The 72,089-nt window shown below is 36.5% G+C and overlaps 2 long non-coding RNA genes across 2 annotated transcripts; both read right to left on the bottom strand.

The window, feature by feature from the left end:
* Window positions 1–17,717: 17,717 nt before the first annotated feature.
* Window positions 17,718–38,890, bottom strand: LOC116444782. Its single transcript, XR_004240487.1, has 3 exons — window positions 38,879–38,890; window positions 37,094–37,097; window positions 17,718–19,064 (listed from the first exon to the last, which is right to left on the bottom strand). It is a non-coding gene; the product is annotated as an uncharacterized LOC116444782 (long non-coding RNA).
* Window positions 38,891–44,496: 5,606 nt separating this feature from the next.
* On the bottom strand, window positions 44,497–67,577 carry LOC116444613. The gene is made up of 2 exons (XR_004240406.1): window positions 67,215–67,577; window positions 44,497–51,222 (listed from the first exon to the last, which is right to left on the bottom strand). It is a non-coding gene; the product is annotated as an uncharacterized LOC116444613 (long non-coding RNA).
* Between the last annotated feature and the right edge of the window lie 4,512 nt (window positions 67,578–72,089).

Genomic DNA, 72,089 nt, shown 5'->3' with positions numbered 1-72,089 from the left:
TAGACATGTATGTGCAATTACATAAATCAATATAACCTACCTGAAGTGAGTCAATATGAAGGAGAAATTTGCTTATTGCAGGTTTTGCAGGTGTTGACAAATGTTTGTAGAAGTGCTCTTGCTGACAAAGCATGATGGACTTCACCGATGCTTCTAGAAACATCCCTCCCCAAAAACCTTTAAGGAACTTAGGCAGTGATGTCAGGAGTTTCACCACATAGGTTAATCATAATTTAAACTGACTAGTCAAATAGTTTTAAAATTTGGCTAGGTGATCGGAATATAGGTTTCTGGCAAGGAGGGAGGTCACAGTAAAGTTTTTCAAGGGGTCAGTATTGGAACCTATGCTGTTCAAAACAGTCATAACGACCTGGGAAGCAGTGAGATGGGAATATTTGCTGATGATACAAAATAATTCACAGCAGTGACAGTGAGAGAACACAATAATTAAGGAGAACACTATGAAGACGAGTGACTGGTTAACAAAATGGCATATAAAAATCCATTGCACGTAAATAGAAAGAGATGCTGAACTCTGAGGCGACTATTACCACTCAAGTTTGAGATCCTGTGGTAATACTAGATAGTCTCATGGCAATATCAGCTCTATACTCAATAGGAGCCAAAAATACATACCAAATTAATCATTGAAAAAGAAATAGAAAAATAAATGAAAGATCCTTATTGTCCTCCTGTCCATACCATGAATATTGCGGTTTATAACAGTCTCCACTTCTCAGGTTATTTTGCAATTTGAAAGCCAGAAAAGCAAAGGCAGTGGCAAAAAATATTTTCTCTTTTAAGAACAACTCAGTTGGATAAGACTCTTCATTTATGAAAAAAAAGGTGATTTAGAGGGGATATGTTAGAAATACCAAATTTTGAGCACCAAAGAGAAGGTGAATTCAGGTAATCTATTCACTCTCCCTTCAAGCACAAAAATAAAGGGCTTCTGAAAGACAGATTAAAAATTTGCAAAAGTAGGTACTTTTCCATTAGTGGATGAGAGACATGTAGAACTTCTTGCTACAAGGTATTTTGAGTGCAAGCAGTTTTTAGGGAGGAGTGAAAAAAGGACTTGGAAGAAAAGTACATTGATGGCTGTTGAACAGGCAAAGCACAACAAGGTCGGAAAATCATTCAAGCTAAATATATTTAGACTCTGGGAAGTGGTGTTGGATGTACTTGCCTTTTTTTCTCCTACTTTAGCAACAGCTTAAGGCAGTAGAAGATCAGGATACTAACCAAATCCTTGGTCAAAATCAGTTAGCCACTTTTGTTTGTCATGTTTTGTGCCAAACTCATTACATACCTCAGTTTTTGGTAGTAAATTCTGTCCATCACTTCTCAGAAGATGCAAAAGTGTGTTGTAGTAGAGAAAAGATGAATGTGTTCATCCCATTGACCTGAAATGCTAGCAAGTTGTCTGAGGGCACGTTTGATTTAGACTTACGCTCTCTACAAAATTCAATAGTGCTAATGTCTTCTTTCAAAACAGGTGGTTCTGTTCTCTTATACAACTTCAGTGATTAGAGTATCAAGTCAGAAACGAGACAGAGCAGCTCCACATTTCTTCTTCTTAAAAGGATGTACATTTACCAACTCTGGCAGGTTTGAAGGCGTTAATTCTGATGTGAGATATGTTGGATCAACTTGGGTGCTTGAAATTTGTCTTGCTACCTTTATACACAGTATCATGAAGGCTCAATGCCTGTAAAATACAGAGGAGCAATTAGAATGTGCAGTCCTTATGAGATTTTCATGTTTCTGGAAGGTTGACCATGACTGCAGAAGAGAAGGACATTCGCAGCATACTGGAAGAAGCCAAAAGGAATGTCATGGAAAAGGGAAAGGTCTTGATGGATTGTACTCAGAACCTGAAGATAAAACTCAGGATGCCTGGACACTCCAGCCTGTTTATAAGTTATTTTATTTAAGCAATCACAAAAACTGCCTCTTTGCCCTTTTGAGTGTAAAGTCACTGGATATTTGCACCAGAGTTTAAGAAGTCTTCACCATCTCTCCTTTGGTTATGTTCTTTGTGCTCAGTCAGTTATTCCTCTCCCCCTGCCCCCATTTTTTTGCCTTATAAACTCATAGCAAGCAACTAACAATAATAACTGAATCAGGTGACTTATTCTAGGCTATCTGGATCCTCAAGACAAATGTTTGTGGACACTGTATCAAGATATTATCAGCTAAAGGGCTTGAAATATGCATAAGGGTTTCAACTTACAACCCCTAATCTGCAGATAGATTTCCTTTGAGAGCAAGAGTAAAGAGCCTCACTCATCATCTTGGCACTGGGACCCCAATTTTTACCTCTAAGGAAAAATTATGCTTTCTCTTTATTATTGCATTGGCTATAAGCAAATCATAATTTGCTCAGTTGGAAAATACCTCGAACAGACAAAACAACACACAGCAAAATTTGTGACTAAAAGGATAAGAAAAAAGCCTGATAAATATGCAAAAAGACAGTGGTAGGAAAATGTTATGAACTCAAACCTATCTTGTGTGTGCGTGCATTTGTTCTGGAAAAAAATCCAACACAGTGTCTGGAAAACACACAGTGAAGAAAGACTGAGAAGTATAACCAAAATAAAAAGAGGTATGTGAATGTTTCCAGTAATAAATGAGTCCATTACATAAGGTGAGTGTGACATTCTCAAGGTGGCTAATCTTGGATATCTTTGGTCTTTTCTTACATACCCACCAAACTATTTTAGCTGTATCCACTGATTGAATCATTATGAAAACTCATGACTTCCCCATAAAGTCACAAACTTCTCATGGATACCTTCAAGTAAGTGGTAGGAATCTGTAAGAGTGAAATCTCAAAATGCAAGAGGAAAGACAATTTTGGCTGCTGATATAGTTGTGAATTTTTGGTAGGCCTATAAACTTGATGCTGCATTTTGAGGAAGAAATAAATCAGCTAAACGTAACAATATCACACACTGCATATTATACTCACTTTAATGTGTTCTATTGAAGTCATACATAGGAAAATAAAGGCCTGTCACTTACTCAATTAGGCATTATGGCAAAGCAACCTTAAATAAAAGTGAAGGAAGGGAGGAAGGGTAACATGTCTACTATAGAAAAAGACAACTTAGCAAACAATTTTTAAAGCTGCGAACTATGCTAGCAGTGCAACAGGATGTGTATAAATACTTGCATTATTAGAATGTTTCACATAAATGCCTTTCAAAGTGCTTATAATATTGGCAGATCATATGACTTTTTATATAGATACTTGTATGAAATCAGAGCCTACAACTGTCAAAAGAGCTTATAACCGTATCAGTTTAAGTAAATATCATAGATACTTATGGAAATTAGAAAGTGTTTATGCTTAGATTTATGTTCTACTTCAAAGTGATGATTCAGTTCTGGTACCAGCTGTCTCTAGAGTAAAAGCTGTGTTAAAATATCCTATGAACTGATCTCTAGTCATTTTAGACTTTATAGTCTTATCATTTCTAACCCCCTAATCCTTGGTAATTCTTTTATAAATGATGTTGAGTTTTTATGAAGGTATTTTACATCATCATTACAGTAACACAGGCAAAAGAGTAATATTTTGGCAACTTAATTATAAATGTTATCATGATAATATTGAGAAAGTATTAGTTTGTTGGGTGCCATAAATTTCACAAGAATAATTCAGATCTCAGCCTGGATTAATTACAATTTCAAATGTTTCTTGACATCTGTAACGCATCAATTTTTAATTTGTTTTCTTAGAGGCATGCATAAATATAATATTCCTATACTATAATTTTGCCAAATATATCTTAGTAATTACTGATCTACAAAATGATTATGATTCTGGACCAGACTGAAAAGGTAAAAGAAGCTTACAAAATGTTCCTAATGCAGAATGATACTCATCTAAATTATGGGAACTAGACTAAAAACTGAGTTTGCTTTTAGAGAGATTTCTGAAAAGTGGTTTTGTCTTCTCTCTTTGGTCTTTAAAACTATTCTATCTCAGGAGAAAATGAATCGTAGAAATTAGGAATGTTGATATCTACGACAAAAAGTTATAAATCTCTTTTCAGTGATGGATTTGGCAGACTTCTCCCATATAAATAGAAGCAATTCAGTCCATTACTTTGCACATCATTTCCCTGTACCTTGCTTCTCTTTGCTCTCAGTTCCAAGCTCTTTCACTACTGTTCCTACTCTATGCTCTACTCTATGCACTTTGTCTGGAATTTCAATTCAAGTCTGAGTCAGATTTGATTTCAGTCTAGATACTCTTGTAACCATTGTAAAAGCTTGATACCAACTGGCTGCCGTGAATTTCTTAGTTGCTGCACTACAGGTGACAGTGGTAGAGAAACAGAGTAACACCAGGTCTCTCTTCTTTCATCCACTTAGGTTTGCTTTTTTGTCTGTGTCTTAAGCTTTATTGTGTGCTCTGGTGAAAATGATGACGACTTAGTGTGGTCATAAGAATAAGCACCAAATATTTTTTTATGTCAGAACCTGGCAAAAACTCAGAGAATTTTGACTTAGCAATGGTTGAGAGGGACTGGGACATTTTGTAAAACTTTTATGCTAACCAAGCATCCTGAAACACAGATTATGAAAAATCATATACATGGAGCAAAAATTCTGAGATACACTCCAACAATGTCACAAGCAATGTGTCTGCTGGCTTGATCAAATTCCTCTCAATTCTTCTACTATTGCAAAGTACAATACAGTTTAAACAGTGACTTATTTCTACATGGCAGTATGTTAATGATATATTAATTTAATTTCTTCCTTGCAGTTATGAAGAGCCTTGCCATAGCTCCTGAGTTAAGGAATTTAATTCTGTATTTAAATAAGGTATTGAACATATTTTCTTTCTTTGACCAAGACTACATATTTTTCACAGAATTGCAACATTTATTTTTTGGGCAAAGAACTGATATCATTAATTAACTTTTATTAATTACACACTGGTTCCTCTAGGAAATTTAGCATCTGTGTTCATCCTTTCTATGTGACTGTAGGTAAGAGTAAAGCAATAGAGTCTTTCTCTGTGTCTACAGAGTTAAAATGGATTGAAATTTCGTCTAAATTCTGCCTACGTGGCAATCAAATTAGCTTAATAAATATTATTGTGTTTGCAGTAATCGTACAGACAACAGATATTCAGAACAACGTCTCAGCAAGTAGTTAAGCAGGGCTATCAGAAGCAGAAGCAGGGTGAACCATCACCTGAGTGCTTGGCAGAAAGCACACCAGCCCCCAGGTGAGGGGTGGATTCAGCACACCCGCCCTGTGCGGGCTCCGTGTGGCTCTGACACCCTGCATCCCTCCCTGGTTACAGCAGTGCAGGGAGGGATGTGTGTGGAAAGGGAGTCCAGCAAGGCCAGGGCTTGTGTTGTCCGTGCCTTCAGCTTTAAATGGGAAAACAGAGCCTGAAATTTCAGGTCACACTGGCTTTCCTGCTCTCTGGTTCAGCAGCACAGTTCGTGGGTCAGAGCACCCTACTTGCTTTCCACTGTTCAGACGCGCCTTCAATCTGCTCTTGAAGCAAACTGTAATAATAAAAAATAGCTATTTCTAATAACCTGCATTTTCACCCAGCTAGGGATAGCATATACCAGCATGCATTCTCAACTACTTTTTAATTCTGTAGGGGGAGAATAAGGATCCTAAAGCAGGAAATGTATCAATAATATAAAGAAGTAAAACTTTATAGGAATTTTGCAATTACATCCATTGTAAGGATTCAAGGCTTCCAAATTAAACTTAATTTACCTTTATAAGAATTCTAATAATTTTAAAATCAGAAGAGTGAGATTAAAGTCACCACACAGTCTTAATTTGGTCCAAAAGTAATACCTAGTGAGAAAAAATTTATCTATATAATAAAAAAATATGCCATTAAAAACCAGCTAAATCTAATCTGGAGTTTCAAACTTTAAAATGTATTTTTCATAACCATATGGTTATTACCTCATGTCACTATAAAGCTGAGATAAGGTTATTGCATGTAGCATCTTAATATATATTTTATCTGGGAGTTATAGACATAATTCATATTTATTAAAATAGTTTATTAATATGACCAAGGTGAACCAGTTGACCCTGAAAACCACCATTTTAGGCTTTCTAACTGAAGCTAATAGGACAGTTCATCTAGTGCCCTTAATGCAGGCAGTGTTACACAGATCAGAATTAGCACATCAAGAATGCACTGGGATATTCTATCTCCCTCTTCCTCTTACAGTCTCTCTTTCTCTGGCATTGCTGACCTGCTGCAGAGAGTAAGGCTGAGACAGGACAGTGAAGTCTTCCACAGCAAGACACAACCTACTTCTGAGAAATATAATTTGCTTCTGTAATTTTCAATATTTATATTTTTTTACTTGTAAATAACTATGGAAAACCACTTGATTTTTCATTGAAATTCAGAGTTTTCCATGGAAAGTCTATTGATATGGATAAGCCACATTTAACATTATATTAAAAGAACAAGATTACATATTCTTGAATGTAGTTCTGTAGATTTGTGACCAGATGCTTTGTTTGCTGGTAAAAGAAAACCTATGGAGCAAAAAATTAAGCCAGGAAGTCACAAAATAGACACTCATTTAATGAATATTCAGTGTTCCTCCCATATGAACTGGTGCAGCTTATTCAGTGTGAGAGCAAATTTTGAGACAGATGAAGCTCTGAAAAACCTGTCATCATCCACCTTAGGCCAACTAACAGAGAAGATTGTCCTTTCCATTAAAACTTCTCTTTTTTTACTTGCTCTTTTGTTTCTGAACTTTGGAGGGCATCCTAGAGTTCAGAGTTGATATTAATCTAATCTTGGCATTATTATGAGGATAGAATATCTGACTGCTCTCATTCATAATTAATGACAAAGGTGTCTAAGAGGGCACTATGCTTAATTAATGATTCCTATACTTTGAAGGCAAAGAAACTGCCTTTGAAAGGAAATGAGGCATCAAAACTTCTAAAACCCACTGTTGATAAGCCAGTAAGAATAGCCAGAAAATTAGCAAGTGCTGGATGCACAGCTAAGTGGGGAGTGATATGGATAGGCTCTGGCTTGTGGCATCCGCTGACTGACCAGATCTGATACTGGCAATATCCCCGACTCCATGCTGTAGATGGCTTTGTGAGGATGCTCAATTACCCTTTTTCCTTTCCCCACATTTCCAGTCTTTCAGTCTCTGGAATCCCAGTAATAAATCCCAGTAATAAATTCCAATAAATATTGCAAGTGTGGAGAACTTAACAGATGTTATGAAAAATGAGAGGGATGTTGACATGTTGGAGTCCAGAGGAGGGGCATGAAGATGAGAACTGGAGCCACCTCTCCGACGCAAACCAGCTAAGACAGTTGGGGCTGTTAGCCTTGGAGAAGAGGAAGTGCTGGAGAGACCTTATAGCAGCCCTCCAGTTACTGAAGGGGGCCAACAAGAGAGCGGGAGTGGGACTTTAGACTAGGGTGAGCAGGGATAGGACAAGGGGGAATGGCTTTAAAGAGAGTAGGTTTAGAATAGATTAGGCAGCAATTCTTTACTATAGGACTATGAAGCACTGGAAAAGATTGCCTGGAGAAGTTGTGGATGCCCCAGCCCTGGAAATGTTCAAGGCCAGGTTGTATGGGGCTTTGAGCAACCTGGTCTAGTGGATGGCATTCCTCAGAATGTCTGGTCTAGTTGAAAATAGCTGATATTTAAGGTCCCTTCTAATCCTATTTTGTGGTTCTGTGATTCCATGAAAATAAACAACAAGGTCTACATATTTTTCCCAAGTAGTGAAGGATGCACCTGCTCATAAAAGATGAAAACCCAGAAAAGATAACAGAGAAGGTGACTAGGACTAGCTACCAGTAACTATGTAAAGTAAAAGGAAGACATATTTGGTCTACCCTGGTAGCTTTTGCTTTCTCAGCTACTTTGGTTATTTTCCAGCTACTTTATGATGCAGTGAGGCCAATAAAGCCCTAGAAGAGTTGTACATATACCAAGTCTTGACACTTTAGCATATATTGCTCATTGAAATAAGAGATACTGGCAAAAGTACTTTTTTGCAAATATAGTAAAAATCAGTAAGAGAGTTTTAGTGGCATAGCTTTGGCAGTAAAATTAAATCAACTAAACACTTTAATGCTGACAAGTTTAGGTGCAGAGAATCCACCAGAAAAAATATGTAGACAAGAAGTTAGGGTTTGGGGAAGATGCAAGAGAATCAGGAAAGTAGTATAGATTGTTGCAAATGGTCTTTATTGTGGGTTTGTTGTTTTGTTTTGTTTTTTTCTTCACAGTGGCTCTTTCTTCTACTTAAAATGTCATGTAGCATTGGAACTGATAGAAAAACTACATGTTTAAAAACTAGAACATAAAAAAGTGCCATATGTGAAGAGATAAAGTAAACTTCACTTTAGAAACTGAAAGACATGGGGAAGTAAATTTTGAGCAGAACGGGAAACTTTGCTTTTGTACTTTGAATGCAATAAAGGTTGGGAGCAAGCGGTTGGGAGGTTATAGGTATAGCAGTCTCTTCTGTACATCTGTTCTGTATAAATCTACCTTCTGAGTTGACATTGCTCAGCCCCTTCATAATTCTTGCCTGAAAAAGATGCTACTATTTAACGCTAAGAAGTTAACGACAATTTCATAAAAATCAGCATTTTCCCTTAAAAAACTCTTGAAATGAAAACCAGTGTAAGCAGGGTGATCCTTAGTAATAAAATAAGATCCTCTGTAATTTCTCCCATGAATTAAATGTCTCCTATTTTTTTTAACATGAAGTAATTTTGTCTGGGACCCATTCAAGGTGAATCTCATGAATTTCCATGAGAAGCCACCATACTCACGTACCAGAAGCAGGGAAAGGAGGCTGAGTGACTGTCAGAAAGGCAGCCATATGGCCCTTGAAAAAAACTGAACGATGAAAGAAGAAGGTTGTGAAACAAGTCTGAGATGGTATGTGAAGAGTATATGCATCCTGTACATTCATCTGTTCCAGGTCTAAAGAGTGATGACAGGCATGGAACAGGTCAGTGTTGCATCACTGTGTAAGGTGGATATTAGCTGATGCGACTTGGTAGCTCTTCACCTTTCTGCCCCACAGATTCCTTTTCAGTCCTTCTGTCCATGCAAGATATGGCTGTTACTCACTGCTCTCAGTAATAAGGACAGGGCAGGAAACCAGGATTTGTAGGTTGAAAACTCATTTCTTTTCCTCTCAAAAAGATACTCTTATCTCTCCCAATCCTGAAAACCAGTACACGGCATTCATTTTAGTGGTTTTGTCTTTCATGTATCTCCAGGAACAGCAAACAAGATAACATGAGATCATCAGACCGCTTGCTGCCTGGAAAAAATGAATCTTTGTAGAAGAAACCTACCAAAAATTCTCTTTATAGAGCCCCTCTCTATAAAACATGTTGTATGAATTGAACAAGAGTTCCCTGCAGGTAAGATAGCTCTGGATAATTGAGATCTGACACATACTGCATATCTCTAAAAATAATTTAATCACAGTCTGATCAAAGTTTCATAAATCAGATAGTGCTTTACATTTGCTCAAGGCTTATGACAGTTAATTATAATTTTGATTATACCTCCATGCTTTAGGCTTCTTTATATGTCAGAAGGATTGCTCCTCTTATAAGAAAGAAGTATACTGTAGTTTACTTTTATTTTACTTTGATGAATTGCCCCTAGAGGACAGGTACTTGGTGCCTACTCATTTGGGGGCATATGTTCAGTAATGACACGTTGTGAGTAATTTTTTTATTTTATTTTAACTGTGCCACATCATTTATAGTCTGATTATGTGTGCTTAGTCAAAATATACACAAATAAGACAGCTGTGCTCTACTTTTGTTTTACCAAACCTAGCAAGTATTTTATTTGCAATAAAGAAACTGAAGGGCTATCAAAGTTGTATACAACCATCTGTTTCTGGAATTAGTTTCATATAAGGGATTTAAGTCTTCGCGATGCTCTTCTGTGCAGGAAATTGAATTTTTTTTTTTTTTTTTTTAAGATATGCAGCTGAGTATTAAATGTACTGTTAACAGGACATAGCTTACTCCCTTCTATCCTTATCTCAATTTGTGAGCACTGCTCCTCTATATGACAAAGGTATACTAACAAGTTGAAAGTTTTGCATGAGAAACAAGTTGTTCCACTTAGAAAAGTGCTGACTTCCTGGTTACATAATAAGCTCACTGCTGAATCTGATACATAACATGTGATAACAATAGCACAAAAAAAAATGTTGTTAGAGGCTGGTAGATGAGAGATCAGGTGTTAGTAAAAGCCAAGGGAGCCAACTGTGATACCTGTTATATCGAAATATTAGTGCTGTGATAGCAGCTCCAACTTGTTAGACTAGCAGGAAAACCCATTAAAACCCTATATATTAAAACATTTAAGATAGTCTTGTGGGGATAGTAAAATGGGAGTTACCACAGGGCTGCTGATTTTATTGAGAACAACATGATATTAGGTGAAGGTTCACTACAGAGACTTAGATTCTTAAAGAGGCAATTAGGTTACTAACTCCAAATTAAGCATCACTGGCATGGAAAAAAATCCCCTTTCAGCTGCTGCATTTCCTTTGTGGTGCCCGAAGTCCCTCAACACTGAATTTTCTGCCAGGACATGTATAAAGCTGCCTAAATCTTTAATTACCTGGCTTTTGCTGTATCCTTAGTCTGCAGGGGATGTAAAAATAAGGCATTTTCTCATTTTATCTCTCTTGGACTGCTTGAGTCAGGAGTGTGATAAGAGTATACTGTGTGCACGCTTGCGATTTCGTGTCTTAGAAGGCAATGACTAAGAAATAGAGAAAGAGCTGGGAAATCCTGTGAGAAGAAAGGAAGAACTGGATGAGGACAGATATGCTTCTCTTCAAAGGACACAATTAGATGAGTTGTCTGGACCACAAGAGAGCCAAACTCCTGCTTTCAAGCAAAGGCTTGAGCTTTGTCATGCCATCTTCTAGAATAACCTAAAAATAGTCAAATGGGTATCCTGCCAAAAACCTCTCTTTCAATATTTTTATCAATGTTGCTTTATATTGTGTAAAGGGCATGCAAAAATTTTTGCTGGGCTTTGAAAAACCATTATAATTCATTAGCCAGAGAAGTGAGACAATGCTGCAAAGCAAGCTAATTAGTTGTTAGTTGAGGTATTGAATGAGTTACTCTAAATTCAATTCCTTTTTCAGTGACTGGAGTACATAAACAGAAACAGCTGCAACAGAAAAGACTCAATAGGACACTGCTATTGTGGGATGACATGCCCAGGGATGACCAGGCCTTTGGAAGGGAAAAGAATAGACTTTGACCTGACTCTGGGAATGATTATATGTTCTGAAATAGATGGGAGTATTTCACATGATTTTGCAAATATTCTTGTTGGTCAAGACATTTTCATTTGTTAGTATTGTTGCAACCCTTTTTGACATCTCAGGTGTGGGATTGTTCTGGGTGTTTCAATCCAAGTGGATACAAGCATCTGTTTGTCTCTCCAGCTGCTCTGTGGTTTAGCTCATAGGAGCTCACTTGTGAATCTCACTCTTCCAGTGTTTCTAAAACTCTCAAGTAGTGGTTCAGATGACTTATTTGAATGAAATGACAGTTCATCCTGTATAGCAGATTTCTTTGTCAGTAAATCCAATTACAGCAAGACGAACTGTCCCCAGGGCTTGGCTTGTATCCTGCACTCTGGACTGACAACTTTCCTAGCATCAGTAGCAACATGTTCTATGAGAGTATAGTTTTTCAGCACAGCCATAAAACTCAGTTTCTCTTCTCAGTCCTCCGCTGATGGTCCACTTATAATTAGCCACAATGTCTTTGTAATTTTTTCCACGATCCCATGCCAGTCTTTTATCCATCAATTTATGTGTGTGTACATCTTCTTGCCATGTGTCTAATGAGTGCTCACAGTAGGACTATATTCCTCATTTAGTTTTGGAACTGGGTCCAAGATCTTCTATCTCATATGCTTTTCTACAATTATACACTTTTTGTTCCAGAGTATCCTTAATAGTTATCAGGCCTCTTCTTTAGACAGCACTTGTTCCTAGCCTGCTTTCTGTATAACTTACTGTAAATACTGGAATTGGATGGGATAGTAGGAAACTGAGTTCAAACATACACTGGTTGACTGAAATGTATTTTCCTAGCTCATCTTTGTTTCCAACAGACTCTATAACTCCTCAAGCAGCCTTTATGGAGTCTTTACTTTTTACAATAGTCTGGAAGCCTTTTGCTTCTCAAGAAGCAAAAGCTTTCAAATCCTAAACTGATGTTCTATTGCATCTTTTTGTGCTTTTACTACATTAAGATTTCTACAGTTTCTCTCACCATGACAAGATAAGCACATGGCTCAACCTGAAGGTTATTCTTTTTCAAAAATAGATAAAATTTTGACTATTGAATTAACAAAAATTTCATTGTGGCATCATAATTTCTGTCCATCTATGCAAAAAAAAAGTGATATAAGCTTCCCACTGAGCAGTCATTAGGGTAGCTTTCCTTTGAATGCCTCAAAACATCTGAAAGAGAGAGACAGGAAAGAACCAAAATGACAAGGAAACAGCTTGGGAAATTCATACTTTTATCTTCCTTTATCTGGCATTTTACTCTTATCCTTAAAGCAAAGCTATATCTTAGCTATTACATATAAATACCACAAACACGCCATAAATCTTCATCATTTCAGCAACTCTTACAATTCACTCATGACACACTAATATATAGCTTCATATAATCTACCCAACATACATGAAAGCTTTTTCATATTCTTCAATATAACTTTGTCACCATAAAATAATTCTTCACTGTTTCCCACTCTCTGACAACCTTCAGCCATTCTTCTCATAATTTCTAGTAGTGAATAAACACAATTATATTAGAAAAACTGACTGATGAATATCAGAATTTCTTTCGGATCATACACAAATAATTTATGGGTTTTAAGCCTTTAGCTTTCATCATGTCCTTTTTTGTGCTCATTCTAATGTGCATTCCTCCTTTCTTGTTCACTTCCTGAAGTAGATAGAAGCTCTACTTTTACTTTAGTACAAAAAAAAAAAAAAAAAGAAAAGATCAGTCATCATATTTACAGTCTTTTGTATCAAATGAGCAGAAAATATCTAAATATAATTTCCAAATATTGCTGATTCTCTGTCTTCACCTTTGCTGATTATCTCAATACCTCAGTTTCCTATTACAGTAGGAAGTTTCAATTCTTTTCTTGTCCAGAGATATTATTACTGACTTGTCACTTTCTCCTTTATTCTCTATATTTTACTTCAGCCAGTGAACCTTCCTGCTGATGTCTTTTTGATGGCTGATTTATTTATTTCTCACAACAACATGATGACACACTGGGGTGAATCTTGCTAAATTATTACCTCTTAGCAGTCATCCTTTCAGGTAATATATTAACAGTTTAGCAGCCTAAGTACTTCACAACACAGAAACTATCCTTCTGTTATTTTGCTTAGCACATAAATATTTAAAAAAATAAATTTGAAATATATGTGTACCAGATTTCCTGCTATAGAAGCCTTTCATGCTGAGCATCTTCAAAACAACATGAGATAATTCTTAAACTTTAATGTGTTTGCTTGTGCACCATTGTTTTTTTTCCCATAAGTTATAAAAGCTTTTCTCTCGCCTTATTTTATTGTGTGAGTCATCATAGTCTATGCCTGCCACTTTTAATGGTAGGACTCATTGTAAAATGATGGAGTTGTAACAACATAGAGCAGCTTCGGGTGAGTCTGTTGAAAAAGGTGACTTGCAGACAGATATTTATAGAAATAAGAGAGTGCTGGTCAATAAATCTGTTTTTATCTCAAAACTACGTGGAATGCCATTATTATTTGTTTTCAGTTGATACAGGCAAGAATGAGATAGCAAGATCAGATATTTTCAGAGCTAGGTTTTAAAACATTTATTGTTTGGCCACTCCTGTCCAATTTGAGAAGAGTGAGGGGAATAAGTAACCAAGTAGCAAAGGACTGGGGGCTCTTGTTAGACATGTACACTAATGAAATTTTTTTGTCCAAGAAGAGGTTTATTTGCAAGTGGGCTAAGACAATAGGTCTTGACTCCAGCATCATATGCAGAATTTTAGGGGCATAAAATTAATCCAGGTGATTGGCACTTCCATCTCAGAACATGGATCGTCTTAGTCCATTATGATGAAACAGATTATAAAGTTGTGTCTGAGCCAGTAGATGTGCTCTGGTCATAGGATCCTAAAAGGGCTTGGGTTGGAAGGGACATTAGAAATTACTTGGTTCCAATCCCCCTGCCATGGACAGGGACACCTGGTGAGATGTTACAGTGCATTCTGAAAACTTTGGGTGCATGATCTGCATTTCACTTTGCTTGTGTAAGATGAGTTGTTTAATTTTTTTGTTTGTTTGTTCATTTTAGGATTTTATCTCTTTGTGGGGGGGGGGGAGGGTTGGTTTTTGTTTTTTTTTTTTTTCAAATAAAAGGCCCTGTGTATTACAGACACAGAAGAAGGTATGTGAAAAGACCAAGTACTATCAACCATGGAGGGATGTAGCTGGAGGTTCCAGTGAAGCAAAGCTATCCCTCTAAATGAAAGTGAAAACTAGGCTCAAATTTTATCTATCAAACTCAGTCTCTTTAATTTCCCCATCAGGTTTATGATAATTTCTGACAATTCCTTTGTAAACTCCTGAAAATGTTCGACTGAATGGCTTTTGAAAAAAACTAAGTAATATCAACATACTGCTTCAATAAAGAGTAGATTAAAATTGAAAGCTTATAAACATTAGAAAAGGCAACAGAGAAAAAGGAAGATCTGTTCCCTTTTCCTAGCATTGTGAGAATAACGTTTATTTTAAAACTACAAATATTTTCTCGATGTTTGTATTCTGTGAAAAGTTGTTGGAAAGTTAGTTTTTAAAATCCATGTCACAATCTTCTTTTTAACATGTATATTTTAAGAAGAAACAGTGTTATTTCTGGGACACAGTGTGTTGTTTCAGAATGGTCTGTGGTTGTTTTAAGGAAAAGGGAAATAGATTTTGTAAATACAGGAATCTTTGCTGTTAGAGCCCTCTTATAAGATATTGTCTTCCTTATGCAGTCTTGTAACTATCAAAATATTGAAGTAATTCTTCCTGCTTCACTTGTTGAAAACTAGCCATAATCCATATCCAGAATAATATCCAAATCATAACCTAGAGATTCCACTTTAGTTGAACAGTAATGAATTTTTATTTGAATTATTGTAGTGTTGGTGGGTGAGTCTCTAAATGAGCTTTAGCACCAGGTTAATAGTTAATTAAGTGAATTGATTGTTCCACAAAAGAAACAGCATTTTCTTGAAGGAAAATTAGATAAACAAATAGGTGAATGTAGACAATTTGAACAAATTGTAATTATCTACTGCTATGTACTTCTGTGTATAAGGGAATGATTAGTTTTAATGACTTTTCTACTTTTCAGTGATTATTTAGATATTACTTAGTCATGTTTCCTCATAGCATACTGCAAATTATATCCTTCCACAATGATGGCATTATAATTAAGAAAAGGAGTCACATTCATATTATCTTTTGTATATTTTGACAAAGCACAATTAAAAATCTTTCTGTGGGGAACAATAAAATAAATGAAAGAAAATGTCCTACCAAATATTTCCCTTTTGGTATCCCCTGTTAATATTTTTATGAGTCTCTTAAGCTTATCTAAGAGATTTTTAATGCAGCAGGGTATGTTATTAGGTTTGTATTTTTTTCCACACTATCATACATTTCAGTCTTTATCACGGTGGGAACAATAAAATAACAGACCGCAATGCATTAGCATCATAAAGAAAATGTAATAAATGGCTTTATAACTGTAGTAAAAGTTGCATGAGCACCAGCAGCTGTAACAGAGATGTTGCTACAGCAGCATTTTATGACCTAATAGCACTCAGTGGGCTGATAATATTATGTGTGTGTGTGTAATGCCAGCAGTTTCCCAGGCCTGGATTTCAATTCAGATAAATAATTGAAAGCACTTTTAGACTTTTCCATAAAATGTTTAATAAGAGATCAAATCCTCCCTCCCTGTAGTGGAAAATTAAATAGTTTTTACAGAGATGTTTTATGATGAAACTCTATTATTAAGAAGAGAAGGTATTTATTTATTCTTTTAAAAATATGGTTCTTAGAACTAAAATATGTTTGAAGGAGCTCTTGTTTGCTTTGTTTCATATTACTGGTAGTAGAAAATGATACTTGTTTTTTACCCTTGTTTACCATTTCCTGATATTTGGAGACAAGGACTATGACAGTAAAATTTACTGAATTATTTTGAATATGATAGTAGACTTGACAATGTGCCTGCATTTCTAGAATAAGAAAAATCCAGGAGAGCTGCAGAAGAGTCAGTTTTAGAAAATGGTGGGATTGATAATCACATGGTATTAACGTGGAATTCACCTAGGGTTCTCTAAAAAAAAAGTGGTAAATATTTCTCTATCTCCTCAGTAGAGGTTAAATGCAAAATGAGTACTGGATGAGTGAATGAAAAGATCATCCAATGTACAATCTGGAAGATCATGTTACCATTTCAAGCACACAAAATACATACTATTCTATGAGGTTTTGTTTTTGTTGTTTATTTTAAGAGAATTTTGGAATTGCTTAATTTTCTGTTTCATATGGGAATTCCTTGTTTTATAAAAGGTGGAAGAAAGAGAGTGAGGTATGTATATTACACTAACTACTGTATTGAATACTTTTGTTTGGGACATTAACCTGCTCTTCCTGTCTCACTGTTCTGAATATTTACGTAACAGATAATACAAGATTACTTGTTTGTCAAAGCGCTCCTTCTTGGACTTTCTTGCTTCCTTTTCATGATCTGAAATCATCTTTCAGAATGATGAAACTGGAGCAATTTTGAAAGTGTGGATATTTTGGGGTCTCACTTATTTCTCACTTGGAAACTTCCTTTATCCTTTGTATTTCGCAAAATTTAAAAGCAGGTGGTAAAACATAAATTCCCTAAATGCTATTGCTTTTCCTTGTGTTCCATCTTCCACAAAAAGAAAAAAATTCTTATGGTTTATAACAATGAACTTTATCAGCATAAAATTAAGTCACTTTAAAATAATTTTATATTTGGACTCTGGGAAGGCTGAAAATACTCAGGTAGAGGATAATGCCTCATGAAGCAGAGCATACAGAGAAAGAAGGACAAGAGGACATTCAGAGGTAAAAGAGAAGGGAGCTGAAGCATACATATTGGATTCTTTTTGAAAGCATTGCTTTAATGTGCTGCTGAATTTCTATATTATGAATGTTATAATAGATCATCTAGATCCTCTGAAAGGACTTTATTATTTTAAACCTAAATGAATTAATACAGTAATAAAAAAAGGACGGAAATATAATTTTTAAAAATTTATCTAGGCATAATGAAAAATCCACAGAATTATTTTTGGATGGGTCTAATACACTGGTGGGGCAAGGTAATTCCCTTGTCCTAATAAAATATAAGTAGGTAGGAGCTGATATCGTCACATGCAAGTCAGCTGAAATTTTTTTTTGCGAGATATTCAACCTTCAAATTGAGACAAAATTTAAGCTACGTGTTTACCTTTTACTGTTTTCTCTTTTCAAAATTGTGAATGTAATTTGGTGAGAAAAAATGAATGCTATGGCAACTTGGTTATTGTGTTTAATAGCAATATTAAATGAACAGTCAAGCTGTGACTTAGTTTGAGTGACTGTTAACAAAAACCATCTTCTTGGTGACAAGGGTCTATGAACCACACCTGATGAGAAGAAAAAGCCCTATCCCAGTTACGTTTGTTTCTCTTGCAAGGAGTTTATTTCAGCTACCATTCTGCAACAGTACAAACTACAACTTTTTTAGGATTACCTGAAGAATCAGAGATATCACTACACTTCACAGGCTTTCCAGCATTTAACTATGTCCAAGATCACTTGTTACTTGTGTAATATTGAAACGAAGACAAATGACCAGCTTGCTCTGACTCTGTCACCCTCTCCTGAGACCGAAAACCCCCTATGCAATTGTTGCTTTCTAAAACAATCTATATGCTACTTTATAGATAAATGCAATATAAAATACTCACTTTTGCTATCAAAGAGTGGGAGGTGCTGGTACATAACAGAGGTAATAAAACGTGAAAAACTGGAACAATCAAAAGATTTCTAATGATAAGGTAACACAAACCTGTAATTTCTGTTGATTGAACTGTAAAAGCTGAGCACTAAATACTCATATTTCTCCAGCTAATTAAATTGGATGAACATAGGTTTCACAATTGAAACCAGGTATTTAAATTAAATTTTAGAACATTTTAATTATAATGGTTGAAAGGATTTACAAAGGACCTGGTAAGAGGTCTGTTATGCAGATAAGGGCTCTCAAGTTTTGTAATAAAGACTATATCCTCAAAAGAAGTTTATCTTATTTTAATGGTTAGATACGTAAATATTACCAATTCAGTTTACTTACTTATTAAATATTCTTCTGTCTTCTCAGAGAGCTAAAAGATCTAACACAGTTAAAAGCATAAACTGAAAAACACATAATGACCTTAGGAAAACCCCACATAATTAGCAGCTTACTTGCACCTAATTTTTTTCCCCACTTCCTGTCTTATTTTCAGTCTGACCCTGAGCACAATATATTAAGTTGCTCTTAAGATTAAATTTTCTTGGGCTGTGCACAGCATTTCATATTGTTAACCATTTCTAGCTTTATATAGGTAATTTCCTTGTAAGCATAGTCTTAATGAACCAGAAATGAATGGTCTTCTTTGAACTCCCTTTGTAAGATACCAGACTAGTTATCTTTCTTTCCTTTGAGAACTTTTACACCATGAGCATAAAATTAATACTTGCCTTCACCTATTTTCCTTCTGAAACTTGGTTCCTTTCTTCTTTTTCAGAGCTTGACTGCAAACCAAGGTGTGCCTCCAGCAGCTCACACCTTGTGGGTTTGGAGACAGGGAAAGTGGTTGGGAAGTCTCAGAAGAGATTCTTTTAAAGCCAGTCGACTGTATGAGAGAGAATAAACAGATCCTGAGAAGAGAATGAAGTGTCCACAGAAAGTATTTAACATCCCCCAAAAAGTGCTTAACGTACATGTCTCTCTCTCAGCCTTAGTCCCTACCAAAAAAGCCAAACGAAACTATAACTATCAACAAGATATGAAGGAATACATACACTAATTATTTCACTCAGTGTATGCTCCAAGCCCCAACTTTCCTACCACCTGCAGATTTTGATTTACAAAGACCTTTACGGTTACTATCTTGGTTTCCTTAGAAACCACCTTAGATTCATTCTCATGTTTTATAAAAATAAGGCCAAATCACCTGAGGTTTTTTTTGAGCCTGGATGTGGTCTCTGAAGGTACTGGTGGCAGAGCTGTTTTGATGGACAGCCCTTACATCAGGTAAGTTTTTTTTTTTTTTCTAGGTGGATTGATCTTAATGATGGTTTGAGCATGCTTTGACATAAAGCTATCTTTATAATTGGGTTTTACCTAATCAGGCTGTTCATAGAATAGATGAAGTTCAATTTGTTTGACAAATGCTGGTACTTTGTACATATTTATATTGGTCCATTTGCCCCAGAGTAACTAATGGATTTAGCAATTAATCTATTTTTATCTTGATGAGTCTTTATATTTTATTTCAGTGTTGTTGATTCTTTTCATTAAATAAAAGGATATTTGATATGACGAGGTTCAAGTGTCAAGGCCTACAATATTTGGCATATTTGTAAATAACCTGAAAAAAAAGAAAAGAAGTGACCAACTGTGCCAATGCTAATAAACTGTAACACAAGACTCTGTGGAACTACTGGTGTATTCATGATACCGAGACAATAAAATGACAGATGACAACCAGTGTCCAGAGACAAAAATGAAATCTGTGGAATTACTGTTCTAGTGAAGGACTGTGCACTGAGAAAAGATATTTAGCGGTTTCATTTTTCCATTCTATAACAAGATCAATTTGTTGCTGGGTGATATTTAACAAAGCAAAACATAGCATTTACAAGGAGTGGGATAGAAAATGTTATTATGGTCAAAATACTGTGCATTACTTTGCAATTACTGCTCATCTTGGACCCATAAGCATACTGTTCCTGGAATGATAGAACTAGAAAAGGTATGGAGGGAGATGATGGAGGTGAATTAAAGATGCGGAGAGATTACATACTGTGGAGAAATATTCAGGGATCTTCAGTCTAGAAGATAAATGACTAAAGAAGGTATGCTAGAAATCTATACATCATGAGTAATATAGAGAGAATGATTAGAAACAATTGTTTATTTTAATTTGAGAAAGAAGGTTACGAACTGAAATTATCATACAGCAGAATCACAGCAGCATAAGTACTCCACACTGTGCACAGATAAGCTGCAGTGATACCCAGTTGCAAAGTGTTGCAACTCTGACACAGACACTGCAGATGATAAATAAATATGTGTTCGAAACACCAGTAAGGCCAAGTTGTTTAAGGAAAATCATTTAAAACTCTAAAAACACAAGGCAACCACGTCCACCTCAGGAAATACAGACTGCTCAAAGCTGGGAGGACATAGTGGGAAGCATCTCTGGCTGTGTTCCTTGTTTGTATATTTTCTTTAGGTATCTCTATCGGTCAGCAGCAAAGAAAGGATGTAGAATCCCTTGAACCTTTCATCTAAACACAATGTCCAATCTGATGGTCATACACTCACGTTAATGTTATGCTCTGTTGTGTGTGACTTTAAGGCTAGTTATTGTTCTTTCCTTCCCTTCTTTAAAAAGTAGACAATCTGTGTGAATTTCACAACATGATTTTAAAGAAAATGGAGTAACTTCAATTTTTTGTTTTGTCTTGTGTGTTTTTATTTCTTACAACAAAGATTCTGGTTTTACTCTATGATTTTTCTCTATGATTACTACTCAGACAGATGCTAGTTTGCTCTGGCAGGAAAAAAAAAGACACATTTATGTGTCATCTATTTTGTCTAAAACCTGCTAAATTAATTGAGAACTACCATCACTGAAGCAGAAAATAAGGTTGGATTTGAGTAATGAATGATGCCTGGCTAATGATACTAAACACCATTAGAGCAAGAGAGACACTTTTTTCTCAACATAGGCTGATTTGGGAGGGGGTTGGAGTTGGCAGGAGGATGCAAGACTAAGTGAGAAGAATATGTTATTCACTGCAGAGAGCAAACACAAATTTGAAAAAGAAGTTAGAAAGCAAGAAAATCAAAGAAGGTCAGAGGTAGAAAATAAAGAAGAACAAAACTAGGTGAAAATTGGGAATTTGACACAAATCTTTGGCATTGTGAAAAACAGCATTATGCTAGCTATGTTTTCTGTCTCTCAATTTTCATGCATTTAGCCTGTATGTTGACCACAGGATCCTGGTCAAAATCCCAGTCTACAGAGTGGGACAACATCTGAAAGTGAATGCTAAGCATCCTTATTTTTCCTTATCATTCACTAGATGGTGGGCAAATCTTGCATATAGTTCTCACTGGAAGTTTTGGAATAAACGTAAAATAACACAACTGACTTTTTCAAGTGTCTTGTATACCTACAACAGGTGTTTCAGTTGGACAAAATTATTCTTTGCTGTGATGAGATACAACCTTTTTCAACTGTCCTATGTGGTGTGACTGAGATGACAAAAATGAAGTATTCAAGTTTGCTTAACTTCTGTACACCACCCTTTCAATTTTTAAAATTTTATGTCACTCATTTCATGCTTTTCTGAATCTAAAAGGGTGGTGGAAAGATCAATTGCATGTTTGACAAATTAACTTCTTTTATGACATTATTTTTTTTCTTTTTTTTTCCTTGAAGTGTCTTGTCTTTAAAAGCAGACTTGAATTGCCATATCCAGAATGAAGTGATCTAGAAGCTGATGTGAAATAAAAAATATTTTTATTCCTAATTAGTGTCAGAAAAAACTTTAAAAAGTAGTGTCTGTTACTGTATTCCTCCTGACTTCCCTCCCCCAAGGAGGCACCGAAAACTGTGTGGGCTTTTATTATGTAGGACCAATATTGTTTTCAGTACCTTGTGCATATAATGAGTCAGTACAACAGATGTCTTTCATTTCAAACATGATGCAGTCACAGCACAGAAATGTTTGAGTACTTGCTCCCTCTTTGGCTTAAAATTAAGTGGCTATTTTTCAGTCTCATTAGTTCGCTTAGCTCTACAGAGACTGAGAAAACTGCAAAATGCTACTTGGGTGACTGTAACCGAGTTGACCTTGCTCTTACTGCTGTTCTGGAGATGGAATGGTCCTTTGCACTTCAGCAGAGAGAGCCTCACAGGACTCCTTCCCTGTGATCTCTTGATTAACTCGGCTGTATATTTGGGTGCAAGATGGAGATTGTGGAATGGGGTAGGAAGACCACAGATTTGTTAAGACAGCAGTTCATGACTTGTGTTGATTTGATTTAAATCCTGTTCACACTAATGGGCTAGGTAGCTGCAGCACTATTATGTTAAATTTATAACCCATGTTATATTTGTGCATAGGACAGGACTAAATATACTAATTCTTAGCTTTTAAGTGTTCTTGCTTTGAGTTAGATAAATATTTTAAATATTGAAAATATCAAAAAAATGTAAATTATTGTTTTAATATTAGAGATGTTTCTTCTAACTTCCATGGACTTTAATCTAGAATTACAAATGTAACCACTATAGAAATTACTTATATTTATATCTGTAAGAATAATGAGATTAAGACAACTATCACAACTTTGACTGACATAACGCTTAAGTGCTTGACCCATCATATAATTTTCCTCCCTTATCTACAGAACAGAAGAAGACAATGTAAATACCTAATAACTAATATACTGCTTTATAAACCTCCAAGAAAGCAAACAAAAGGAATGCACATTTGGCATTTTGCTGAAGCAAACAGCACCAATGCCAAAATGACATGAGGTTTGGGAACCATTAGGCTCATATATAAGGATTGATAAGAATTTAACTACTCAAAAGAAGTGAAACATGGCTTTACATGTATAGCTTACCTTGACTTTCCAGGGTAATGAATCTAATTATTTTTTCCTGAGGATGTTTTCACTTTAGGACAACCTTCCAGTTTTTTTCCTTTTCCTTTGTATCACAAAAATTTTAGATATGCTTCTGTCTAGTAATACTTTACTAATCTAACTCAACACCAGAAAATGGGAAAGCAACCTTGTGTATTTCTCGCTTTATTTGTTCATATTTTATTGTGAACAGGACAGGAGGTGTTGAAAAACACTGATATGACAATGAGTTATCATTCAAAACAGGAGTGTATTATTGGCTTGGGAAAGCAGTCTTGGATGACAGGATGTCTGTTCTCTTTAGGTCCAAAATTAAGCTGTTGTCAAAAAGTTAATAAAGCCCACAGGAATTTTTGAAGCAGAATTGTTTGTGCTTTGTAAAGTCCTTTATATACCAAATGCTCATTAAGATAAAATGATAGCACCTGCAACTCGCTGAACATAATTTACATTTTTACTTCATATATTTCTTGTTTGGTTTCAGTTTCATCCTAATTAAAATGTGGGCCAATATCCATGAGTATGGGCTGGAAGGGCAGTGATGCAGAGCAATGAGCTGGAGGCCACTGATGCATGGCATGAAGCTGGGGGCACCGATGTGAGACATAAGTAAGACAGTTTTATGGAGTAGCCTAGAGAGGCTCCAGGGAGAAATGATATGTGAGAAAATGTTACTGAAGTCCTGCAGTCAGAAAATTACTAGAAGAAGACAGATGGATGGGATGACCGATAAAGGACAGAAATCTGTAAAATGGCTGATTTGAGAGAACTGGTAGGCTGAGTGCATCAGAAAAAAAAAAACAAAAACATAGAAGCCCAGTGGAACAAAAGGCAAGTGCTAGGAATCACTGAAATAGGGAACAGGCAAGCTTTCCAAAAGCTTGATTATCAGAGCACAGTTATTCCTTTGACTGAGAGGGTCAGCCAAAACAAACTTTGAAACTTAAATATCACTCACGGTAGGCAAGAGGTCGAAATAAGCGTCCTGTGTCAGGTCAGAAATGACAGACCTCAGAGGAAGAACTGCACCCTTATCTCCATAAGCGGCTGCAGTGTGCTCAGCCATGGCTCTCCTGGCCGTGTAGGTGGCAGACCTCACTCTGTTGCGCACAAGTGAAGGTGAACCGGGTGGCCCTGGGAAGCGCTTGCTGGCTGTGAGGGAAGCTCGCTGTCCGAGCAGATCTGTGCGTTGTGTGGCGGAGCCCTACTCTTTGGAGGTCATGGTGCTGCAGAGCACACGGTGCCAAGTACCCTTCTGCTTTCAGTTCAGTGTCCATGCCAAGAAACTGAATAAATTAGCCTGTGAGGAGCTGCATGCTGCTGCAGCTACTCTGCAGTGAGTGCCTGGACTATTTCATTTGCATATAGCTTCACTTACATGTAGTTCAGGTATGACTACCTAGCACTGAAAGCTATTGCATATATTTACTTACGAAAGAATAATAGTGGCATTTTAGTTACATCCTGTATTTTTTTGTATCAGCCGAAACTGTATTCAGAACTCAGAAAACCGATAAGAGGTTAATATTCATTCCAGCATATTGCTACAGGTAGATTCTTAACTGAGTAACTGCATGAGCTTTTTCTATTATCCTACCAATTTTCCTGTGCTTGTCCCATTATTAGAGTTTATGCTTGAAATTAGCTTGTTATGCCTTAGGAAAATATTCCTCTGTATTTGTAAAGTATTTATCAGTTTTGAGGATGTTTCTTTGATGATAATTTTTAAATCCTGTAATGTCAGAAAATAATAATGGGAAAAACCCCCACAAAACCCAGACTAAATAATGGTGAAAACAATTTGGAACATATACTCTAAATCAGTATTTGTCTCTCATTTCCTGATTCTGTTCTCAGAACCATATCCATTAAATATTTTATAAAATTTACTTCATGTCAAATTTTTAATTTTTGGCTTTGGATTATGGTATATATTAAAAATTTCTAGTTAAACACATAAAATTTCTAAAAGCCAAAGGTTCCTGCTCTGTAAAAGAATGAATGAAAGTTAGTGAGGAGCTTAGTATTTTCATATTACATGTGACTTCTCTTTCCCTCTAATGTGTGTATGCATGTTTTCTTTAATACTGGTATTTATGGTATGTTGGGAAATAAACCAGAGGCTAGAGCTTTTCCTTGATTAACAGTGTTCTGGAAAGGGCTCTGAGAGAGGCTGAAATTGAATTAGGATCCAAACTTATAATTCAATGCTATGATAATCTATAAAAAAAGAAACACTGTTAAATCAACAGGAAATGAAAAAGACTGTAGTTAGCCAGGCAACCATCACTCAGCACAGAAGCTAAGTGATCCTTGAACTGGATGAATCAATCCAGACTGCCAAGGTCAATGGTTGCCATACTCGAGGAAATATGAACACATGTAGTAGGAGCCTTGCAATAAAATGAGCCATGCTGCCATCTTTTGTTAATAGCAGCTTTATCTGATTAAAGGGCTGAAGGCAGCCCTTGTATCAGCAAATTTGCACTAGCATTTGGAGCAAATTGACTGACAAGAGATGATCCAAGGAAGAGTTATGAAGTAGCAATGCTGCAGTACAGTCATACACTATTAAGCTGAGCATAGAGGTACTGCAGACAGTAGATTTTAGTATCTCCCTACAGATGAAAGGGTTTTAAATAGCTGTGTTTAGTATAAAAGGGTTTTGTATGCTACTTTTTTTTCAGATGGAGAAGGCACAAAGCTGAGAAACAAAAACATGAACTTGGACTTTTAAATACTTTTCCAGCAGCACCTGAATAGAAATACTCTTCTTTTCACTCTAGTGCATTTTTATCTCTCATAACTTATAGCCTCTTTTGCCTTTCAGCCTCAATCAGTTCTCTCACTCTCACATCTATTTCACAAAATAGGATTTGCATAATGAACAATTTTGCGGAGATTCAAAACATAAATTAGGTTTTTCTGACACTGCAGTGAAAGAAATTTGAAAAGATTTGATCTTTGTGACTGTTAGAGTCAGCAGGGGTGAAAGTTGTGTAGAAAGCATAGCAATCATACTTATCATTCGGACCTGCATATTTTCTCGTTGATCATTCTCAGTGCATCATGCAGATGGAAGACCAATCTCAAACATGAGCATAATAATTCAGCCTTTTCAGTTACAGAATAAGACCTTAACACTGACTTCACTCATTTCTGTACTCAAATAAAGTTCATTACTGAAACACCTAGTTGTGATAATAAGCACTGATAGGAATTATATTAATGTCTTTAGCAAATAAGAACTCTCCTTGATTGAAATTCTGGACTCTGTCATGGTTATATGAAAGAGGATGGAAGAGACACTGCTTCAAGGACCACAGAATCACAGAACCACAGAATCACCAGGTTGGAAGAAACCTTCAAGATCACTGAGTCCAACCCATGCCCTAACACCACCACAATTAAAGCATGGCAATGAGTGCCACATCCAATCTTTTTTTTAAACACATGCAGGGATGGTGACTCCACCACCTCCCCGGGCAGACAGTTCCAGAACTTTATCACTCTTTCAGTAAAAACTTTTTCCTAACATCCAACCTAAATTTCCCTTGGTGCAGTTTAAGACTGTGTCCTCTTGTTCTGTCAGGTGTTGCCTGGAAAAAGAGACCAACCCCTGACTACAACCTGACTACAAGTTGTAGAGAGTGATAAGGTCACCTCTGAGTCTTCTTTTCTCCAGGCTAAACAACCCCAGCTCCCTCAGTCGTTCTATTAATTTTCTCTGTTTCTTTTCTTTTCTTTGCCTCTGTTTCACGAGTTCTTGTACTCAGAGTTCAGATTGAAATGCAGGAGACACAGAGTTTATCTTCTAATTGATGTTTATTAACTCTTCCCTATGGCATAGCTGCACAGATTGTGCTAAGTTAACAAGGTGGAAATGGGCCCGAGTTCTAACTTCCAAGGCCTTTTAAAGTCCAATCCACCCAACTATTGAATGACAACTAATTTATTTTTACTTATAACCCAGTAACTATTCATTTGTGATCCACATTGCGGGCTTTTTGAACCAATACCAAAACAATACCTGAACACCCATATTTGTGAAGAAGAAGGAGGAAAGAAGAAGAACAAACCCACACCCAAAATCCTCCATCTTGTTACTAAATCCCATAAACCTAATTTTTCTACATCTCTACGTATTCCACCCAGTGACATAAAAAATTTATTTTTAATTACACAGCAACAATCTCAGTGTTATCACACAATTTTCCCAAGGCCTCAGGTCAAATGCAGTGTGCTTTTGAGGACCATTGCCTGTCAGCACTGAAAGACTGAAATTCTCTGAACCCAGGGTTCCAACATCGTTCCTCATAGGGCTTGTGTTCCAAGCCCTTCACCAGCCTTGTTGCCCTCCATTGGACACGTTTAAGCATCTCAGTATCCTTCCTGAACTGAGGGGCCCAGAACTGGGCTCAAGGTGTGGCCTCACCAGTGCCGAGTACAGGGGAAGAATGACTTCCCTGGTCCTGCTGGCCACACTATTCCTGATAGAGGCCAGGATGCCATTGGCCTTCTTGGCCACCTGGGCACTCTGCTGGCTCATGTTCAGTTGGCTGTTGACCAGCACCCCCACATCCCTTTCTGCCTGGGCACTGTCCAGCCACACTGTCCCCAGCCTGTAACGTTGCAGGGGGTATTGCAGCCAAAATGCAGGACTCAGCACTTGGGACTTCTTAAACTTAGTCTTATTGGACTCTGCCCATCTATTGAACTGTTCTAGGTCTCCTTACAGAGACCTCCTACCTTCCAACAGATCGACACACACTCCCAGCTTAGTGTCATCTGCAAATTTACTGACAGTAGGCTCAATACCCTCAGCCATATAGTGATAAGAAACTGCAAGGAAGCAGATGAAATGGAAATTGTTCCACCCTGAATGCCAGCACCTGCTATTGCTTAAAAATAAAAGCAATTGCAGCACACTTCAGAGTGCTTTTTCAGTAGCATTTTCATATGTGAATGTGTGCATCTCTGAAGGCTAGGACAAGGAGACAAGACTTGCAAGAGACACCAGTGAGTTAGTGAAGATTGTAGTGTGGCTCTGAGAAGAGAGGGAACATTTGAACTTAATGCTGGCTAAAAGGGAGTTGAAATTTCCGAAAAAAATCTTGTCCTATTGTATTCCTTTTACAATTAGTAAACTGCTTCAGGTTCTCTGCAAGTAAATAGGAATGTGAAACAGATATACTGAATACTATTTTTCCCTTTGCAGACATACAGCTTGCAAGGCTTAGGACTTCAGACAATAAGTGAAAAAGGGATATGCTAATTGAGTAACTTTCCATTGATGAGCACTGATGAGCAAGTTCTCCTAACAAAACCAAGAGAATGTGAAACAGTAACATCTTTTTTGGAGGCTTTATAGTGATCTTAAACATCATGAGACCTGTGGTCCAGAGAAGCCTGCATAACCTCTGAAATACTGCTTTATAATATACAGTGTAGGCATAAGTTGTGAGATGGTCTGCTCAAGAATTGGCAGAGTAAACACCCCCATGGGACTCAGTTATCAACACCAGCTGTAGGTCGTAGGTTAGCCTTGCTGTAGTAAGTTAGGTGACCTGCTGGCCCAACTAGTAGGCATAATGGGCAGCTTTTCAAATGGAAACTCATGACTGCATGTGCAAAAAAATGGGAAAACTTGGTGGGGCTTTTTCAGGTTTCTTTAGAGATTATGAGAAACACGTAAGCTTTAGATGCCATCAGAGGCTAAACACTACCTGTTTAGCAATGACTGAGAGAATCTGGGAAGTCACTTATCCCAGAAATAAAACTTGTCACAACCAGATTTTTTACCAGCCCTAAATAAGAAAAGGAGCAACTCTGTACTTCAACCAAACATTATAATTAGAGCCAACCATTAATCTACATTGCATGAGCAGTAATATAAATGAAGATATGATACATATACCCCTAATCAGGCTGCCGCAGGATAGAAGTTTGTCAGCCTGTCAGGTTGGTGGTGACTGTGAATGCTACTGTACAGATGCTATGTGTCACCTGATAAGCCAAGTGACTGCACTGAAGGCGTGCACAGAATGGGTTTCCCAAGTGCTTTAGTGCATGTTGAGATTAGGAGGCCTTGGTGAAAACACTATGTCTCCTTACCCCTTAGGAAAACTGAAGAGTGGTTCCTAAGGTATAATTTTAGCTGCATTAATAGCTTTGACAGAGGGCGTTTCTTATGTTGGTTGGACTGAAATCTTTCTAGCTGTTCACAGATTTCTTGGCAAAATAAATTACTGTGTATCCCTTTAACTGTCCTGTCTCTTTATCCTTTAAGATCTTTCTCTAACCTATGGTCTCCAGTGAGGCACTTTAAATATTTCTGGTGTAGCTGCTTTGGATCTACAGGACTGCTTAACAACATGCAGATGGTTCTCAGAATGATTAACACATCTACATTGCCACTGTAGCTCAAGTAGCAGGCAGCAGCATTTCCTGAGATATTGGCTCCAAAGGTTGGCTGTGGCCTTCTTCTGGCGCAGTTTTCTTTGTAATGAGAATGCAAAAATTAACAAAACCAACTTCATCTCTTCACATTTGTCCATTGGATACCTATTTCACAGTGGTGGCTTTCTTTATTATTGTCAGAGAATTGTCTTTTCATATGAAAATGTGCAGCTAAGCACCCATGTTTCTGCTTCAGTGAAAAGCTTCACATTTAATCTCTTTCACCACCAACATGAAGAGATTACATTTTGAAGATCTTGTGGAACAGGACGCTAACTCACTCACTCAGTTACCTTTATGTCTTTGATAGTTCTGGAATGTCTGTCAGCCCACCTGTCAAGCCCCTGGTATCCAGCAAACAGCACAAGTTTGACATAGCTTTTCTATAATGAATTACTTGAGAAAGCATAATCTTAACTGATATGTTGCATAAAAGGACTAAGAAAAACCAGCAAAAGTGAGAAAGGTGCTAAATTAACCACAAAAAATCCCCAAAACAGGCTATGTGGGTCGCAAAGGGAATTTTGTTTAGGGCTGTAGACACTAAACAAGATGTGGGTAGGTAAACGGAAATAGATTTATCAAGAAATTATTTCTATTGTGCATGCTTCATATTTTTCTCTTGCTAACAAGTTCAGAACTGAAATCTTCATTGTATATGCAACAAAGTGGTATATTTGTGATATATATTAGTCAAGGTCTTCTTCTTTCTGCCAGTATCTTGAGTTTTTTTCACATCCTGAATTCTTAAAAACAATGTGAAAGTGGAAGAAAAATATTTACATATTAAATTTACGGATTGTGCTTAAAATTGTGGTCTGTTCCAAATAGTCTTATCATAAAGTTCTTTGAAAGTGATCAGCATTGAGAGATTTTAGGGACAATGATTGCAAATTTAATCAAAGGAAGAAATATAATGCTGGAAAAACAACTTTGGAGTGGATAGAAGTCACTGTGACCTTGATTGAAAAGTGAAATTTGTAGGCAGTAGATGTTCCATGTGAAAGAAGATCCAGTTACCACTTTAAAATGTACAAATCTTCCCTGTCCCTGGAAAGAATTGAGCCAGCCTACTGACTATTTTCTGTTATTTAAATAAATGTCAGATATATTATATCCAAGTAAAAATATCTGTCTGCAGGCAGGAGAAATTGCCTTTTCACCATGAAAAGACTAATATGTTTGATTATGGATGGGTATGGTTAATTAACGTAGTCACAGTCCAAAGCAGTAGTATTTTAAGCACTTTATTAAAGTCTGAAATTTGAAATACTACACAAAGTTGTTTGGAATGGAAATATCTTTACATCATTTTTAACATCTGATGTTTAAGATAAAGTTATTAAAATGACATGTAAGTGATAATTAATTATAACAGACCAACATAACACACTGGAATTTTTTATGCTCTCTGGGAAGATATATATGTTCATCATTGCTCTTTTCATGAACAGAAACAGGAGCAAAAATAGAAAGTTACACTGACAATTTTTTTTGAACACAGGCCAAGGAAATTTAAAATTACCCGAGAGAAAACAAGGCTTAACACAAATAAAATAATTAAGCATGCTCATTACTGATATAGGGCCCATAATTAAGCTTATTTATATTTGACTTAAGGCCTGTAGTTAAGCATACTCATAACTGGCTTTTACGCCAGTGGAAATTGGATCAGGCTCTTAGGAAACACTAATGGTTCTGTCACACCAGGGTGCTTAAGGGCTGTCTCCTAATTCAAAATTACCTGTTTTCTAAGAGAGGTGGAGCTGTCTTCAGCCCTCCCAACCTGCATGGATGGGGCTGTGAGAAAGCTCTCTGTGCATGGCTGAGGATTGCTGGGCTGGGACGGACCCAGCTGCAGGATAGCCCAGGTGCAGGGGCTGCCATCCTGGCTTCTCCTGCCAATCTCAGGGCTTTCTCATGCACCTTCAGACAAAACCTGGAAAGCTGGAGTAAGTCACAGATTCAGGCATGAATCTGGCTCCAAAAATAAACCACTAGGAGCATAACTTTCCAAAGAAACTAGCCAAGAGAGCTACATAGGTGGCCTAATTCCTCAAAAGACTGAAACATTCAACCTTCAGGTATTTGGCTGGATACCCAAACTGCTTGAAAATGGGCTATATTCTATTTAAGTATCAGCATTACAGACTGTTGTCTCAGTTTCCCAAAGATGGCTTTTCAAATATCTGGCACTCAGATGCCCTTACTCATCACAGCACTGAGTGTTCTGTAAGCATAGTTACAAAAGAAGCTATCAATTGTATATCTGCCCATAACCTCCTGTATTCTCAGTTCTTCTACTTTGCCTCTATGTGACACTTTATAATCACATTTTTACATTAATTTTTATAGCTATTTTAATGAATATAGAAAATGCCCCCTATAACTGTCACTACTTTTGTGCTGTACATAGAATAATAGTTATTTGTCTAGTAAAAAAGCACTGCCATATTTTAAAGAATCGTCCTGAGCATGTTTGTGCCAAATATTTATTTCTGAAAAATGTAAATGTGTCATCCATGCTGTTTAGTCGTGTAACTTTACAGCCTGTTTCAATCTGTATATATCCCCACTGATCACTCCTACTACATCTGCTTTAGTGAACTAATATAATAAAAAATATTATCCAAACTATTCATCTGGTCTCCTCTTCTTTGCTCCTTCCCTCTTCAGCAGGACTGATAGCTCTAACCAGTAAATTCAAATGGTTCATTTTATGACTTATTGCTGTGAGAACAGGGATCTACTGAAAGCACTCCAAAGTGTTTAACATGTGTTTTGGAATAAAGATTGCAATCACTGAAGGAGTGTACAAGGAGAACAGATTTATAAAATGTTAGAGGCCTAATTAGATGGAGGGGTACTGTGAAACTTCTCCTTTTCAGATGCATTAAAGTATTAGGTGATTTGCCCATATATTTGACAGAGTGACTTTTATATTGCATCTTTCGTGAAATGCCAAATCCCATTCTCCATGGCCACACACAGAATCTTCAAATATTCCTGGGGGTAAGACATTTCTTGGTTTGAGAAATAAGTGCAAATTCTGCAGTGCAAGTGTTAACAGGTAGGATCACCCAGGATTGCCCTGGGGAAGGCCTTTTCATCACCTCACACCAAACTTGCTTTTCTGCTTTATGTCCTCAGGGTAAATGTGAAATTCTGGTCTTTTCCCCCTCCACTCTTTTTCAGGGGGATACTATTTTGAAATCTCTGTATGAACAGCAGAGGAAAAAAGGCCTTATCTTAGAAGGAAGAAAAATTGTATTGACTTTGAAAATGGAGAGGAGCATTGTCCAGAGGAGCAAACAGCAGACTTGAGAAAATCCCAAATGCTTTCTCCTCTAATGCATATACAGATACAAAGCAATCAAACAAAAATGAGATTGTGCAGCTAATAAAATCAATCAGGCCAGGCTGGCTAGAGCCATTTCCAGATGGCCATGGAGAGTTCCTCATCACTTCTGAATGGTTACTGACGAATATGTACCAGCACTTGATATCTCTTGGGAAGCTATTTAATTTATGTCCCAATCATCTGTCTAACTCCCGGGTGGCTGTTTATCTTGTATCAGTATGTTTTTTCAATCATTAAAAGATTCCTTACTTGTTTGCCTAGTTTTTCCTATGTTTCCTCCTTCTTTGCAGATTGTTTATCTCCAGTTTTCTCACTCTAGGAGAGCATGTGCGTAATTTGTTTGTCAATAATAAATAATGAACACATTTTATTATGTGTTACTAATGTTTTGGTGTAGAACAGAAGTAAAAATCTTATAAAACTGCAAATTCACTGAATGTGTATAAATACCAGTGGGCATCTGGCATATATATTTCTATCTTTTATTTCATTCTGTACTTCCATATTTATATTTTTCTCTTCCTTTAGTTACAAGTAAACAGCATATATATATATATATATTTACATAATTCAGTACATAAATTGCATGTTGGGTATATTTGAACTTTTTCTGGGTAGAGACAAGACATATCTGGTTATTTCAAAAAATCAAGGAATGGCTAAAGCTTTTGCCTTTAACACCAAATGGCAGTCATTTGATATACTCTAACATTGCACTGTGTTCCTGACTCTCAGCCTGAAAAAAATAATCGTTGTTCCTCTATTCATAAGTGCACTGAATACCTTCTGATTTCTTCCTTTTAAAGCCTGTCTTCAGTGATGACTTGAACTTATCTATCTGTCTCTGTTAAGTGTCTTATGGGATCAACCCTGTTACTTTTATTCACTTACTTTTGTTCACTTATGATAGTGCCTTGCTTTCACCTGTGATTTCCTTGAGGTAGTTGTACAGATTATTCTGTAACCCTGTGAGTATGTTGCAGTTCTCTTTCTGCCCAGGTCCTGTGACACAAACGGATCGGACAGGAGTATACAGGGGCTTCTTCAGGTCAGTCAGGGAGCAGTGCAGCAAAATTTGTAACAGAAGCAAGACTGATAAATTGTCAAACATAAGCAGAGATACCAGACACTGTCCCACAGGGTTTAGCATGAAGGCTGGAATGGTACAAAATACCAGTGTCATCAATTATGTGATTCTGTATTAGGGACAGGAGAATCCTTCTGAAAACATGCCAAGCACTTTATTTTGATGTCTTACTCTTTGACCCCCCAGTTGCTTTGTAGGCTGAAATCCTTTTCTGATTTATGATGTATGTATGCACAGGATTTTTATCTCCATTTCTCCTTGTTTCAGCACTGTCCTTGTCTTTAATGTTAGTGCTTGATGTTCTCTTCTTGATGCACAAAGACAAATCAGTCTTCTCCCTTTTGTTGTACATTTTGGGTTGCTGGACAAACCCAGCCTCCTAACGTGCCTTAGTGAGACAGGCCATACAGTCCCTTAATCATTCTTACGTGCCTGTACCAATTCCAATCCGAATACCTCTTTTGTGGTAACGATTCTGCACAGTGTTCACTGAACGCTTACTGGCTTTCTGCACAATAGGCTGAAGATTTCCTAGGCTTACTTGAAAACAGCTTAATGGCTGCATTTTAAACTTCCACTTTTCACAAGCACTACATTGATGAATTATACACATAATGAGATCAAAACAAGGACCAATTTATTTTATTCAGTCATCACAGTCCACTATCTCCAGGCTAATTGCAGAAATCAACATTATTTTATTCTCCCAGTGTGAGGCCTTGCATTCTGACTCTTTCTGTTCTATTCTATTCTCCTACTCTGTACCTTTCACCCCATTTTAATTTCAGCTTTAAGGTGATGCTTATGTTCTTTCTGTACAGTCTATCCTCTGTTCATAATACCTCTCTGCTTCATTCTGTCAACTGATTTTGTTAGGACACATCTATATTTTGCAGGAGAAATGTCTCCCAACCCTGTGATTTCAGTAGTGTTTTTTCAGATTACTTCCTTACATATTTTACCTCACCTCTGAAGAGAAATTCATTGCTTGTCAGTAACCTGTCTGGCAGAAAATGATTGTCCTACTCAAAGGGAACAAAGCGTTGAAGCCATAATGATACACCACAGGCGATGACAACCCAAGTCTTCCACATCAGGTTTGGTTGGGAACCTCCTTAGGACCAAGTTATATGGCAGGTGTTTTCTTCATCCAGCATCTACCCTCAAAGTCATTCCTTACATGAGTCTGTACCAATATAGCAGCCTGGTCTGGCTGGTTTTCAAGCACCTCTCAAAGGGACAGCTACCTGTGATATGCCAACAGCCATTCCCTCATGTCCGTAGCATTTAAACCAGCAGCTAGGGTTCATTTGTGTGGGTGGACAAGTAAGATCTGATTTCCTTGTGTCACACGGGAAGTTCTGGGTGGGTCTTGCCTCTCCAGGTCTCACATTTATCTGAGATCCTGATTGTGTTTCTCCACATCAGTGTTAGAGAGCGGAAAAAAGAATTATTTTGGATCAACTCTTTATTTTGGATCACAACTCTTTGGTGATCTTAGGCAGACTTTCAGTGGAAATAAAATCATTTTACTTTATGCATCAGGGATAGTGTAAGAATAACTGCACTCCTGTACATGTGAGGAAGTAGAAAAAAATAAACTGTCACATATTCTATATTTTTTATAATTTTTAAAATTTCGGTCTTTGTGGAGTCACATAGGGTAGAGGTATATTTTGATTGCTTGTTCCAAGTACAAATTCTGTAGGGCTCCAAGATTTCTGGGCTGGGCAGAAGCCTGGATTGGTTGTGTGTGGATGTTGTTATGACTAATACCCAAAGAATGACATAAGGAGGCTGCAGTAAATCATTTTTAAAGTAGAACAGTATGTCCAAGTTCTGTTCTTCTGTTTTCTTTAGAGAAGGATTATACTCAGTGAAAGATCCCTTGGGCAGGTGCTGGCACCTGCCTCCTCATGATATTTGATACAAAAAAGCTAAGCTCATTAATTAATTTTAATTCATTTGGAAACTCCCTAAACCAGGGCTGCTTGTGGCAGTAAGAAGAATGTGTAATGGGGTTAGCTGCCTTTAAAGGCATTGGTATTTTGAAAGCAAACTCCTATTTCAAAGATGCTCTATTTCTGTTTGCATCCTTATATTCTTTTACCAGTGAAAAGTAAATAAGAAATTAATCTTAAAAATCAATCCATATGTTGGCACAAAAGCAGTATCAAAAGTCAAACTAAGAGCTTAAATATGAACACCAGAGAGCCTGCTGCTTAACAAGGTGTGACAGCTAATCAGATTTGTAACAAGCAATAGATATGCAATGAAAGTAACACGAATCTGACAGTCTTTCACAAAATATGGCTCATCCTCAAGTGTTTTTCAATGCCTACTTTAGATATTCCTGTTCTCTGGTGCATGAAGTTAACCCTGAGCTAATTCACAGGTACTAGTACCTTTCCACTTCCTTCTATCAGATCATTTTCACTGGCTAGAGACAAGAGGCAAATTACAGTATCGCTGGACATCATGCACAATAACAGCCAGATCATGGCCACAAACTTCTACATTTGTTAAACATTGCATATCCAGCTGCAGGACTGAAAATGCATCTTCAGACATGAATTGCTCTTTGCTTAAAATCCAATGCAGTTTCTTAGTTGTGGTTTGTTTTTCTGCTCTGACAGCACAAGCTCTATTAATAATCTGTGTTCATACAGCCACTGGCAAACCAGGAAAGTAAGTGATGTGGTGGCACAGTAGAAACAAGAGCTTTTAATCACACCAGCAATGTTGTCTGGAGGGAAAAAGAGAAAGCCAGTGCTAAATGTGTAGACGAAGTAGAGAGAGACTGGAGCAAGCTCATGGAGAGTTTTATAATCAAGAAGTTCATTTTGCACTGGGTTCTGAAATTAATGAGCAGCCACTGGAGTTGCCTGACAATGGGGGTGATATGACTTAGTGTCCAGGGATCATAGAAGTTATTCTGAGCCAGACAAATTGAATTGTTCATTGTTTTCTCCCACTGAATAGTCTCATAATTCAAGTACTTAATCATAAAGAACAATCAAGTTCCCTCTCACTGACTTCAGCTTTCCTACCTTTCTCAGCTGGCTGATCATGCCTCAGATAATCAGACCTCTCTCATCTCAGACATATATACCTTATGGGTCCACTCTCTTTCTGTGCCTGTCTTCTCCTTTGTACTATAGTTCTATCTTCTCTCTCATTTTCCATCGTTGTTATTTGCTGACTTCTTTCACAGTTTTCTTGCAGTGATGGCATTGCTTACAGAAATAAAAGCAGAAAGACCACGACCTTATTTCTGCCCCCACCCATGCTATTGCTGTCTTGCACTGTTCTATCCTCATTCCTCTTTTTCACCTTGGGATGCTTTTCAATGGTGACTTGTTAGCTAGAGATGATCATCTGAACCTCAAATATCAGGACATCACAGATTTCACTGATCACATTTCTGTTTATGGTCTTGGGTCTTTTTTGGGTTGCATTTCCCAGCCACATCCCCTGTCATGGCAGTACTACTGATTTGATTGAAATCCTGCCTTATGCAATCAAATCAGATTTCTTTCCAGGATAATAGTGAGAGTTTTGGTCTCAACTTAGTCTGAGTTGTGACATTAAAAATAGAGTATGTAACAGTTACAGAATTGTACTGTAGTGCTGCCTGGTTGCTAGACTCTGATATGTAAAAGCATTTAAAAGAAAGTCTTGCAAAGTGAGGTGATAGTCATGATGAAGAACTAAAAATATCTTGGAAAAAGCAACTTCAAATGTCACTTTTTCAAGTCAAATTATTTTTTACAATAACCAATCAAACACAAGATATTGAGACATTAAAATAATTGTTTGTTTTCTTAAAGATGAAAGAAAAATGAGATAATAAAAAAAATTCAGAAGGCTTAGTAACATACAAGTCACCTGGATTTATCAACAAAAACAGAAGTGCATCTCTTTAGGGTTAAGGAAAAAAAAACCTATTCTGTTCCCACTGGGCATTAAAAATGATAAATCTTTGGCACAAGGAAGGGGTTTTTAAATTAAATTTTCTTTTCAACCTAAGGCTTTTTTGATTTATATGAACTAGCCCCAAGCAAGGGTCTTAATTATTTTTGATTTATTTCCTTCATTCCTGAGAAAGGTCTTTCAGCTTTTCTTTATTATTATTATTTCAGTTTTTCTTCTTCTTCTGTAGGCATATCTATGTTTTCTAGCTCTTAATTTTACTGCTAAGTTTTCATGTTTTCTTTTCCTCTTTGGTGAAACACTCTGCTGAAAGCCTTTGGGTCTTAAACAAAACTCAGCTTGCTTTCACAAACGTAATGTAAGGTTTGAGTCTTTTGATTTTAATTTCAATTTGTTAATTTGTTTCCCCATAACTTCTGCTATGTTGCTACAAATCAGATATCCTGTCCTACCCTAAAAAGTTATAAGTTTCCTGGGCATCAATATGGCCTCTTTTTCTTCTCAGCTGATACTTTTAGATAAAACATTCTATACAAACTTATGGACTTTTTACCCTAGTGCTAAAATGGGGTTTAGTCAATTTTTTCTCTTCTTTATGAGAAATAGTTCTGTTTTCCACTTACTATGTGTATAAATGGAAAAAAATGCCCTGGTGCACTTTCAGGATAATGATAGGAAAATATCCATGGCCAGCACAGCTCAGTAATTAAAGCATTCTCCAGGACTGCAAAGTCCTCAGTCAGAGAAAGAAGCTGAACCTTTCTCTCTTCAGATTCATTAAGCTATGGCTGTTGCTATATAACAGGGAAAGGCTGCTTTTTGCAAGAAGGTCTGTAGGTGCTTTTTGAGCCCTGCCAGGGTAGAGATTCTCCTCCTGGCAAAAGCATCCTCTTGGGTTGAGGTGTGAGCAGTACCTGGGGCTGCTCTACCCAAGGATGACCAGGCAGTTCTGCCAAAATGGAAAATTGTAATGGTGAGTGCCTTGCAAGGAAAAAGAAAGTACTGGGAGAATTTTGGACTTCTCAGAGTTTATTGAGCACGAGTTTTCTCTTTGATATGATATCAGGAGTTTAACTCGCCGCTGTACCCTCCATGCTAACTGAAGATCATGTTCAAATACCCAGCAGTTACTTTCCAACCAAACCATCAGAAATGAGTTTGCCTTCAATGGAGTTTGAGAAAGTCAGATTTGATATGACAGGAACTTAGAGCGTATGAAGTCCACAGGCCGAAACCAACCACAGAATTCAATGCAGCAGTAACAGTACACATTCAATGAATTTTTTTTTGTGTGTCAACAAGAAAGCATTCCCTGTATGTACAGAAACCTGTGGTCATAGCCAGTCAAGTACTTTGTGCATATCAAACACTGTAAGTGATTTTCTTTCCATGCGAAATTCAATGGTGACATTTTTTAATTGGAACAAATGCAAAATGGGTAATAATGGCATTGCTACATACCCTTGTAGGATCAAAAGAAGTTTTTTTTTTGATGCAACTGAATATTTGTTTCTATTATAATGCCTTAAATGCTGTAAGATGTGTTTTAACATAAAATATCCATTTAATATAGAAAAATTGCCCAGAAAGGAAAATAAAATTCCTTTCATATATTTCAGTGTTATAAAATAAATCCTAACATTATAAACTATGTTTTTCCTAAAGAAGTTTGTTTATTTTTTGCTTGTTTCAAAGTAAAAATATAAAATTAAAATCTAAAATTATTCATATATATGCAATCATTGTATAATTAATGATTAGGAGAATAATTTTTGAAGCAGAAGGCTAGTAAAGCATTACTGCACATTTTGATTCCTATTGCATGTCAAAGACCTCATTTAAGGCAAAACTTCCATTGCCTTTGCTAAAAACAGCTGTAATCTAGAAAAAGGGTTATGCAGAAGATGAATCCATCTTCAGACCTAACATGGGAAAGGTAAATATCCACTTACTGGTCTTCATAGGAAATCAGCATTTTGCAGCACTGTAAGTGCCTAAAAAAGCAAAGCAGCAAAAGAAGCAAAATTAAATGCAGAAGAACAGCCTTTTGCATGTTTTCGAAATTCCTCAAAATAGATTGGAAAATTTCAGACCCAAGGCCTAAAGTTAACTTCAAGTCTTACAAAATTGTGTTTAAGAATGTTTTGATGAATGTTGCTCAAAAGGTCATAGATATGTATGCTGTAATACTACTGCAACCCTAGTGAGAAGTAAAGACAGAAGTAAAATGCTAGCACACCTGAGACTGCAAGAAAAATTTAATCATTGTTTTAATATGACAGATTTATATCAAAGCGGATTAGGAGTTTCAGTTTTGGTACATGGGTTTTTTTGTTTGTGTTTTTTTGTTTGCTTGTTTTTTTCTTTCTCAGAAAAAAAACTTTTTAAAAATGGGCTTTGCACTATGAGAATTACAGGGGACATATCTGTTCTGACATGAAGCAAGGAAAAGACAGGGAGGACTAGGTAATCTTCAGTGTAGGACATGTAAACCACTAATTCCAGCATTCTGTGTCCATTCTCACCTCCATAGCCAGGGCTTACAAATTCACCAATTATTAATTCACTCCTTACCAGTGCAGCTGAATTGTCAAAGGTCACTTGCACTGTGGAAATGTTGCAGTTCTGGGATAAACTGAGAAAAAAGCCAGAAGCTATGAAAGTGTAGATGTTCTACAAGCCAAGGCAAAGCCGGGGTGATGATTCCTTTGTGTGAATTCAGAAAATACTTTTGACAATTGCATAGACTTTTTTTTTTCACTCTGATAAATTAATCTTTAGTGATCCAGGAAGGAAGCAGAAAAATGCATTGCCAGGATGACCTTTCTTGCCTTCTGTTCCTCCTTCTGCATATTTTCAATGTGGCCCTTTGAATTTCCACATAGAGGAAGGACTAAATTCAGAATTCAGGGCTTCCAGGGCAAGAACCCTCATGTTTCTTCCTGGAAAAAAAGAGTGTGGATAGGCAGAGGGCTGCAATATCTGTGCATGAAAATATATGAGCACAAGGCACTGAAGTTTAGTAGGGAAACACTCTGCTATTACATAAGTAAAAGCCTTTATATTAATTTGACACGTATCTACAGCCACTCTAAATTCCCTGCTGGTCCAACCACCAGTGCAGAGCTGGTTTAGTTTGCTCTTAGGATCCAGTGACACAAAGGGTATAAGAAATGCTATTTGTCAAAACCAGACATAAAAATGGAAGGTAATAAATCAGAGAAGAGGGTTTTGAGTGGTCTAAATGCTGTTGTCCCCGTTTCATCTCAGAACACCCTAGTGTAAACACAGCACCCAGAACTATTTTGTAACAGGCAACAAACAACAAAGTAAAATAGCTTTAGTAATGAGATTGAAAGAGGAAGAGAATTATACACAGAAACTTAACCTTACATCCTTGCAGATACTGGAACAAGACTTTTGCACAGCACTGGGTGGAATCCAGGTGGACAGCTACAGCGTGGCTGTGGAAAGGTTCACCCTTCCTTCCATAACTCTGCTCTTTAATGCAGCAAACACAACTATATATCTTGTCTGGACATAGGGATTTTATCTCTTAATGCCCACCAGAGCATACCCATCTACATGCATCTAACAACTGTATCCAGGAATGGCATGTATTCTGGATATTTCAGCACATTCCAGCACATTTTTTGTATGTATATACATATGGGATTTTACTATGGTCCCTCATGCTAACACATGGGCTTGTCAAGCGCTAAGTACAGGGCCCAGTAAAGCAGATAGGGGTTGCTCAAGACCACAGACTCCTTGAATGCAGTATCTTCTGCCAGAATTCCATTACAGAGGATCAGATCTATGAAATAGAAAAATGCATAGCCAAATCACATACAGCTGACAGGTGGGCAAGCTCTTGTTATTACAGCTGGATATTGATCAACATGGCATGGAAAAAGCTGGTCAGAAGTCAGGGAAATGCCAAGGTAATCAAAAGTGGGAGATATCTAGAGGACCCTGAGCTCACCCTTATGTTATGCAACCAAAAATACATAATTCATCCCATGTTCTTAAAGTAAGAAACTATCAGAGTGAGACATTAAGGCTAGTGACTAAAGAAGATAAAAACTAGCTACAGGTGAGCAAGCTCATGTTTTATATGAAAATGCAGAAACAGAAACCCTTACATATTTCAGCATTTTTACTACAAACAAATACACAGTTATATTGAACATGCTGAGCTGTCTGTGTTGAATTACCTTTGACCTCTTCTGATTACAATTCAAAGCGACAAATCTTGCCTAAATATAACTGGCACTTAGAATATGATAATAATTTTGCCTCAAACGAAAACTGTAGTATTGATTGCTGAGGATGTTTAGTAAGTCTTGAACTAGTCAAGGTTGGCAATATGATATTTTCTTAATTCAGGAGAGATAAATGGACCCAGAAAGTTCAGAAGTTTTTCACTATGTAATATTAAGCAGTTAAACATGGTTCGAGATTTTAGTTTGGGGCTTCTCTACTTAGTCCTGTGGAAAACATAAGGAAAAAAAGCTCAAACCCAAAATTGAGAAAAGTAATGTGCAGCATGAAAAGAAAGGAATAAAAGGAAATGTGGGGATTATGCAAAGCAAAGGTAATTCAAGCCTCTTTGCCACAGAGAGGTTACTTGACAAAGTTCTATCTTTCCTAAGCAAGCCACATGAGCAGGAAAGAAGAGGTAAATTTTAACCCTGAAACAACCTCGAGCACAGCAGTTACTTTTCTAATTTTGCCAAAATAGACAGAAAGACAAGTGTAGTAGTATAATAAATAATGAGGAAAAATTTATCTCTAAATATCAGAGTTTAAGGTGGTTTATGAGTCACAGGTAGATACTTAGTTGCCTCTTGCAGCCATTCTCCCAGGACCTGGTGCACTTCTTTTGCCTAAGGCATTTTTTGGCTGGTCTGGTTGGTCTTTCTTCAACTCACCATTCTCAGGCATTACAGAGGTAGACAGTTTATCTCCTTATATGCAGAAATAATTTTGAAGACAAGATTAAAAATGGCAGAAGAGGGAAATATGTACAGAGGGAAGTCACAGAAAAGGGGATCAAGGAGGAGGGAAACATTGCTGATTTGGTAACAAAGGTCAAAAGCATTCTGTTGCTCTGTACATCCTAATAGCCAAAGATCACCAACACAGGGCAGCCCTTGCAAACAAAGTAACAGTATATGAACTTCCTCCATGAGATTGTCCAGGAGTCATTTCACTTGGTTTGCCCTCAAAAGGGTAAATGGGGTAGAATGGACAGCTTTCTCACTGTCTGCTCACTAAGCTTAAATTTTAAAAGAGGGTTATTATCTATCGCTTTCTACTGTACCTGAGAGGATCTCAGTCTACACAGTAAGTCTCTCAGTTTGCATCCAATTGTCTTCTACTTTTCGTATTTTTGGCGGTTTTCATTTCTTTGCAAGCTACTGTAACATTTATTAAAGTTTCACCTGCTTCTACAAGTGGGTTCAGCATTGGTAACTTTTCAAGCTTGATGACTAGAAGAGTAGTAGGATGTTACAGTGTAATTACTTGAATAGGTCTGTTTGACTGGGCAGGTTGTGAACTGACTGTACTGAAGTTTCCTGAATGAAATGAGGTCATACTTGCCCTGATGACTTGCGTTCAGAACTCTGAATTACACATCTTCAGGTAGAGAAGAAGAAAAAAGGTAGAAAACAATTCTGCCAATTCATTTTTTGCCATATAGTTGTCTTTCCTTATATCCACATTGGGAATCAAGCTAAGAATCTCTAGAGAGCCAAAAAGCATGTTATTCACCCTCTTGCTCAAGCTCAGAAATTGCTTGGCCTAGTGAGTGACGTATTATCCAAGTTACAACTAGCATAATGTATAAATGAATAGATTTTTCTCCCTTAATTGCTGCATTTTCTGAAAAGAAAAAAAAATTATATCTGCTTCAGGTGTTATGGTGTTTCTTTGTCCTTTCAGAAGCCATTTTGGTGCCCTAGCAGACTTTTTTCCCCTGAAGACATAAATTTTGCTAAATTAGAGTTTTGTGTGGTCTTCAGTGAACTCATTTGAAACCTTTTGAATACTTTATGTATTAAAACAAAAGGATATATTTCATCTTATTAAAAGGACAAAAAATGTAGTTCTAGGGTAATTAATTAATTTTAACTTTGGAGATATTCATTCTGCCTCTGCAAAACAAAGGAAGGAATGCAAAAGTTTTATATTTTGTTCTTTCTTTTAACCTTAGATATTGTATGATTCTTGTCAGTATTTATCTCATTTTGCTTAAAGCAGATTGAAATTCTAATTTCTTTGTATTTCTGGGTCTTTTTTTTTCAACCTATAGCTGTGAGAATTACTCAGCTATCAGGTTGTGGTAGCACATTTTCTTCTATTAGTGTTATAATTAGCTCTGTAATTATTAGCCTGATTTTTGACCTATTTATTCTGTTTAAAATCTGTAAGGCAAAACCCTTCTGGCCGTGGCTCTTACCAAGAGAAATTCTTCAGGAGCCAAAAGTTAATTGGGCTAAACTTTATGGATGAAGAAAAGAAAGGGGAAAGAATAAAAAAACAACAATCTTATAATGAAAAGTCCTATTTTTTATTGTATTTTATTCTTTGACATTTTTATGAGAGTATGAGGGCAGACTTTTAACTGCTGAAAAATCCCAGCACCTGAAATTTGAAGTAGGCATAGTTTTGGAGACCATCCCCAAGTACCAGACAAGGAGCTATGAGGATATTGGTAACATGTTAGATTACAAAATAACATAAATGTTTAATTAAGAAAAAATATCTATATGTAAAAGGAGCATAATATTTTCTCTGTAATAATGATAAATTTTAACAATGTTAAAGGCAGAATAACCTCTGAGGTTGCAAACATTGGTAATTTTATGTATTATTCCAACAATCTTACAATAATTCATACATGTTTTACACAAAACAATAAACTACTTATTTGGAAAAAGAAAAAAGAATGAAGGTTGCAAACCAGAGAATTCTTCATTCCCCAAATAACTTAATGCTAACCTCAACTCAAGATGTTTCTTTTAATTATTGATCAACTAGCCTTTTACACTCAGCTGGCATAATGCCTCTCACTGTCTGCTAGTCTACAAAATCCCAGTTCTCCAAAAATCCATATATATTATCTGCTAGCCACTAATTTGATGTGGAACAGCAATTGAAGATCTCTCTTAGCAACTCCAAATCAATCTGTCAAATATTAATCACTGGAAAATTACTGACACATATTTTTTTTTTCTTTCTTTCACCTTCCAGACCCAGGCCTGTCTCTGTTCCACCATTCAGCATATTTTCTCATTCATTCTTCAGTGCAAAGTGTTTACAGTGCCCAGCAATACTAATGTGATTCCACTGAACCATTTGACATGGCTCAGATAGCTTACCAAAGAATTCAGCCTATGGCTGCGTGAAGTCTTGAAGGAATCAGAAACTATACTATATAGATAAGCATTATATACAAGTACTTGTTGTCATGGTTACACAGATAGGCTTGCTTCTGACTTTTCTCTGCTTCTTCTGAATAGGAAATAGAGATCCAGGGAGACTTTCAAGCCTCACTCAACAGACATTCGTGCAATTTTAAATGTGTGCGTGTCTGAGAAAAAGAAAAAAAAGAAAGAGGGGGTGGGCTGTAATCCACCTACTTCATCTTTTAAAATATTTATAGATAGCACAGTGTAAGTCAACATAAATAAAAGAAGCCTGTACAGGTTGCAATGCATTTTTCAGGGCCAAAATAGTATTTTGCTGTCAGGGAAATCAAAATAAAGTAGTTAAACAAAGTATTGTAAAGAGAAAATAAACCTGAGAACCTCTCAATGCATTATTTCAGTAGACATTTTAAGTAACCAAATCTTTTTGAGAAATCCATGAGAAAAAATTGTATATATGGCTCTAAGCAGAAAACAATAAAACATAAACAAAATATACATGTTGTTTTCCTTGACAAACACGTGCCCTGCACAAGTCCATAACTCAACATAGCTATTGAGTGCTTTAAGCTTAAGGTGCGTTATAGCAGTTTAAAAAGAGGTAATGCAACTTCTGAGTGAGAAATTATACTCTGGTGATTGACATGTGAAGCAGGTATTTAATGCATGGTTATCTCCCTGCCAGACCACCAAGCCGTGATTAAACTGTTTGCTTGACTTCCCAGCTGCTGACATAAGTATTTAAATGATTTCACTGTTTGCACATTTGCAGGTTATTGACCTTTCGCCTCTAACCAGACCTGAGTGTCTGGACCAAGAATATTTAAAAAATCTGGTATCTAGTCAGCAGGCAACTATGACTCACTATTTATGGGGTGGATTCAGGCCTTTCTCTTACGATAGACTAGTCATAGTATCCCCTCTGTTGACCAGATGTTCTCCATCAGGGTCTCACCAGGGGCTCACTGGTTCACATATGTGCTACTTTTTTCTTCAGGACAAGTAGCTGAAGATAATAACTGAGAAACCTAGACCGGATCCAGCAAAGAACCTAAGCATGCAGGGAACTGTAAGCAAATAAGGAGTCCTCTTTAATCACAAAGGTTTCTATTATGCAGAAATACACAATCAAAATTATCTGGTGACCTGTTGTATACCTTCATGTTTTATCAAGCATTATGGTAATATGTTTTCCTACTGTCTAGTGAAATTATACTATTTTAATGCTTTTCGATGAAAACAATATGCAAAATACTTTTTCTTATTAATATTAATATAATCTGAATTTGCTGATTTAATTTTGTTTCCAAGGAAACTGCCTGGGAATTTATCCCATGGTTTTAGTATTTTAGTTAATTAACTTTCTCATCCCTTATTTAGGGCAAATATTTATATATATTTTTAAGCAGAAAAGTTTTTCCCCAAATTTTATATAGTTTCAGCTGCCTGGTTATCCATCCATGGCATTATTTCTTCGGTTTTTTTTGGGGTTTTTTTTTTTTTTTACTTATTTTTTAATTTTCTTGGTCTGTGATATGTTAGCCAGTTCTTTCTGGCCTCATTCCTTTTAGCTGTGTGTAAGGCAGGTCTGCAAGTACGGAGGTAACTTCTGTTATTACAGAAAAGTCTGTTAAAAATACAAAACCAAGGGAAAACACCCAGAGTGTAAACCCCAAAAATCCAGCCAAAGAGATGTTTTGAGAGTGAGGAAATGAGAAATCACTTAGCTGTCCATGCCTGCACAGATCAAGTAATCGCATAAAGTAATTTGAACACTGCAGGTTCACTGTGAGGATGCTCTGGGTTAAAACATTAGTAGGAATATGATGCTATCTGGTGAACTGAAGTGGGAGTTTTTTGCTTTTACTCACATCCTCCAGGCTTTGGGCAGCAGATTATTATGGGTATGACAGCTGAGAAAAAGTTGAACATTGGATAATAGAAGGTCACAGTGGTACAGGGAACTCCAGAGCCTGTGCTTTCAAACTCAACTTCTTTTTGTGAAATACGCCTTTTAGTTTGTTTTGAATGCTTATAGTGCCTTTTATGCACTGTCTGCAGGCTATTTTAAAATATATTATTGTGACCTTGGTGACCCTCTAGATGATTATTCTGCTTTGGGTTGCACACATTTTCCTTTGTCTTTTTGAACTCTTCCCTTGCCTATTCTTTTATATTTTTTATCTATTTCCTGAAATACTTTTCTCATTTTATCAATAAAGGGTTTCCATCTGATGCCTCCTGCTTCACCATGCACTCAAGCAACTCTTCAATTGTAATCTGTTGCCTATAGTCTGGGAGATGGGAGTTATTCTAAAATTTGTTAGATATTTTTAATTGATTTTTTTTTGTTGTTTTACTGAAGAATATGCTTTCTTCATAATGAAAAACAAAATACAAGCTAATTCCTCAGTTAAACACATTCCAAAATTATCCTTATATACTTTGTGGGATTTTTCTTTTTTTCTTGACTGGAGCTAGAATAACCAAAAAGGCCTGCAGAATCAGGAATCAGAGTTGAGCTTTTTTTCCACTCAAAAGAAAAAAGAGTCAGGAGGAAAATGTGGGAAAGTTCTCTTTGTTGCTCTTCAAGAATGATGTCCTGCTGATAAAGCAGCGTGGTTGGTTGACCTTGGCCAGATTCCAGGTGCCCACCAAGTTGTTCTATTGCTCCCTGTCCCTGTAGGACAGGGGAGAGAAAATAAGATGGAAAAACAACTCATGGCTGAGATAAGGCAGTTTACTACCACAGAAGCAAAAGTTTGGGTGCAAACATAAAAACAAATAGGTTTATTCTCTACTTCCCATCAGCGGGCAATGTTCAGCTACTTCCTGGGAAGCAGGGCTACAGCACACGTAGATGTTATTTTGGAAGGCAAACATTGTAATTAATGAATGCCTCCCACTTAGCTTTCATATCTGAGCTGATGCCATATGCTATGGGACACGCCTCTGGTCAGTTTGGGTCAGCTGGTCCCCTTCCAGGATCTTGCCCACCACCAGCCCCTTGATGGGGAAACGTTGAGAGACAGTGCTGATGCTGTGCCAGCCCTGCCCAGCAGTACCCAAACACTGGGGTGTTATCAGCACCTTTCCAGCTGCCAGTGCAAAGCACGGCACTGCGAGGGCTGTGGTGGGAAAATGAACTTCATTGATCATTCATATCCGGCAAATATTATAACCACAAAAAGTTAAAAGTTATAAACAAGGTTATGTTGTTTCTAGCCTCCTTTTGATAGAGAAAGCTCAGTTATTTGGTTTTGAAAGCACTGGAAAGGCAAAATCTAGGAAAAGCTCTTTTCTATGAGACTGAATGGATAAGCAGTGTATATTGTATAATAGTAATAAAAAATGAGCATGCTGGTTTATTATCTGATTTTGTGTCTTTGTTGTTGTTTGTGAAAACATAGATTTTTAACTTGAGGCTTTTATTTCAGTGAACACCTGAAACTTAGATTCTGAGTCAATGTGTGGAACTGCCTTTCTTGCAAGTCTAACCTGCCTGCTTATCTCCATACCTCTAGGACATGTCAGCGCAGTGCTCCACTAAGAGACCACTCCAAAGCACTATGGCTTTTTTAGCACCATGCTTCTCACACACTAACACAGACCATTTCTGAGCAAGGTTAGGAAAAAGCAAATGATATTTAAGAAAGCTCTCAGTACCCCCTTAGAGTCAGCTCCCATACCCCTCTATTGAAATGCAGTTGGTGTAGGCATATCACTATGTTATGTCCACAACATTGAGTTCATTTGTGGATATCATTTTACCAGAAAGCTGTTGACAAATTAGAGGAAAGGACAGTTGCATTAATTGAGGTTGCACAAATTGAGAGAATGTAATTATTTATGGTAGTAAATGGTGTAATAATAATGAGAAATTGAATGAAATTAAGACAAAAAATATTTAAACAGAATATAAGAAATTGTTCTCTGACAGTGAGATGTATGAAGCTACAGTTTCTAAAAAGAGGTGGTGGTACTCTCATTGCCTGAAGCACTTGAAACTATACAGGAAGAGAAATGTTGAAAATCTTGGAAAGTGTCTCTGCCTGAACTGGCAGGAGAACTGAGTGACCTTTTCCTTCTTTTATTTTGTGAATATTAAAAACGGTACTTTTAAAAAACTTTAATATCCATGTCAAAAATTATACCTACCTTTTCCGGTATTTTCAGGTATTTTCTTTCTTTTTTTTTTTTAATCAGTATGGAAATGTCACTGAATACATTAACTGACACACTCTTTATCTCATTAAATTCCTTCTTCTCCTTGTTAATATTACATCTAGCTTATAGTGACTGTTAATTGATTTTTCTTTATCTTTCATAATTTTCCTTTCATATGCATTGCCAATAGCTCTTCCACCTCAAAATATTTTCAGTTTTGATGGTTATTTAATTTTCCATCTAATGATGATTACTCTGAGAACTTCATTACTGTGCATCTTGCATAACACTGTTGAGGTAACCGGTCTGGTCAGTAAGTTATATCACAAGGATTTAGTTGCTTAGTTCTATACCTGCACCTGACTCTCTAAAATTTTTCAAAGTTTCTGTTTATTCCCTTGTTTTGGGTTGTTTCCCTCAGACCAAAATGTAGCCTATATAAACCTTTGTATACTGAAATATATATAATAAGAGAATCAATTTTTCTCAACTATATCTTTCGTGCTGCTCAAAATTAAAATTGCCTTTAGAAACAGCATTTCCAATGCAGACTTGAAAACAATACCTGCAGATGTGTTACTGCTTATCAGAGCCCTAATGAAACATCCAGCACAACAAATTTATTGGCATTAAACACTTTACTAGAAAGAGATCCATGTTATAAGTACTCGGTTCAATCCTTTGGATCTGCAGGTACAGTTTTCCGGTTCTACATCACTCCATCTCACCTCTGGGCTTTTAAATGAGCAGTGAGAATCCCTCCTGGTTCCTCTGATGACTCTGCCAAAGCACAGGCACTTTCTGCTCCTCCTCAACCTATGCAGGCCAGATTTGTGTTTCTAGGAGGTGTCTGAAGTAGCTGTCCTGTTCCTGTAAATTCAACCTCAGTATTTCCACAATTTTTCATGGTTTCCGTCCTTTAACAAGTTCTGCGACTCTTTAGCTAAAAAAATGGATTTACTTTTTTCACTTCCACTGTTACAAACTGCATCTTTTCCAAAATGAAATTTTCCTACACACTTGTATTTAATTGACATACTCCATGAGATGGACCAAACCCATCTTTGCAAAACATCAGTTTCACCTTAGCCACCTGCCTGTTGCTGACTTACTTAGTATTGTCAGCATGCTCAGGACTGTGCTGTCTTTAAAAGGTGTGCGAGATGTTAAAAAGAAAAGCTGTCCCATTTGCAGCCTGACAGTCTTGTATGGCCAAGCACTGCTTTTTGAATATTTTACCTGAGCAAGCAGCACTGGACACTTTGTCCTTTCTAAGCACCTTTCTTTGTCTCTTGCCAGGGATAAAGTTCAGTGCAGTCCTTTCTGTCTCAGACACCCTCCTAAATTCTGGCTTTTGCCACACAATATGCAGATTCTTTTGGAAATAAATTCTGAGGTGATTGTCTTTTTAATACAAATGTCCATTTTTGAATTAGTTTCATTTCTTTTGTGTTGGCCATGGTGAGTCTTTCTTCATATTGTGCAGTCTTTGTGATAGCTCATGTTGGACTTCTAAGGACTTGTCCTGAGTCTTTCATGGCACCACTCCTACAGGCTTTCTCTCTTTTTTAAAAAAAATCTGATTTCCCAATGAAGCATCCGTAACTCCTTCATTCTTCCTTTGTGCCACTTCATCATTATCATTAACGTTCTTCTGTGGTCATCTATTTCCAAAATACCACTGAAAAAGAAATCAAATCACCTTTATACTTCGCTTTCACAGGAAGTGCAGCACTTTCCAGACCATTAACACAGAAGTCCATCGTTAATTTCCTCTGCCTGATTTAACTGAAAACTACTAAAACATTAAGTTGCTTCAGAAGCAGCTTCTTTCAGAAATATATTGCTTGTTTTTGGCACTCTGTTCATTGCAATTGCAGAATAAAGCAGAATTAAACCCTCTTTTCCAGTTGTATTCAACATTCCCTTGCTGCTCAGAATAAAACGAGAGTGATCAACCCTTTCTTCTCTATCCTCTCCTTAACTCCTCTGTCTGGTAGTTTTCCCTAATCTACATTCCTTCCCCTTGGGCCCTGTATTATTTAACACAGTTTGGATTGACGTGCTATGGATGAGAGGAGACAGCTTTTCTGACATTACTGCCACACCGATAATGATGTAATGAATGATTTTCACCTCCTCAAATGAGCAGCTCATAACAATACTTATGTTGCTACTTCAGACTGGTATCCAGTGTGACAGAAGACCACAGAATCTGCTTGCCGGAATAAATATGGTCATGAATTTGTCCGGAGGTGCTAAAGTCAATGAGAGAAGGAAGGTTCTAAAGTTAAGATATTTATAAGGCAGACCCAGGAGTCCTAGGAAACGAACAAGGTGGCATTGTTTAAGAAATGTAACTGAACCCTCTGGATGGGAAGACTAAGTGAAGCCCATCCATCCTATCACTTAATGTCTGCCACACTTAGAATGAATCACAGAATCATGGAGTGACTTGGGATGGATGGAAGGACAGAAGGGACCTTTAAAGGTCATCAAGTCCATTCCCCCAAGGACCAGCCTGACCTTGAACCTTTCCAGGAACGGGGCATCTACAACCTCTCTGTGCTGCTTTCACCAACACTTACAGAGTTGTAATTTTCCAATTGAATCTGATTCTTTCTATTTCTTTTCATCATTTTGGAAATAAAATTTACACTAATTCTTAAGCAGAAATAATTTGAGTCATAACATAATATTTCAGGTGTGAATTCTGCAAAATATTGAGTATTGCCCAGTAACAATTATATATAGTCTCATTGATCTTGTAAGAAAATCCTTTCAGACTTTCTGGGGAATGGGAGTTTTGTATCTTGTGAAATTCTATAAAACATCAGTTGACTGAATTGCATTGACAAATATATCTTTTTGATAAAGGGAAATACTTCTTAAGTTCACCTCATTTTTAACTTATCTTCCTGGAACAAAGGTTTAACACAACCCCTGTTTAGCCAACCATATACAAATGTGTCTTGGCTGGGGACTTTATAAGTGCCTCACACAACAACCTTTCTTATATAAGGTAAACATACATGATACCTTTGTTGGCAGTACTCATTATACCTTTTGTCAGACACACAAGATTAACCAAAGAAAGGAGGTCTGGCTGTTTTTCACATCTTACATTAGCTGCAATTTTTTCCTAATAAATTAAGTGGAGGTAGATTCTAAAATCATTCTAGACAGCTACAGTAGGCATTGCCAAGCTCCAATCCAGAAAAAACATTGTGGTAGCTAAAGGCATGTCACTGTTCCAACTGACCAGCTTAACCTGAAATCCATGCTGTAGCACAAAGCAAAGTAAAATATCTGCATTGATTCTGGAGTAAAAAAGAATTTGACTCCATCAGTTTGGGTTCACATGATACATCCACTACCCTAGCCAAATACTTTTTCAAGATTCTTTGAAACATAATGAAATCTAGTTTGACAGAAAGAGTTTTATCCTTCTGAGAAGCTAAACATGAATATTTTTTTTTTTTTTGCTTTGACTGCAATAAAAAAGAGACTTGCTATGTATGCTACAAGGCATTTACCTTGTGTGTAATCCAAAACCCACAAGGAGTCAGTACAGGCAAAACTTTTCTCTTCTTCCGAAATTAATGATTTTGTTTTCAGGCTTTTGGATTCTGGAGGAAGCCTTCTTTCAGAGACATAATGCTGTAGGGCCCAGGAAATAATCTGAGAATTCTCAGGGTATAGCAGGGATAAGGGGAGAGTTATTTTTCAGTGAAAAGTTGAAAAAAGCACAGAGGAAAGGTTGAGAAAAGCAACAAGATCTGAAGCAGGCACCACTTGTCCAACTCTGTAGTGCAGTAAATAGTACGCTGTGCCTTTTGGCCTTCCTGCTCTTTGTTATGACATTATACTTCCTAGAATAGCATTAGGTCATTTTTTTTTTTTTAAGGTGTAGTGGCATTTTCATCAGGCAGCTACATGATTCTTTGGTGAGCTAAGATATAGCACTACTTTCAACCTGAAGAGGTAGATCTACTTTCCTCTGTTGAGGGGAAAGCTGGTACAAAGTGCATTTGACATGATGCCTGAGAAGTATGAGTTGCAATGGCCACTTATAAAAGGTAGAGTAAGAAATCTGTATTACAAGTGGTGAAAAAAATGAATGAGTAGTGAAAAGAAGTACAGAACGAATACTGTTTCCCATAAATTTCCTGAATGTATATATTGACTATTCAGTATTGCTTTTTTATATTAAGTGGCAATTTGTTGTTGCTATTGTGTGATATCTGTTGTGTTTCATCCTGAGCTGATTATTGCAAAAGTTTCAGCACAGTGAAAAAAGCCCACCATCTCTCTCTTTGGCACAGCACCACCAGCAGTCAGTCTGGTGTACAAGAAACAGGCTCAAATATATTGTTACCTGAACTACCTATGGAAAAAATAACAAAAAAGGGACATTTGTACACAACTACATTATAAATCTTTTGACTTACAAGCATCTGCTATTCTTGTTTGTGAGTGCTTTACCATGCCTCTGGACCTTGACATCTAGGTGCTTATTGAATAACTTGAATTTTCATCTCTTATAACCTTCTTTGAGGAGAACTACTCAGGGTAACCCTTCTAATTCTTAAAATGAAACCCTTCCAACAGAGGAAATGCCTGGTGTTTTGGAAGCCAGAAATCATCAACCTAGAAAAGAGTCCTTTAAAATTTTCAGCATAGGAGAATGTTCTACTTAAAGTGTGCTGCTGATAAAAGAACTCTCTAGAGATACAAAGCAGAAAAAAATGATGCTGTACATCAGAGAGATAAAAGATCACTGTGCTGAAAGTAATCATCAAACTACGACTTTTTAAAGCTTGAAACTGCATATTTCTAAAGTTTTCACTGTTTCTTTATTCTTTCCATATATTTTCACAAAAAAATACTATTTCTTTAGAAAGTATCAAAAATATATGACAAATATAAAAATATAAGTTTTTAAGAGACTCAAACTCCATCCGAAATGTTTGTTCCTTTAAAGTAAAATTCTCTAAACAATCAGTTCATTAAACCAACAATATTTTCCACTTTCCAGAGATAAAAAGAGATTGGTTTTAATATGCTGACTGTACAAAAAGACAAGCTTAAAGACTGCAAAAGTCTCCCAGGCATACAATTAATCTGAATGAAAATTCTAGTTGGTATCTTGATATAAATAAAAGATACCATTAATTTGTTGTTCAAATTACTGAAAACGTCCCTGCCAGGAGAAGTCTGAATAAATCCAGGTTTGACTGACAGGGCATTAATGGCAAACACTCAGACATTTAAATCAAAGGCTTGTTATTCTTTGTAATACTCTTCTTGAACCCAGCTTACTTGCAAATTCAAGTCCTGACCAAGATTTTCATTTTATTGGCCAAATTTATATTGACACAAGGTATTTATCATAATCATATCTTTTCGGCTTACATGATTTATATAATAGACTCTCTCAAGGAAGAACAGCAGACAAAGACACTAGTTCTAAAAGATAACACTGTTAATTGTGTCAGTATTTATTAAAATACTAACACTCATTCTGTAAAGAGCATTAGTGGTCAGTGTGGCTTTGCTTTCTCTGCAATAACTGGTAGCAAACATTTCAAGGTATTGGATAACTCTCATGGGTTACTACTCTTCCAGCAGGATATGCTCAAAAAGACAGCTGTGAAACACCCTCCTTCTCTCCCCATGGTATGCATTGATTGCAAGGAAACACCTTACACTTGTTTGCTGCTGAGTGGAACTTCTCAGGGCCACACAGGCCCCTGAAATGTTTCACATGGTAGAAGACTACACTAGCAAGCACCTAGATAAAACCTATCAGTACTGGCTCTGCTAAGTCCATGTGGATAGAGGCTAGGTAGTCACACATTCTATGCACAAGTGTCTTGGCCTATAACGAATTAATCAGCGGCAAATCTTGAGATGTTGGAATCTGAAACCCCTTAAAATAGAGCCTTGAGTAATTCCCCCAAGTTTCACAACAAATCCTGTTTTATTTTCAGTGGGGATGAATAATACAAACAGTGAAATCAGACTGTAAGGTACTCAATCTGAATTTACTGTAGAGTACAAAAGTAATATAAACCACTGTTACCTTGAGTAGCACAGTGACTGCCTTCTGCAAATTATGTTGCAGAAATAGAAGTTTCTGCACTGAGGACTGAAGTATGAAAGCAGCAATAGAATTCATAAAGTATATGATTTATTTTTCAAGAGTTTATTATGGCATTATATAATACTTGTTATTTTTTGGCACAGACTTCATTGTGTTGCTGTACTGCTTTTCTGAGATTGAGTTGCATCCCTTTGTCTGTTTAGCTCAGCATCTTAGTAATATGAGTAATAAGTGCAAAAAATTTTCTGAAGAAACTGCATCTCTGTTTCCTATCTGTACTTGGTAGAACTCTTTCTTTTATTCCTTGTTTCCCACAAACTCATTCCAAGCACATCAGTGAAGTGTAGCAGCAGCACTTGAGTTTACAAGAAACCATTTACCTGGTAGGAGGGAACAAAATTCACATCCAAGATTTACTGCTCATCCCAGAATATTGAACTGGTTCCTAATACAAAGTCAAACTAGGCACGTCCTTAGCATTGATGGTGTATTAACAAGAATCACTTCATCCCTGCAACCAAGCCTGGAAAAACCATCTAAAAATAGCATGCCAGCATTGGATTTTCAGTACAATTAACTACTTTGAAAAATGCTGAGACTGCTAAGGAGATAAAGAGGACTCTCAATGTTAGATACAGCTATTTAAATAGCATGTTGGGAAATGTTAAATTTCAGCTTCCTTCTTGTTTACAAATAATCAGTAAATAGATGCAAATTTTAGAGTTTCTCTTGCTGAGTATTTTAAGAGAACATTTTTAACCCTACAGATTCTTTTGATCAAGAGCTGAGATACTACAAAGAAAGATGTATTATGGCATCATGGAGAAAATAAGTAGCTGCCTGCCTGACTTTTTTATAGCCATTAGGGTCTAGAGTTCATTATGTGTTTTGTGCAATTAGTCACACAATATTGGTTCTGCGCCTAAACATTATGCAAATACATGTGAGGAGTGCAGGAAAGAATCCTTGATACCTATATACCCTAATGGCTAGGAGCAGTTCAGGGTTTCAGAGAGAGAGCAGAAGTGAACTGCACTGTAAACTTTTTAACCTTTTCTTATTTTCTTTATTTTGGTTTGTTTGCTTGTTTATTTTTCTCCCTGAGGAAAATATAATATATGTTGATATATGATAACTTGGGATGTAAAAACCTAACTCCCTCTCCATTCTAGGAAGAAAAATACATAAACTATCTTGTCTGAGCCGGCTGTTTACAAAATAGACACTCCTTTTGCTCGTCACAATCACATAGAGTAATTGCATTTATATGAACACAGTACTAACTGCCAAAGATTTCCTCACTGGTCTTTGTCCCTCTTATCAGATTAATTGCCTGAATGCCAAGGTTCCTGCTGGAGTGTTTAGAGTGCTGCTGTGTTTATATGCTGAATGTTGTTTCTTCTGTTTCCCTAACATACAAACTGGAGCTGTTGCTGTCTTCTAATATCATTCTGATTAGGTTTCTTTTACCATTCATTCCCTTGATAGGCATGGCAGAGTGAATACTCTGATATACTACAATATACCATTCAGAATTAGTTTTGCTCATGTGCCATTTGTCTTATTGTATTTTTCTGTATAAACAGTAAGAGAAGTATTTTTCCAAACACAGTGCAACTTTCAGACGTTCCTACAATTTATTGCAGGTAACCAATAGGTGATAAGCTTGGGGAAAGCCTAAGTTCTTGATGAAGGATTTTGGCATCTGGTTAAAAAAACCTCAAACTGAAATTGTCTCTGAAGGAGATAGAATTTTAGAAAACGGGAGTCTGTATACTCAAAAGGCGCTTTAACTAGAACTGCAAATCAATGACGGTAGACAGGTGTGCCTAGGTGTGCTCTGTAGCTCCTCCTACTAGAATAGAACTCCAGCTTCACATGGCTTCACTTATCTTTACATTCAATAAGCATGGTAAGACTCTTTTCTCAGCCTGTAATAGTAGTGATTATTTCAAGTGTAGCTGAAACAGGAAATGCTGGACATGTTTTTCCTTCTTAAAAGGAACCATGATAGATCAGCACCAAGTTGTTCACAACAGAAATTCAGTCATGAATTCTTTGGCTTTGAAACTATATTTTAGATCAGAGCATTCCCAAAAATTTAACAGTCTGGGTGAACTGTCAGCATGTTCTCTGTGCTTCTCACATTGCAGGGATTATGTGGAATTGAAGTCTACAGGTAGTTTCTCATAGGAGAAAACCTGATTATGAAATCCAGTGTGTCTGATACAACCCATGTTACTGCCCAGCCAGGGTGGTTGCTGCCCAACAGGATGTACCATGTCTTGTTATCTAGAACACAGGGGGCATTCAGCAGCAAGGAATAGTTAACTTGCACACAGTTCCCCTTCCTCGGTGCTCCATCCAAAATACATACTTGCTGTAAGTCTTCCTGTTAATGCTGCTATTATGTATTAGATAAATTGATACATATGCCATTCTAAACTCAGGCATTTTAATATAGCTTAGCATGATTTAAAAAAGTACTGGGTATCTACCTTCTCTTAAAGTATCTACCTTGAATTAATGACAATTTATGTCTGAAAACATTGGAAAACTGGGCTTCTAAAACTTCACAAGGGGGCAGACTTCTGAAAGTCATTACCATGTCCTACCAAGTCAGTTCTTAGAAATATTATCAATCATTTCTGTGAATGGTATTGTGGACATTTATGACAAATATTCCCTCCTGCAGACTGGGACTGAGTCACACACTCACCAAACGTACTATGCTCCTGACATCTGCTGTATGATATGGTCTCCACTATTCATACTAATTATATGAGTTTTCTTTGAACATTTTCCATTTGTCAGCATTCTCTTAGAAGTACAAACTTCCAAAGAAATGGCCACAGCGTTCCAGTGGTCACAACCCACTGAAGCAAGAGGAACACTACTGAGGATTATTCCTACTCAAGATGCTCCTTTTTGATTTAAAATTTGTGTACAGCTGGCAATTCAGTAGCACCCTTGAGTCTTTGGCATAATCAGCAGTCTGAGCATGGAAACCCCTTCTATTTCCATTCTTTTCATTCTCTTCATTCCTGAACAACTGTATTGTTGATGATATCAAAATGTAAATTATTTTCTTGACTTTTGAGTAATAAGTATTTCATAATCATCATATGATACACATGCATTATATGTACTGAGAATCTTTCTCAAATGGATAACAAGTATTTAATGAATATTTGTTTTCTTCTCCATTATCATTGAAATTAATGACATTTTTATCTAGCTGCTGGGCAATTTCATTGCTAGGATTCTTTTTGATCCATATTTGCCTTGAAAAGAAGCCTTTATTTTCAGTCTGATAATGAAAGATTTTTCCACACGTAGAATTTTCCTTTCCATATTCCTTGTGAACTTTCAATGATTTCTAACATCATGTGTGTATTTTTTATTAGCTTAGCTATTGACTAAAAGCTTACCTTTTTTTTATCCTCTAGCTAATAGCTACTTTTTAAAATCAGACATTACCTTTCTTTATCATTTCAGTGTTACTTTTTTTTCCTAATAGTCAAAATTTTTTTTCTTAATATTTGTCTCAGACAAATTTTCAGTGTTGTCTTTTTACTAATTTCACATTTTTCTGCTCATAATTTTCTCCTCCCCTGACGAACATAAGTATTTGAGGGGGGGTTGTGTAGTTTTCATGTAGTAGTTTGTAGTAATGTACTCATTTAATCCTGCTTATAGAACAGACATAATCAAATCATCATCATGTGTCCCTGTAGAAGTGATAATCCAGTAGTATTTAGTTTGGTAAGCGAAATATATTTCTTAATGTCATAAGGTTCCTGATGTATGTTAAATCTCATTTCTGCATTTCAGTGTTTTCCTCTCCTTCTACTCATACTCATACTCTATAAGCACTGATACATACAGGGAGAAGCCAATCTTTTGGGCTTACAAAAGTCAGTGAGTCAGTACATGTTAGTTATTGATCTAACTAGAAGAAGCACAAGAAAGAGAAATAGTCTATGAAGATTCAAAGTCAATGGCATCAACCTATCAATGATTTAAAAACTCCAAAAAATTACCATTTTGGACAGGAAATGTCTGTAATGTCTTCCCTATACTATTTTTGTAATGGCATATAACCACTGATTTTAATACTTTAGTCATTAATCCTCCAGGTTTCCAGGTTTCTGTAATTCTGATTGAGACAAATGTATACTGACAAATGAGCAATTCCAAGTGTTATTTACTATTTATTCTCAGCAGTGGCATATAAATAGTTAATAAGTATCATTCCCTTGTCTTCCCTTAGTGCCTTAGCTAATTTTGTAATCAATATCTTGCTTTGGAGCTAATTGTTTGATTTGTATTCCTCTTTGCGCCCATCCAGCCTGTTAGTTAGTGCTCTGCAGACTACTGTCCCACCACAATGCTCCCTTTTTTTATCACACAAAGGCAACTCAAACAACTGTCCTCTCCACTCAACAAAGATTCCACAAGTTTCCAAATTCCTACACCACTTATTAATCAGTGACTCCTTTCCACATTTTTACCATGTTTCCTTCTTTTTTGGACAATCCTGCTAAATGGAAAAATTGCACATCAACCTCAGAATAATAGCATGTGTATAAAATACAATAAAAATGTTCTTCATATATGCTACCCTCTGTAGAAGCGTGACTCAAGTGCTCTGGTTAAAGAAAATTAATTGCAGGTGCAGAGGAAAGAATAGATATTCAGTGTTTGTGTTCGTTAAGCTGGGGACAAATATAACTTTTAATAACTTTAACTGCTGTTAAAGTTGTTTCATGGTCTAACATTTATTCTTGTTCTGTTCAGAAATATAGTGAAATTTGGGGCCATGTTCTGTGTGTCTGTCTGTCAGGGCTTTATATTTAGAAAAGTCACATTTCAGAATTAGAAATATCAAAAAAGAAAGAGCAAGGTTAAAGAAAAAACTCAAAGCACTTAGAAGAATGCTTTTTCTTTACTCTACAACTGAGGTCCCAGTCCAGCTTTCACTACCTTGTCATTGTATCATTTTCATGTATCATTTGTAAAGTTTTATATTTCAAGATTGTTGTATTTTCTCTCATAAAGGACCACTAACACGGCATTCAGAATAAAGCAATTCTGTTTAAAAATAAATGTGAATTTGTTTACAAAGATTTACTTTAGACTTAGTCAAAACCAGATAAAGAATTGGAGCTGCTAGTTCATTTCTTATGATCTGTTACAATTAGTCATTTCTTCTAAGCCCTGGAGTGAATGGAGAGATTTATAAAATCATTTGCATCTCATCGGGTACCCATGTATTTATCTTTATTTCAGTGTAGTCTTCATGAAAACAGGAATACTGTCATTTCACAGGTGGCTTGGTGTTTTACCTCATCCAGGAGGTATACCAGCCTAGCTCCATGGTTCTCTAATTTACAGCCTAACACGTGACACCATCCAACAGTTCTCCAGTCCAACAGCAGAGCCAGGCACTGCTCTACGCTCTTTGATGGTGGAGTGCTAATCCTGCAGAGCCTCACATTTGACTGTTATGCTGAATGGCTGCTGTGGCCTCCTGTCAAATTACAGTAGGTTATAGACCCAAAAATTGCCTTCCCATCAAGGGTTAAACTATATAATGTAATTGAGGCTTATTCTAAAAAATCTGCTTGCCCTGAGGTCAGGCAGAGCACTGAGCTGCAATCATTAATAAGCCATTTTGTGTTTGCCTCTGTGATCAAAGAATTCTTGTTTCCTTTGCATTTCAGCTTCAAATTTAGTTTCCAGAGAGAAGAGAGAATAAATCCTGACAATAACAATGGTGAATCTTAAATGGCACTCATTAAAGTCAATGTTTGATTTTTCAACTGTGCTACCTGAAATTCAATTTTTAGACCAAAAATGCATTTAAAAGCTTTGGGGCCTTTTGTAACAAACACCCTTTCACAAGTTATACTGATCTGCTATGTTCGATGGAAGACTATTTTATGTTATTTGTTCCATTAGTTCCTTTAATTTCCTTTATAATAGCTGAACCTTTACAGCAGTTAAAAAAATCTAATAGCAGCTTTGATCTTCAGATATCAGCTAGAGGGTACTCCACACTTAGATTTTAAATAATGTACTGTAGAAAGCTACCATCCAATGAAAAATCCTCAATTACTTTAAAAGCTACCCTTCACCATGCTTTTACATTTACAGGCCTTTCTCCTTTTTTTTGAAATTTCAACCTCCATAGTACTGAGGTGCTTTAAGCAATTATTTATGATAGCATTACCTCATACTAATTTTCTACTCAGTGCATAAACCAGAGTTGCATCTGCTTTTTTAGAACAGAGAACATGATCTAGCTGATACATGTTCTTCCTCTTCTCTGGCATAATCGATGGAAAACTCTCCCCAGAGACAGCAGTGTCTTTCTCTCCTTGCACAGAGTGCAGTGTTGATTTAACTATTGTTTAGCAAATATTTTAGAACCACCACCACCAACAACAACAACAACAAAAAGCCCCAAAGCAGAACCCTGCATGATAAAATGTGACAATACATTTATTTTTGCACCTTTAGGACCAAAATATATGACAGATAAAGCTCTGAGCTTCATATGCTGTATGAGTGAATCACCTTGCTGTCTATAGCTAATACCGGCACTATTCGATGTGCGTGTGTTTGATTATGTACATGCATGCACGGCTTCATCTACTTTTACTCTGGGCATGGCTGAACATGGACTGCTCCATACAATACACTGCATATAAGCAAAGATACTTTTGGTCTCTAGAGGGGAACTGTTTGGGAAACACTCCTAGATTTTCTTCAAGGAAATTTCAGTTTTGCAGGAAAAAAATAGTGATTTGTTAGCAAACAAATCAGAAGGAACTCTCTCAGGCTGCAAAGCCTGCCAGCTTCACCCGTTCACACATTTTTAAAGGTTGGAGGTGCTAAAATGGGCACCTACACATGATACAAGGGCAGCCACATGTTGTGCATAAAGTGTGTGGGGAATTGGATGAGATTCAGAATGTGAACCTCAATAATCTGCTCAGCAACAGTGAAATGCAAAGGAGAGGTCTCAATGATGACTAAATGAATGCTATTCCTTTGTGTTACAAAACTCCTTCTGTCATTCAGTATCTATACCTCCTCACAAACAGAGAAATAGCTTGGATTAAATAGCTTTGGATTAAATATGGAGTTTTATTATTGTTCTGCTATAGGAGATACAGATTTAAATTCCTGTCCTGTGGGATGAAAAATGAGGCTTGAGTATTAAAACCACCAAACTCCTTGGCAGTTTCTTACTCTCTTGCTGAAACCTTTCTGCCTTGTATTAATAATTGCATAGGCTTGAAACTATCTTGCCACAGCCTTGCCATTAACAATGTCAACTACTCCAGTTCTTAATTCTTCCATCCCTCAAAATATTTAATTTCTGGCATACAGTGCTGCACTCAGTCTCCCCCATCTGAGGTGACTGCAGAACCCCCTTGACTGTTGGATACTTGCATGCATAACTTGTGCTGTCCTCAAAGTACTACCTCCCTTTACATTTCAACTCTGCTACCAATGTGCTAGGGTGCTTCTTATCTTGATTTCTGAGATCAGAGTACTTCTGAACCTGCCAGTCTTGCTGATCTCTGTTAGGCAATTAAGTTAGAGGCATGTCAGAGCTGAGAGATGTATTAAAAGGCATTTGCTGACATTACTTATCACATTGTGAAGCCTGCTTCCAAGAAATGGGAGACAGATGATCTCAGCCAGATCTGAAGTTGCCCTTCTCCACTCAATTGCTTAGGTGGGATTCAGGTTCAGCTGAAAGGTGAGCCAGGTGAATGGTGACAGGACTGTCACTATTTGGTTTTAATTCTGAATTACATTGTTTTTAGCTTTCATGAAAATAGGATTTTTTGAATACTCAATATTAAAAAGCATAACAGCAGTTAGGTAGTTAGAAGAAAAATATTAACCCTAATTTTTCTACCAGCTATGAGGGAAAAGCTCTTTAAATCTGAATTGTAAATCTTCAAAATATTTTAAGAAATTATTTCTAAGAACTAGATAAATGTAACAAAAGCAAGAGAAAGAGGTAACTTTCCTCTTATAATTGTAATTTACTGAACATAGGTTTATCCTTTAAGGTTTTCTGGAAGACAGAACTGGTGCAGACACAGTTCTCCATCTATTTTCTGCCTTAAACTGAAACATCTGTAAAGAAATATCTTCATATTTTTAAATGTGAAATGGGCTGTAAAGCTTATATATCCTGAACCGGGGAGGAGCAGAAATCAGATAACTTTATTCATGGAAATATTACAAAACTCTTAAGGATCTCCAAAACTCAAACTCAAAGTAAATCTAATTAAATATATAACAAGTGTAAAATGCACCCACAAGTCCTTCCCTTAGGTCATTAAAGTACTTTCTGCAAATTGCTCCTCAAATCCTTGGACTGAGGGAAACAGAGATTTGTACAGCGAGATTTACAATGTGGTCATATGAGATTTGCAATTGCTTCATCAAGCTTTGTGTAACTGACAGTGCCCAACAGACTTGTGACTTTTTTCCCCCTTCCCTTCAATTTCAACTAAACAGTAAACAAAATTACTGAAAGTAGATCAACATAATAAGTTTCAATTTCTTCTCAAGAGAATCATGTTGCTTTATGTTTGGTACTCCCATTCAGAGACCTAGATTTTCCTCTTCTCTTCTTCCTCTGAAACATGGTGAGTAATGGATGCCCAACACTGAAAAAAGTATGGGAAAAAAACGTTTGCTCTTGGCACTATAATTGTTCACATTACAGGGTATTTTGGGGCCACCTTTGAGATCAAGGTCCCTTTTGCTATTTCGATTACGTAGTAGAAAATAATCCTCACTTCAGCGCAGTTATAATCTTACTGGAAATGAATGACAAATGGAAGGTAGAGGGCAGATACATGACTTGTGGGTGCTAGCTCTTGTAAGTTAAGGTCATTTAGGTATGTCCTGTCTGAAAGGGGTGAGTTAGTATTGGTACTATATGAAGGTTAGCAGTCAAGAGAAAAAACCTAAAAGAAATCTAGTGCAGGCTAGTGGTGGACAGGGACAGATTGGCTTCCTTTTACAGTTAACCTGGTGTACCCCGTTATATAAACTAGATTTTTCTCACTGTTTTGTTCACACATGCACTACCACCCCTTGGAGCCCTCTGACAGGAAGTGAGTCGAGGAGGCGGGGACTGAAGTTGTCTCAGAACAGCACTGCCCCACCTCCACAGGATATCTTCCAATCACCTCTTTCCTGTCATAATAGTCAGAATATTTGAGACAAAAAATGCTTAGTTCTGGTCCTCCACGCTTGGTCTATACTTTTACAAGGTAGAGCTCCTTAGGAAATAAGAAATGCATCATTTGAAAGGTCACATTTCTTCTATTTACCTTTTATTATTGGTGTCTCCTTCAAGTATTGATATTACCAATTTAGGTGTCTTGGTAGCAGGTGTAGCAGCATGACATTAATTAATGTTAATTTGTGGGTTTTGTATCACAACCCTTGATTGACACGGTATTTTAGCAGTGCTCACCAGTGCTGCTATGAAGAATTCCAATGGGCTGATGATGTTCCATTTTTATGCAATATGTGAATCATCTCTTGGCTTTAGCTGCACAATCCATTATAGTTCTTTCCCCATTTCTGCAAATTAGGCACAGTCTAAATTACCTAGTTTGTCACAGGGCTGTGATTCACATTAACCAAGAAAGCAGCTGTGGTACTCAACTTCTTGCAAGATTTTCAATTTTCATAGAAGTTTTAAGAGAAATTATTGTGTTGCTGGGTGTTATGTGCTCCAGTTTTTAATCTGATTTATTAGTTCAGGGGTGTTGAAAGGTTTGGTTCTTTTCTGACACTAGCACCTACTTTATTCCATGCTTCATGGTTTGAAACTTCTGGCAAAGTATGAGATCAGCCTCCACGCAATAGTTCATTTGCTGGCTGTGAGACCTTTCACTGCCTGCAGCTTTTCTGTCCACCAATTTTGGAGGAACTCTGCTGGCAGAAGGCTCCCTACTACTTTCTGTAGAGCACCCGAACACACATGTCTTTGCTGAGGATATTTTGCATTCTTTAATACCTTTCCAGGTATGAAACGAACCACTCTGTTCAGCTTCATCTAGTGACTACTTCTATGCTCAGCTAATAGTAATTAGCACTGTACAGAAAATCACCCTATGAAAAGCCAGTGTCCATAAAGGAGACAGAGGAGTCCTGCAACTTTATTTAAAGAGAGAAAAGAAAAGAAAAGAAAAAGAAAAAGAAAAAGAAAAAGAAAAAGAAAAAGAAAAAGAAAAAGAAAAAGAAAAAGAAAAAGAAAAAGAAAAAGAAAAAGAAAAAGACCTAAAGTTTTATTTTTATTTGGAGTATGACTCTTCAAATTTCAGTAATAGAATTTCATAGTTAACCTCCTCAGCCATGAATTAACTGAAAATTGTTGAAACATCAAAGCTTCAAAGCCAGCCACCTATTGTTCGAAATAGCTCCCTGTCTTCCTTTTCTCCAGCATCTATTGCTAAATTGCCTTCCTTTTATTACCTTTTCAGCTGTTGTGAGGCTTTTAATGGCTTCATTCTTCAAGGTCTTTGCCTAATTTGCTGCAGTTCTGACTCAATTATCACTCAGAGCCAAGAGGTCTGCTTCTCAGAGTACACAAATTTTGGCTAGGGGATCTGAAGTCTGGGTCTCTGCCCAGGCACCAAATCCCCCTTGCTCTGGAGTCAGATAAGGATCAGAGGAATACCTCTAGATAAGGTCATTGTATTGGTAGGGCATTTGTAAAGGGTGGATTCCCAAGACCAAATGTTACCTTTGCTACTGGGAGGACATTTAAGTAAATGTTAATCCTCGGTGTCTACAGAGATCCTTTTGTGTTTTGGAATGAAGGTCAAGAAACTAATCACGCATAAAAGAAAACCACATGCATTTTGATTACTTAGAAAATATTGTCAGATGGCAAATTCTCTCCAATGATTATATATAATATACATGAGAGGAATTGGTGACTAATAAAGGTATGAGATCTGAGTGGAGGGGAGAGACATATCAAGGAAATACATGGAAAAATCAGAAGCAGGAATTTCAGGGTATTTGTGTCAGTCTGTTTTCTGGGAGTTTTGTGAGTTTAAATTACAGACTTATCCTTTTCTCAAGATTAATTTGAATGACAGTTCTGATGTAAAATATATTTTCACCAGTTCCTATTGAAAGCCTAATTTCCAACTCATTTGCACTGAAACCTTTTTGGAGTCCTTTATATTACACTTGTTGTTCGCAATCAAGTCCACTATTCTAGTTCTGTTAAAAGAAAAATAAATTGTGGCAGCCAGAGTATAGGCAAACATAAGAAAAAACCTGCAAACAAACTAAACATTAAAAAAAAAAGTGCTGTGAATTCCAAATGGGGGAAATAAAAATGATTTGTATTAAAGGTTAAATATACCCTAAACTATAATGTTGCAAGTTTTATAGTAATGATGTCTCTATATCCTTGTGCAATACATCATCAATCCACAGCCAAATACTACTGACACTGTACATATTTTATTTTTACAGAAAAATATTTGGATACCACTTACCTCTGAGGCAGTTCTGGAAATTTTAAATATACTTCTTTCTTGGGAAAAAAGGAAAGAACATCAAAATGAATGATGAAACCTACAAAATGAATTTTCAGCTATTTTATGTAAACTGGGAGAAAGTATAAAAATTCTTGTTCTATTTCACTCTATCCAGAGTTTGATGTTAGCAATCTGGAAATGTTACATTTGCAGTATTACCTAACTGTAAGAATTATCTAGTTGTTACCTAGGACTGTAAATAATCACTAACAGTCTTTCTTCCTGGTGTGAGGAGGAGCTATGATAATACAAGCTTAAAGTAACCCCGTGCAAATCCCTGGAACTAATTCCATCTGGACTGGTGAAACACAGCAGTTTAAAAATAGCATTACTGAAGAAAGACTTCATATTTAGTTGCAAATTTGCAGTACTTCCTTCCTATCCTGAGCTAAACATGTTTTATTCTTCCTCCTGGTGAACCAGAACAACACTGCCTAGAAAGCTGATAAAAGATTATCACAAGCTTGCATACTACCCCTCTTTATGAATCTCATGGCTTTAGTAAGGAAGAAAATCATGATCAAGAGAACTCCGTACTAGATGTGGGAGAAGACTATGTATGGAACTCAGTGGTACAAAATTACTGTAAGTATTTTTAAAGCTGAGTGTAACCAGATCAGCAGTGCTTACTGCAATCAGCTACAAACTGAATCCAGCAGGACAGCAATGCTCTCTGCTCTATAGTATACAACTATAACATCTCTTCAATCTTCTTGTGACCTACTTTTCTCAATTCTAGTATGTGCACTATGCTTTTAGATACTAACAGAGTATTGGGGAAGTGCTGTACTTGTGGGTATAGTCTGGTTGAAAGGGTAGACAGTGATCTTCTATGGCTAATTTGTAATATTTCCGTCATTGTATTAGTGTGCGTATATGATGACTGTCAGTTCATTAGACCTTAAATCTGCTTATAAATATTTGATATTAAGTTCTTTGTTAAAGAAACTTTCAGCCTTGTCTGGTCTAGTGATGTGCTTATTGTTTAAATTGGACCTTAATATTTTACTTGCTCTAAAGTTTTATATGGCAATAGAATTTTACAAGGGCTTAATAAGAATAGGCTAAGCTTGCTCTATTGTCAGGAAAAGATTTTCTTTCTTGTGCAGTTTCTGTTCTTATTCCAGTCCCTCTCACTGATTCTGAGATTTAGTGGCTCATGTGTTTTCTTAGACATAGTCATCTATATACTATGCTGCTGTGACTATTTCATTATTCTGTTTCTTGACTTCATGCCCATGTCATCAATTCAGCAATTGGTTATTCAGTTTGTTAATGAGGGAAAAGTGCAATGACCATTCAGTCAAATTACAGAATATAGAAAAGGTCAAGGTACTAGAGTACATTATTCTAATTCATGGAATATTGTACATAAGATGATATATTTTCCATTCCCTGATACTTCATTTCATAGGAGAATTATTACAAGAACATAATATGGCATAAAATTAATCCACACTAAGAACAAAGCCTGCAATTAAAATTCTAAATGGCATAACTTGAATCCTTTATTTTGACAATTACTGGAGTAAGAGTAAGGATTTAATCTTGTACCACATGACATCATAATTTTATAGTTATCATTTGCCACAGGATATTAAATACGTTTTTAATCTACAGCAAGATACAGGTGCCAAAGTGATGCTTAACCTCTCCTCCTCATAGGTAGCTCAGTACAAATCAAAATTCTGCTGAGTTTCATTTAATCCTAGAAACATGTGAAAAAACAGCAAAGTTTTTCATCAAGGAAAAGACAGAGATAAAGAATACAGCCAAGAGTTTGTAGGCTCACTGTTTCTAAAATCACCCGTTATAGTCAAGATGACGATGAAAGTCCTTGCTGGGCAACTATGCAAATATTCACTGTAAAAATTGCTTTAAAACCACAAACCTCTTCCTGGAGCAGAATTTAACATTTCATGTCTGTTCTTGAAGACAGCAGTCACCAGACAGGGGCATTCTGGTCATTTGCTCTGATTTGATCTGGTAAATCTTCTGCTTTATGTTGTGCAAAATGGAAAAGCCTTGAAAAAAGTTTTCGAAATGCCTTTCCTACTAGCTCAACCCTGGATGAGACGGTACTTCCAGGAGGTACCAGATACAATTTTTCATGTAGAAGAGAAATTAATTCCATCTCTTATCTCTCAGCAACTCTTTTAACTGCTACAGTTTCAGATAAAAATAAAAGGAAAGGGTAGATTTTAAAGGAAATAATGTTCTCTTTTCTTTTAGTCCTCATTCTTCCTTTCCTGTGTATTTTCTTTTTGTCAGAAAATGCTTAGGTAGGTAATTCAAGAGACTACACATCAATGAAGGCAAAAACATCAATCCAGAAGAGACAGAGTTTAAAATACATTTTCCAATTTCCTAATGGATTGCATGTTACCCCTATTTTACTTATAGTTGCAAAGCTTGTGAGACATTTTGTAACACCCTAAGGTTAATTTTGCTTGGTATACCTTTCAAGTCATATCTAAATGTGGAACTTCCAATTGGCATTTTTTTCCACAATTTTGCTCAATGTGTTAGGCTTGCATGGCTACCTACTTGTTCCTTCCATTATCCAGAACAGTTATTATTTTTATTCATACAAACATTAGACTCTCATGATGGTCATATGAATTCACATATTTCTGAAGTCTGTAATTTCACTTCTGTTCTGCTTCACTAAATGGACTTACTGATACTGTGATGAATTGAGCTATTGTACTGTGTCTCAGTTCTTTCTTGTTATTAATTATACTCCATTCATTAATATGACAAACTGCAAAGTTTTCAATTTTGTTAATCTTTTCTTCAGTATTCTGGAAAATCATTTTAGTTTTAATCAATGAAAATTAGAGCCTCGTAGCAGATAAAAAGTGAGAAGTTATAGTCAAGTGACAGGTTGGATCAGGTCCAAATCTGACCTGTGCTCACAATACTCCAAATTATGAATCAAGATGCTTTTAGCCATCTAAGGGCTTGTTTTACATTCAGTTTTGTTTTACTTTCTCTGTCATAAGTAGAATAGGATTGCTTCTGTGACCCATTAGTCTCTCTAAAATTCCATTTTACAGGCAAACAACAGTTGCCTTGAGACTTTTAGCTGCTTTTCACCTGTTTCAATAGCTCTTTTTTGTCAGTTATTTGGCAAAATAAGTATGTTTGGGTAAAAGATAATATACAATTGTCATTTATTTCATATGACTTAGAGAAAAATTTGGGAACACACTGTTTAATCCATATTTAAAGTTATGCATTGAGAAGGAAAGAAGAGTGTGTACTTCTACATATAGTAAAAGATTCATTACTTTGTCTGGCACATGTGCTACTTAAACAATAGCGGCACCCAAAAACTATTGTATTTTATAGCCAAATCTACTCTTACAGACTTGAAAATCTGAAGGACATAATTCAGATGTACTTTGGAATTTTTCAAAGGATATATATATTCATTGACACTTTTAGCTGTAGTTTTTTCAGTAGGGAATTTAATAATGTTGAACTACAAAGGAGAAAAAGGTTATGAAGACCTTTACACAGAAAACAGATATAAGAAAAGACCATTTTTTCAATACTAGGAGACATTTGAATGAGAACTTTCCACATTTCTAACAACCTTTCACTTCTGTCTTTTTTGACTTCATGGTATTATTTCAATCTGTCCTTTGGCGTTTTGCAGATTTTTACATAATCCATTTTTTTTTCCTTTTTTTTTAAGGAAAATAATTATGAATCATAACATAGTCACCTAAACAACTTGGAATGGAAGTTTGATATATAAAATATAAATATTATCAAAATATATTAATTAATCAAAGGGCTGAAGGGGGTGTAGAGGACATGATCTCCAATAAACCGGCAACATTTTAGAGCTGAAAGTGTGGCTTCTCTTACCTTTGCTGCTGTGAAGAAAAGGTTGATGAGTCTCTGGAGATTCTGTGATAGCTCAAGACATGTCAGTGACTCATCTGTAAATATCTATTCCCCTGAAGCTAGCAAGGAAAACTCCACAGAATGTGCTTGATAATATAAATCTCATCATGAAGCAATATACATCTTGTAATTGCCACTTCAGGGGTGAAGGCCAGATTTCCTGGCAGGTGTGAATTGGCATACCTCTGCTGAAATCACAGAACTGCTGTGTTACATCAGAGCCTGGACCTATTTCCTGAGCTATTTTTGTCATGCCCCTAAAATCAATTCCTTGAAGGCTAAGATGGTGAAGAAAGGAAATAACTCTATATTCTTGGGACGTTGCCTACTTCATAGATTCTTGCCCTAAGACATTTGGGTTTTATTCTGTTATAAATGATAAAATGTAAAAATCTATGCAACATGAAAAAAGCAGGGCAAAGAAAAGAGAAAAATACAAAAATAATACAAGACTTGAAATTACAGTTTAGTGAATTTTCCTCTTTAGTTTGGAGTATTTCAAATAATCTGCAGGTATGTTAACATAAAATAAAATCTATAAAGCAAATGTTTGCTTCTCACTTTTTCTATATTTCACAGCAAAGTCAGAATTAGACTCAAAGGATTCCACACAAACAAACACTTAAATATTAAAGATTGTTGAATGAACAGACTTTTCTGAATAATCAATTATTTTTGGTTTGGTATTCTGTGAATATGTATTTATAGATTGCCTTTTTGTATTTAATAGCATAAATGCCATCATATTTTCTGTCATGTCTTAAAAAATTTCAGCAATCCATTTCATTTTCCATGTTTCCTGCCAAACTACTTAGTCCATCTCTCATCTAGATATCCTTTCTCTTCATTGTCAGTGATATGAACCAGAATGCCTATTTAATACACCTTATATACTCTAATAGCAGTCAGCTCATC

This window comes from Corvus moneduloides, chromosome 5 (genome assembly GCF_009650955.1).
Source record: "Corvus moneduloides isolate bCorMon1 chromosome 5, bCorMon1.pri, whole genome shotgun sequence".
Taxonomy (NCBI): Eukaryota; Metazoa; Chordata; class Aves; order Passeriformes; family Corvidae; genus Corvus; species Corvus moneduloides.
This window is presented reverse-complemented; position numbering and strand designations above follow the sequence as displayed.